This window comes from Primulina tabacum, chromosome 16 (assembly GCF_025594145.1).
Source record: "Primulina tabacum isolate GXHZ01 chromosome 16, ASM2559414v2, whole genome shotgun sequence".
Lineage (NCBI taxonomy): Eukaryota > Viridiplantae > Streptophyta > Magnoliopsida > Lamiales > Gesneriaceae > Primulina > Primulina tabacum.
In genome coordinates, this window is record NC_134565.1 from 31,227,889 (window position 1) to 31,288,836 (window position 60,948).

General features: G+C 35.7%; 3 protein-coding genes and 1 long non-coding RNA gene across 6 annotated transcripts; 1 reads left to right on the forward strand and 3 right to left on the reverse strand.

The window, feature by feature from the left end:
- Window positions 1-3,319: 3,319 nt before the first annotated feature.
- On the reverse strand, window positions 3,320-40,090 carry LOC142528977 (uncharacterized). Its single transcript, XM_075634304.1, has 22 exons — window positions 39,045-40,090; window positions 37,277-37,392; window positions 33,938-34,146; window positions 32,871-32,990; window positions 30,729-30,857; window positions 30,517-30,642; window positions 29,441-29,496; window positions 29,253-29,352; window positions 29,022-29,139; window positions 28,592-28,801; window positions 15,984-16,311; window positions 9,508-9,601; window positions 8,453-8,561; window positions 7,975-8,246; window positions 7,764-7,891; window positions 7,305-7,539; window positions 6,443-6,631; window positions 6,077-6,324; window positions 5,786-5,969; window positions 5,439-5,681; window positions 3,787-3,872; window positions 3,320-3,668 (listed from the first exon to the last, which is right to left on the reverse strand). The coding sequence occupies exons 1-22, from the start codon at window positions 39,875-39,877 to the stop codon at window positions 3,524-3,526; spliced, it is 4,278 nt and encodes a 1,425-aa protein (XP_075490419.1). The 5' UTR covers window positions 39,878-40,090; the 3' UTR covers window positions 3,320-3,523.
- Window positions 35,563-36,993, forward strand: LOC142529233 (uncharacterized). 3 transcript variants are annotated; one of them, XR_012815862.1, is made up of 4 exons: window positions 35,578-35,821; window positions 35,907-36,022; window positions 36,158-36,227; window positions 36,464-36,993. It is a non-coding gene; the product is annotated as an uncharacterized LOC142529233 (long non-coding RNA). The 3 variants fall into 3 exon arrangements; XR_012815861.1 differs by having other exon boundaries at window positions 35,577-35,821; window positions 35,907-36,227; XR_012815860.1 differs by lacking the exon at window positions 36,464-36,993 and having other exon boundaries at window positions 35,563-35,821; window positions 35,907-36,258.
- Window positions 40,091-41,470: 1,380 nt separating the features above from the next.
- LOC142530011 (putative ABC transporter B family member 8) lies at window positions 41,471-48,092 on the reverse strand. The gene is made up of 9 exons (XM_075635764.1): window positions 47,726-48,092; window positions 47,559-47,613; window positions 47,127-47,305; window positions 45,353-45,810; window positions 44,663-45,203; window positions 44,122-44,301; window positions 42,750-44,036; window positions 42,121-42,536; window positions 41,471-42,033 (listed from the first exon to the last, which is right to left on the reverse strand). Exons 1-9 carry the CDS (start codon window positions 47,951-47,953, stop codon window positions 41,664-41,666), a joined length of 3,714 nt encoding a protein of 1,237 aa, XP_075491879.1. The 5' UTR covers window positions 47,954-48,092; the 3' UTR covers window positions 41,471-41,663.
- Window positions 48,093-56,433: 8,341 nt separating this feature from the next.
- Window positions 56,434-60,561, reverse strand: LOC142529807 (chloroplast processing peptidase). The gene is given in 6 exon segments (XM_075635452.1): window positions 56,434-56,688; window positions 56,774-56,841; window positions 57,037-57,084; window positions 57,086-57,124; window positions 58,033-58,170; window positions 60,039-60,561. Coding segments are annotated over 6 exon segments (906 nt in total). The 5' UTR covers window positions 60,516-60,561; the 3' UTR covers window positions 56,434-56,552.
- Between the last annotated feature and the right edge of the window lie 387 nt (window positions 60,562-60,948).

The following is a 60,948-nucleotide window of genomic DNA, read 5'->3' on the forward strand; positions in this document are numbered from 1 at the left end:
CACATCGCAGATACTAGTCTCGAACTCTAACGGTCTATATCCTTCTTAGCGGCGGTTGAATCGACTAGGAACTGTTTAGAATATACAGTATTCCAAATATGAGTTTCATGATACTCATCATATGAGTATCTCATATTCTTTCTACTATATGTATATTCAAGGGCTTTATCTATGCAACTAGCATGAGTATACAGATAAAGATTTGCCAAAACAATAATTTCAAATATTATTAAAATAAAGATTGCTTATACATAGAGTTTCATTGTGAACACTCGGCCAACACTTGGCTCGACGGGCACCTACTCTAACAGACATAGCACCTGGACCAATCTTGGCACAATACTGCACTAATCAATCATCATTAACAACATGACGAAAAATTAAATCTTGTCATTGCGCTAAAAGCCCATTAATCAAAACACAGAAGCATGCATTTGAAAACGTTGATCTAAAATCAAGAAAGACAACAATGACGAGACCATCCATTTCTGGAAGAGTAATGTGTTTCTTGTTGATAGTAAATTGGTTGGTATTGAGATGAGAACAAACCTAACCTCTGAGCCAACGAAGGTTGTGGGGGGAACAGCAAGCTTCAATTGAAATTTTCAGTGGCATACTAGTAGCACTCATCCTCTTGTTTCCATTTTAGGGGGACGGTTATGAAAAAAACCGTCAAGAAATGGGCTAAAAATTTTAGTAAATTAAAAAGACAAGGCAATTTTTTTAAAAAAATAAAATTCAATCCATATTATTAATCCCAAAATTATAGCATGGGCTGGAGTCCACCCCAGCCTTTGGGGTGGCTCCGTCCCCGCGTTCTCTGTTCATCGTTCCTTGTATTATTTTTTAGGTGTTGAAGTTGATTCTTATGTAGGGGGACTTTGTCTCTATCAGAAAAAGTATCTCGTTGACATCCTTACGAAGACCAACATGGCTGACTCGAAGCCTTTTCAATCGCTTCTCGCCACATTTCCCGTGCTGCACATTGCAGATGGCTCACCTCGTGCAGATGCGACTTTGTATCGCCAAACGGTTGGTAGTCTGCAATATCTTTCATATACTCGTCTGGATATTGTCTTTGTTGTTAACAAACTATCTCAGTTTATTCATTCTCTTTCCTCTGAACAACTGGCCGATGCTTTGACAAAGCCTCTCACTAGCTCGCGTCTTTGTCTATTATGTTCCAAGATTGGTGTCTCTATGAGCTCATCATCTTGAGGGGGCAGCAATCCAGAGATTTTAAGGTATCTTACTTTAGGAAAATACATTTTCATCACGTCAAAGGTACTTCCAATGATCTAGTTTTCATGCTTATATTCATATTAACTTAGAATTTTACAAAATTCCATTCGATTCGATTATGATGATGTATTTTCGTCTGTCTGCAACAACACATTAAAAAGTTGTGCTAAAAAAGAAAAACATGACATAGTAAAATGTTGTGTATCAATGTAAGCGTCCTTTGAGTATTTCACTTAACTAAATCATTGATATATGTGTATATATATATTTATGCTCATATCTATTTATATAATTTTGATATGTGTCCATTAATCGTGTCCATCGTCGAGAAGACACTCATTTATATGACGTGACATGTATATATATATAGACATTAGTGTCTCGTGCACGTGTTGCATGCTTGTACAGTCTATTTTTGGTAACGAAAACAAAAACGATTTAAAAAATACATGGTTTAAAAAAATGATAAAATGAAAAAACAACACGAAAACAAAACAAAAGAAAGAAAAAGTTAAATGGAAAGAAAAAAGACAGAAATTTGGGGTTATAAAAATCGACGTACGTGTTGCGTGCTTGTACAATCCATTTTTTGTAATGAAAACAAAAACGATTTAAAAAATGCATGGTTAAAAAAATGATAAAATGAAAAAAAACATAAAAACAAAAAAAGAAAGGTTAAATGGAAAGAAAAAAAGGACAGAAATTCGGGGTTTTAAAAAATTAATGGTAAATAAAAGGACAAAAATAAAAAAGAACCATACCAACCGTACCAATTTGGTTGGTATAATGGGATCACATTTAATATATACTAGTGCATCGACGTATGCGTTGTGTGCTTGTATAATATTTTTATAATTCATAATTTTTTTATAATTCATTTGGTTATATTTAAATGATGATCAAAATATAATTATAAGAAATAGTGAGAGATTACGTTGTAATTTTGATATATAAATTTAAAATAAATAGAAAAATAAAAGAATAGAAAAATGACCTCAGTAAAAAATGAACATATGACTTAATTACAAAGAAACAATACTATATCCGCTGAACTACATATAACTTGTATTAAAGTTTTAACATTTACGAGCTTGTACCATCATTCTTTGTAACAAAAACAAAAAAAATTTAAAAAAAATAAATGGTTAAAAAATGATAAAATTTAAAATCAACACAAAAACAAAACAAAAAAGGAAAAAGTTAAATGGAAAGAAAAAAAGACAGAGATTTAGGGTTATAAAAATCGACGTACGTATACGTACTTGTAGAGTTATTTTTTGTAATGAAAACAAAAACGAATTTAAAAATTACATGGTTAAAAAAATGGTAAAATGAAAAAAAAAATGTTTATATGCAACAACACATTAAAAATTTATGCTAAAAAAGAAAAAAATAACAGAGTAAAAAGTCGTTTATCAACGTGAAAATCCTTCAATATTTTATTCAACTAAAAACCATCCATTGATATACGTATACCTATATGTACGTTCAAATATATTTATATAAGAATCTCTATGTCTGCACATACAATAATACTCATCCATTTTTTGTAATTTTAAAAAATACATAATTAAAAAAACAAACAAACAATAAAAGGAAAAAGCTCAAGGGAAATAAAAAAGACAGAAATATGATGTTATAAAAATCGGCGTTGCGTGTACAGCTCATTTTTTGTAACGAAAACAAAAACAATTTTTAAAAATTATATGGTAAAAAAATGATAAAATGAAAAAAACACAAAAAAATGTTAAATGAAAAGAAAAAAGACAAATTTGAGTTATAAATATTGAAAAATTACACATATCATCGATGAAAGTCATTTAATCGGTGTTCACATAAATATACATGATAGATATGTAACAAATCAAAATTTTATATATATATATATATATATATATATATATACACGCACACACAATTTTGACAATACCAGTAATACTTTACACGGTAATGCAAAGCTATATGATATGTATATTTTGTAAGAATGTGTATACATTACTTTAACAACGTAAACTTCCTCCCAAATTAAATTACATCTATCTCTAATAACAGATAATTTCGTTTCCTAAAAAAAAATCTTCTTACAATTGATCCACAGAGTACGGAAGGGAAAAAAACAGAAAGGAAAAAAAGCCAGAAAATTTAGAAAAACATCACTGTACAATTTGACAACAGAAAAAAAATTTTATTTACAGCAAATTAATAGAGACTCCTAGCCTTCTGTCCTAGTAGAATTTAAACGAGTGAAAAAAAATCGATAAACGAAGGAAAAGTAAATTATTCATTGCCAGAAAACATTGGGGTCATTGCTATACAATGTCTTATCTTGAATCTCAAGGTTAGCAACATGTAAGTCGATCAGTCGTGCCTGCATTACTTTACAGATGACGAGTCCACAAGGCAGTATCCACCAACCACTTTCATCCCTGCACCAATAATCACCGCCATATGTAAAAACGAATCAAACTTCGAACTCTATAAGAACTGGTTTGTTTTTGAAGAAGCATCCACCACTTAACAGTTAAATACACACGTAAATCTTACATGCTAATATTCCAGGACTGAAAATTAGGGTGCTTTTTACTGGATTGAGCTTTGAAATGAACTAGCCCACATATGAAGGCGACCACCTGCCCAATATTATTATGAAAATAAAGAACCGCCAAATATTTAAAGTGCTAGAGCATCATTGGATTTACTGTAAGCACATCAGGTAACATCATACAGTAAAAACAGAGGGAGATTGCACTTGAAAATGGTCCCATAAAACACAATGAATACACCCTTTCTAGCATTATGACAAAAAAACCCAAAAAAATCAAGTATATGAAAATTAAAGCAGATAATGAAGAATGGGATAGCTACATGTGACACACAAAACCCATAAAGAGGAGCTAAGATCAAGTTCTCCTATGCCAACTTTAACGCAGAAAATCTGTCATATGACAATACCACCACTGGAGCTGTTGTTACAGACATGCACAGCAAACAAAGAAGACAAAGGAAAAAAGAGCTAATATTGATCAGATACTCGATCCTACAGGCGAATTTATGACTGAAATTGGGAATTTGACGAGGTTTTCCAAGACTCCAATCAAGCTTAAGCATAGATTTGCTTGAAGCTCGAACAGTGGAATAAGTGTGCAGAAGTTGCATAGATTGTAAGGACGTATCCTCGGTACCAATTGCATATATATGTTCCTCAAGCTTCTGGTTACTTCTTCATTTATTTTCCCCCAGGAAAAAGATCGATCATCCAAAAGGCTAAGCAACCCTTCTCACTGCCGAGTCATGAAGATGAAGAAACTCTCCAACACAGCTCAATGTTCTATCCTGCTTGCCTAATTAGGGAATCACTCTTCTGATTTAAGGATTGGCATTTTATAGTGCTTATATTTAAGCCTATGGTAAAGCAGTGAAAAAAGGCAATGAAAAAACATGGGCTGATGAAAAAATGAAACGAAATAGATGCGGTGCAAATTGAGTCAATTGCTTTAAGCCACTTAAAAACTAAATTCTGTTCGTAAAAGAACAAATAATGGTTGAGAGTTTAATCCATGATGGCTATACTAGGCTGCGGGCTCGGCCACTTGCAGATCATAGCATTGCGATAGAGAGGGTTTGATATTAGTTATTTACTAATTCTCTCACAACCATCTAGGATTTGATACCTGCTATGAGAGAAAGAAATGATAGTTTTCTTATATCTTCGTGCAAATAAATAAGGGCATTTTATAGGTAATTTCCTATCAATAAAATAGGAAACATATATAGATTAAGGAGATACAATCATTTATGACATATTAAGGAGATACAATCAATCATGACAGGAAAAAGGAAAGAAAGGAATGATAATTAAATTCCGATTCCCACAAATTAGAGACTTTATTGACTAAAATTAGGAATTTCTTTTTGGTTTTCCAATGCCACTAAACTAAGAATAACTTTTAAATGGTTATATTTGTGCCAAACCAGCGAGTAGATAACAACTGTCAGAGACATCCGAACATCCATACAACTCAAAAGACAATAGGAAAATGAATTTCAGGCAAATTTTTTAATTTTTTCTGCGCCAATTGCACATAATCTCTCTTTCGTACTGTTTACAAAATTTAAGAACTTATAATACGTTTAATGAAAGCGGATAAAAAATTTCACAAGAGAAGGAAAATGAAATGTGTTCAGTTACTACTTACAACATTAATCACTGAAATTATGTTCCACAAAGCATACACACGAGCGAGTCCAGCTGATCGCCTAGGTCCATGACTAAATAAAGCATTGATACCAGCTGGAAATGGCAGAAATATGCCAAGGGGTAGAATAGACAACGCCAGAAAGACATCCAGCAGGGATATGGAGTAAAGCTGAAGCAGGAGAAGCGAGACTAAGCTAAAATCTCCTAGGAGTAGTACTGAGATGATCAAACCAATGAGATCCTGCAAGATTCCAAAAGGGGTGAGACAGAGAGATTTTTTTAGCCTTGATAAAGTTCAATTAGGAAAAAAACTACACTCAATTCAGTCAAACAATTTGAAGTTACCTGATGGCAAACAGGTCTCATGTTACGAACTACGTAGTAAAGAGGATAACCTAATGTTATTCCATCAGAAACATTTTGTAGGTTCTTCACTTGCAAAACTTCTCCAGGAAATCTTTTTTGCATCATTGCATGTTCACCGACTCTAACAAGATCAAATGCTTTTTTCCAGCGATTGGCAGGCAAACTGCATGTTACCAGAAATTGAAGTGAGAGAGAGAGTGAGAGGAGACCAGCATCAATCAAGCCATAGAACATATTTAAGATCTAAAGGAATGCATGAAAGTGAATTACCTAGATTGAACTGATGAATCATCCTCTATGGCAGACACGACAAGTCCAAATTGGCAATATCCATTAGCTGAAGGCTGAAAGCGAGCTAGATCAACATGAATACCATGGGCACACAAATTTCTGTTTGCATGAGTCTCAAGCCAGTGGATAACCGGACGAAAAGTTGTCCTAAGATGTCCACGACGGACTAAACGAAGCTGTGCATTTAGACCAGCAACTAACCTATACCAAATTGTGGGTGGCACAGACTGCAAAAGGAGACATTGGTTGGACTTAAAGAACCCCAAGAAGCACAAAAAATAGACAAATTACACAATTGAAAATTTCTTAACACAAATCTATCTTCATGGCCAGCAGACAGCACACCTGACTCATCAGGTTAGTAAGAATGTTATCACTGTGAAGAGAGAAAGGAGCCATGTAAGATCCATTTCCTCCAAACATTAATGACAATGGGAACTTTTGATGAAGGCCTGGAGGGAGGTCATTCCTCTTTTCATCCCCACCGAGGAAAAAATCAACATAAGCTAACGTAAAATCGGAAGTTGCAGCTACCTACAATAACAAAAAGAATTGTGATCAACACAATAAAAAAGTGAATCTTATTGGCAACAGAAGCTTCCGCGGAAGTTGTAGTAGATGCCCAGGGATGTTATCTTGTACTCTGTTACGGTTCCAGGGGTAAATTGCATATTCATACAAGTTTAAAACTCTCCTACCTAATAGATAAATGTTTTGGGTTCAGGCTCTCATATTACATGCACATTATAACATCGGTGCTCTTGTTAAGAATCAATACAAATGAGTGCTCACCTAGAAAAAGACCATCACCAGGTCATTATTGGGGTACCGTTGATAATAAGACCCTTGTTCAAATCATAGGCCACATGTAGATGCACAAACCAAGTAAGGATTGATGAGTAAAAGTTGTCTAGAATGTGCATTGTGGGGTTAATTTTTCAAGAGGTTGACAATGTTATGGTCCACAACAAAATCCATAAGCAATTGTGGAGCTGCTAGGAACTTGAAACATTCTTCCATCCAATATGCTAGTATTTTTTTATTTTTTATTTTGTTTTAACTCTATCGGTCGGTGGGCTTGTATCCTCTCACACCAAGGATAAATGGATCCTTGATTGCTAGCATTACATCAAATTATAATGCAGTCAATTTAATCGCACAAAATTGGGAATCACTTGTCATGAAAGAAACTTGCACTACAGCATACCTTTAGCCCCTCATAGAGAGCTCGTGATCGGCAAGAACGCAAGCAAGCATGATCATATTCAGACCGAACATATTCACGTAGGCGTTGTACTTTTTCCTTGCGACGCCATTGCAACCATGACCATGCAAGAGGATATGCAAAAACATAAAGAATACTATGAACTGATCCTTCCCACCACTGATATAATGATAATGCATTTATCTCGTCAACAAATCGGTTAAAAGCGTCCTCATATCTGTCAACAAAACAATGTTATAAAAGAGAATTAAGAGTATCTTCAACAAACAATATTGTTTCTACTTAGAATTTACTTCCAGGTAAGGATCAAGATAGAAAAATAAAATTACCAAGTATGAGCCATACTCCTCAACAAATTCTTTTAATAAGTACATTCAATGTGTAAATGATAAGTGTGCACATTGAATGAAAACAAAATATGAGGAGAAATAGAGATCATACACGATTTCTTTCACTTCTTTAGGAGGAGAATGGGGCAGATACCAAGGTTCACTGAAAGTGTTCTCCCCCAAAAAATGCATGCGATGGATGTGTGTGTGGGATTCCTCGGATCTACTTGTTTCCATGACCTGAGACAAAAAAGTGATGAAATAGATCTTAGTAAAAACTCTTCCTTGATTTATTGACAAGAAGTGAATAGTAATTGAATAACCTCGTTCAGCGACTCTAAGAAAGGGAATGATCGATCAATTGGAGAGCCACGATGGTTGGTCATCACACTTGGTAATTCATCTCCACTAGAAATTTTCATCCTAGCAACACTAAGAACAAGAGCCAGGATGACAAGGAGACTTAAGAGTACGAAACTAAAAAACCAAGGGCCTCCAAAAGTGTATACTAATTCTTCAAGGGCAGTATAACAATGAGGCATGTGATATCTCTCGGATATACATTTGTAGGGACATCGTCCATCTACAACCCCTCCTGCAAACAAAATAATAATTCAGAAGTTATCCCAATTCCAAAGAAAAAAAAGTAGAGTATATGATTAGATTTTAAAGAAGTTTGAAATGTTTTTATGTTATTTTTCTAGACTATAAGAAATTCAACTACAATTGGTTTGCTAAAATTCAATAAGAAACATTGTAAACAAATAAAAAGTAACTTAATTTCTACAAATTTGGAAGTACCTCTAACAGAGATAAATGTAGCTCGATTGGGAAGCTCATGAGATGGGCAATCACAACAGAGGTCTCGACTTGACCCTGTCAAATTTTTATATGTCCCAAGCGGGCACTCCTACATAGTTATATAAATATTAGCTGTTAACGACCTTTGGTTAAAAATGAGATACTCTCCAAAAAGAAGAGTAAAACAGATTTGAAAAAAAAATCATATATGTTCTACGATGACAGAAACCTATGGTACAACATAAGGGCATAAACCTTAATCCATTCATAAAACATTTATTTGTTGTTTTACATAATCTTGTTCTTACACATAAGCATAATTTACGTAGCTATTGGTCAGTGGAGTGTCGATCCACCTGTTAACTATTATCAGGCTGTCAAAACAACAATTCTCTAATCAGTACTATAAAGATCCGAAAACCCTGGTAAATTTAAAGAAAAAATGGGAAGAAACAAAAAATAAATGAAGATTTTCAACAAATGAAGTGTATCTCTTTCCTCGTATACATATAAATAAATTTATCACTGGCTACAGAACAAATGATTAGACAATATTAACGTTACTTCGTACAGTTGCATGTGGTTGTATTAACCTCATGCAAATACACACTTCATGCTTTCAAATCAAAGAGTGCTGCCTATAGGAGAAGATATGACACAGTAAATAAAAAGTACAACAATGTTTAGTGATATTAATGTCGTGGTGTATAGAAAAGTAAAAGCATTTTGATCAAATCTAAACAGAACTTTAAAAAGGTTTTTCAAACTGTAATATGTGAAATAAGGTGTGTGAAAGTTCTGTCATTCAACACGACCACATTTGACTTCCTACCAACATTTTTCTTTTAAGTCTGGGATATTTGAGACATAAAGGGTAAAAAAGAATCAAGAAACGCAGTGTACATGCTACCATGTTGATCTTGGAAAAGATAAAGGCTTTATCCAAACAATTTCTGAGCCACTGAACTCTCACTGGAAGGAGAACCCCATGCGACACTAAGATGCATCAAAATAGTCTAAGTTGAAGTGTGCTGATGAGTAAAGCAGACAATCACCTGGCAAAATATTCCATAAAGTCCTCTTGGACAAGCTTTCCCACTTAAAGTTCCGTTCTCACCATCTTGCCCCATATTTCTCCCAATCCCTCCTCTGTAGTGCCATCATGATCATGAAAACCAAAACATCAGGACCCAAAGATCATGAAAGCAACACCAATCATGAAAATTCAATCACAACAGCTTAATTAAGAAAGCAAATAAATGCGTTTTAAACTCAAAAGAGATGCTTATAAGTTGGTGCTAGTTCCCAAGGACTTTTAACCTTGCCCTACAAAGAACTGTCATTTCTAGAAAATATGAATGGCATCAAATAAAATTGGAACAATTAATTTGGACAATTGAGCGACATAAAACAAAGAGTGGGAAAATAATATAATTTCTTATATGAGAACTGATTACAATGTTACATATGAATAAGAGCCAAATCCTCTAACTCTAGTAATGAGATCCCTACAAATCTGGGATAAAATATTCAATATATGACTAACATAATCCACAGGATTTATATACCATAATACAAGATTAAATCAAATCACATATTATCTACACAATCTGACATTCCCCCTCAAGCCGATGAATGGATATCGCTCATTCCAAGCTTGCCAACAATATCTCTGAACAAATTACCGGATAGCGCCTTTGTGTATATATCTACCAACTGATCCTTGGAAGAAACAAAAGGACTGCATATTAATCACCTTTCCATTTTCTTTTTGCTGAAGTGTCTATCAACTTCAACGTGCTTCGTTCGGTCATGTTGCACTAGACTGTGAGCTATGCCAATGGCTGATTTATTGTAACAATAACTTCATGGGTGTCATCCACTTAATTCTCAAATCATCAAGAATCATTTTCAACCATAGCAGTTCACGTATTCCCACAGCATATCTTGAAATTCAACCAAATTTTGCTTTTCACTTCTCCACATCACTAGGTTTCCTCCAGATAATGTACAATAGCCAGAAGTGTACCTTCTATAATCCAAAGAGCCTGCATAGTCGGCGTCTGTATAGGTTTCACGAGTCATAGCATCCCTTTTTTGAACAATATGCCTTTTCCCAGAGTATGCTCGAGGTACTGTAAAATCCTATGAAATGAATTGAGGTGTATTTCTTTCGGATTTTGCATTTAACGGCTAACCACACATACAACATATGAAATATCTGGTCTAGAGTAAGTTAAATATATATTAACCTCCCAACCAGCCTATGATAAAAACCTCCATCTACCATTGGGTCATTCAGTGCATCAGATAGGAAATGATTTACTTCAATAAGGTGTCCACCGGCTTGCACACATATTTTCCCGGGCCTTCAGTAAATCTGGCATGCATTTCTGTTGGGAAATGAATATCCCATACCATGAGTGAGCCACTTCAATTCCTAGAAAGTATTTTAACTTCCCTAGTTCTTTGACATCAAACTCATTGAGTAGGCGCTGCCGAGGTTCTTGTATTCCTTCTATATCATTCCCGGATATTATAATGTCATCAACATACAACAGCATAATAGTCACCCCCCTGAAGCCGAGTGCTCTACAAACAAAGAATGATCTCCTTGGCTTTTTCTGCATCCCAAGATGGCCATTGCTTTAGTGAGTTTTCCAAACTAGACCCTTGGTGATTGTTTGAGGCCATAGAGTGCCTTTTCCATCCTACACACCATCCCTTATTTAGATTCAAAACCCGGTTGGATCACCATTAAACTTATTCTATGAGGTCACCATGAAGAAATGTATTCTTAACATCGAATTAGACAAATTCCATCCAAAATTTGCAACTAATGACAAGAGGATACACACTGTGTTCTTCTTTGCAACGGGTGCGAAGATTCCCAATAGTCGAGTCCATATGTTTGAGTGTATCCTTTTGCAACGAGCCTCGCCTTATATCGTTCAATTGTCCCGTCTGATTTATAATTGATAGTGAATACCCATTGAAAATCAATTGGTTTAACCAGTGTTTTCATAACTGGACCGGTTATCGAATCAGTCTATCTAAAAAAAAGGTCCAATTGGTCGGATCGGTTTAACCGGACGGAGACCGGAATGCTGTTTTATTATATAAATATCAATATAATATAATGAATAATATATTTTAATATTTAAAACATAAAAGATGTAAATAAAAAGACAATATATATTTACCAAAGTTTAAAAAACTAAATAACCATAAACATTTATTCAAAATACGAATTATAATTATACATATTTTTAAAACAAAAACAATATATTAAATAAAGTCTAATACAACTAAAATAATATTTAACGAAATCCAAATTCCAAATAATGGTATATATAATCAAATATTAAATATAAGATTTTAAAAATAAGAAAATTAATTTTTCGCAAAAAAAAAATGAAACCGGAATGGTTTCCCAGTCCAATACCAGTCCGACCGGTCAAATGGTTATTAGACGATATCTGGTCCGGTTTTGGAAATACTGGATTTAACATCCTTTGGAAATAACAAGTCCCCATGTTTTATTTTGTTCAAGAGCTTCCATTTCTATTTTCATGGCATCTTCCCACTTCATGCCTCTTAATGCCTCTGACAGATTTATCGGAATGGATATGTTGTGAAGATTGATTAATAAGACTATAGTTTTGGGATAGATTCTGGTAGGTCATAAAAAGGTGTAAGAGATGTTTAGTGCAGGTTCGGATTCTTTTTCTTAGAGTAATTGACAAGTTTGTGTTTGGTCGACATCATTGATAAGTGTGATTTTTGCACCAAGTTTATGATATGATTTGACTTGAATTATGTTAGTTTTGGAGTAGAGTTACGCGTTTTTGGGGTTGGTTTGGTTGTTTGCACGAATAAAGGTAATTATCAAGTGTCCAGGCATTGTTGGGGTGAAAAGAGATAGGTGACTAAGCGTCTGATGCTGGAAATAAGCGCCAAATATCAAGCGCCTCAGCGTCTGTGATGCAAGAGACTGGGCGCCTCAGCGCCGAGAACAAGCAAAAATAGGTCTGGAAAAGAATAAAGAGGCGCCTCAATGCCTGATGGTGGCGTCTCAGCGCCTGGAGTCATACAGAAACAGAACTGTTCGAGTTTTGGAAAGTAAAAACACCCACCTTGGGGTGTTTTAAGAGTTTGGGGCTGTTTTTCAAGGGATTTTAAAAAGGAGATACAGAGGATCAGAGGTAATACACGAGAAAAACACAGAAAACGTGGGAGAGACGACCGAAAGGAAGATCTGGGAAGCAAAAGAACTTGGGTATGAAGACGAAGAACATTGCATCTGGGAATGGATAAGAAAATTCGACATCGTTTCCTTTCTTCGATAATTCTTAGATTAATGTCTGGATTGAAAAACATGATTTGTTTTCGTTTATTTTGTTTATGAACTAATCTTCTATTCTAGTGAAACAACGTAGTTCGGTTGAAAACTATGTTTACGACTTTTTGATTTATACGATTGAATTCGTCGACATTTATTTGTGTTCTCTTATTTTTAATGCTTTCAGCTAAGAGGTCATAGATTGATTGATAACATAATTGTGATCTATCACTCGATAAAGATGATCTAGATTAAGATCATAGGAAACACATCGTGGAAATTCATATAATTAGGAAGGCGTATTAACCTAATCGAAGTCCAGGTAAGAACAATCGTTTACATGTATCGCATTGTGAAATGTTCAGAGGTGGTTGTGCTAATTTAGAAGCTGGAATTTCTTTCTGGAATAGGTTTTCAGTGGCTGAATTTGGGTTTCCTTTTCCCTATCCGCAATCATCACTTTGTTGGACTGAGTGCCTTTACACAATAAAGGGAGTGAGTGCCTTAACCATCATTGGGGCACTTCTATGGCTCAAATCTCTTTTTTATGCTCACATTCAGTGTAGAGATAAATCCAAAATAAAATGTGAAACACTAATAATTATTTTCTCCTATATACTAGTAACTTCTATTATTTTGTTGTCCAATAGTTCGTAAGGTATAATAAGTTATATATAATTATATTATTATGCTTACTGTTCCTTCTTGAGTTTCTGTAAGATTGAGGTGAAAGTATAGCACGATGATGTTTTGCTAGTTCACACACTTCACAATGCAAAGGAGGAAGATTTTTATTCATAAACTTCTTTGAAACTTCTACAAATAAGTAAAATTAGGATGGCCCATCTGACTATGACATAACGTGATCTCACCGACACTAGAGGTAGAAATAGAAATGAAGCAAGTCTTTTCATCGAATAGTCCAAGTAGAGATCGAGCATTGAAAAGATTAGAGTTCGCCATCCTGTCTAACATTGCCAATCATCTTCCCTAAGGCTAAATCTTGAAATTCACAGTGAGAAGACAAGAAAATGACACGAAAATTAAGATCAGTGGTTAATTTACTTGCAGACAGTAAATTATAACACGGGAAAAGAACATGCAACACATTTTTAAGTGCCAAAGAAGAAGACACTGGTAAAGGTTCATTTCCTCGCAACAGGAGAAAAAGAACCATCAGCAATTTTAACCTTTTGATTCCCGACGCAAGGAATATAGGACGAAAAAAATTTTTGACAACCCCTCCATATGATCCGCAACACCTGAATCCAGAATCCACGAGCTATTAGGAATCGAAGTTACAACGTTTTCCACAGAAGAGATACCTGTTTGGGCTAGTGAACAGGAAGGATTGAAGGGATTCGAGCGAGTTTGAAACAATTGGTAAAGGTGGTCCAGTTGATCCTTCGTGAAAGGAAGAGGTTTTGAGGAAGATGGCTGCTGTCCAGAGTCGATACTGCTTGTTTGAAAGGCACGACTATTGTTACCATCCATGTTGGTGTTGTTGTCTGAATTTTTTTTTAGATGGGCTGGTTTCCTATGTATTTGCCAACAAGTATTTATGGTATGACATGGTTTGTTGCACTTCTCGCAAAAGAGCTTTGATTTCCCACCCTTTTGGTCCTCACAGAGGTTATTGTTCTTGTTAACCTTGGCAGAGCGTTGTGTAACCAAAGGAAAATCGATAGACTTTGGTAGCATCACATGGCATTGAGCCTCTTCCCTATGCACTTCAGAGAAGACTTCGCGAGTGTTCGGAAGAGGGTTGAGGCCAAGTATGCGACAGCGAACTTCCTTCAGTTCTTTATCCAAACCAACAAGAAACACAAACATACGGATCCTTTCCTTCTTTTTTTCATATTGAGTGTTGTCCTTGCTACTTCCCCATTTCTCCACTTCAAAGAGATCCAACTCCTATAAAAAAACATCAACTCGTTGTAATATGTTGTAAAATCACGAGATCCTTTGTCATATCATCCACATACGAGTGTGAGTGTTAAGCTCGTATAGTTGAGAGTTATTTTCCAAATCATAGTACGTCGCTTGACTAGCCTCCCACATTTCTTGGGAAGTCGGAAAAAACATAAATGGTTTTTGATGGTGGGTTCTATTGAGTTGATCAACCATGTAACCTAATTTGCCTTTGCCATCGATTAAAAGACGGACAGATTGCGCCCATTCAAGATAATCCCTCCCATTCAAACTGTGAATCGTTATTTGAAGGGAGACTGTATCAGAAAAGGTGATGTTTGAAGGAGGTTGAGATCCGCCATCCGATGTATTACCATCGCCGCTTGTGGCAGAAGAAGCGGATCCAACGCCAACATGGTTGCTTTGAAGTTTACGACTGATCCTCGGTCATTGATGATACCATGTAGAAATAAATGCACGACAAGATAAATAAGAGAAAACTTTATTCATTTTAATTCTACATATACAATGTTAGAGTACTATAAAATCATAACAGAATAAGACCCCAATAAATCTGGAAGATCTTGCCTTACTAAACTTAATCAAATCAAATATTATCCTAATTGATTATATCAAATCAACCAATATTATCCTAATTGATTCCATCAAATCAGATACTATCATAGAAACCTAATCCAACTCATTGCGGTAATCTTCATCTAACTATACACATCATATCTTTCGTTTTATCAATTCACAAAATTTTTGTCCAACTCAGTTTCTCATAGCTCGACATATTTTAAGATAATATTTGTTAAAGTAAAAACGTAGTAGAAAAAGCACACAACAAAATAGATTATATATGTAAATCCACCAAAAACACTTGCGCCCATACCACATTAGCCTAAATGGCTAAAGCTCTACAAAAATACCAAAGGTACTTCACATGAAACAACTAAATGCCACACATCTTGTCTTACAATTAAGCTATCAAACGAATATGTACAAATTCTCCAGAAAAAACCTGAAAGTGTTCATTGGATTGTTTGTCTTCTATTTCTTACAATCCAAAAACAAGAGATGTCCATGATTGGAGTTTTCAAACTTGATCCCCACATTTGTACCAGTGTTATTCCTTAGACAATGATAACATAATATAAAAGCAACTCCAAATGAACCTATAGCTATTGAATAATCAAGCCATAAAATTATGAAATAAAACATACTTGTATAATTCGTTTCACTACCAATTATTAGATGATGCATAGACAAACGAACCTGACACTAATGGTTCCCTCAACAATGGCAATTGGCAAGTAATCTTCTCCGGTTAAGATGTCCGACCAATGGAAGTGAATCCTCCCACCACCTCCACCACCACCGTTTGTGCTTCCATGCCCTCCAGCGGTTGACATTCTTGAGGTATGACCAAGGACCAAATTATGAATAAACAAAAGAATGGTTCCTCCAGAACCACCTCCTGGACCTATATCTGAAACAAATCCACTTTCTTTCTTTCCAACATATTTTCCATAACTTTCTCCATCAGCTATAAGCTCACCATAGACTGTCAATTTCGACACTGGATGTTCGAGTGAACCCATAACTATAACATAAAATGTTAATGATACGTTAGTTAGTTAAGTGTAAGCTGCCATAATAATGATATGTATACACACACATATAATATGCATCTATTCGATATACTTTTCGTTCTCTTCTGATAATGTCATTATTATGAATTATAAAAGTTTTTATTGAAGTTATCGAGCATTGAATGTTAAATAACTTTTATTTTATTTAATTTTGATTCAAGCAGTTATAGAAAAACAAAACAAGGAAGATGGTTGATCATAATGAAATTCTGCAACCCAAGTAAATTCAAATCTCTTCAGTGAGTTATCACTGCTACAATAATTGTTATCAAGTAATTGACTCCAAGACAATGATTTTCAGATAAAATTATGATCAATGATATGATATTTTGATCTCAATATAATATGGAAGCTAGTCCATCTCCTTAACAGTTTTTTTTTTGATAGAAAACTAAATTTATTATGATAATAAAATGTTACACCATTTGCGCGGATAAGTTATCCACAACCACATTACAAGAAGTCTACTTTAACCCCAGACCATATGACCTCGTCACTATAACCTCATTAAGCCCAAACTCTATGACATCAAAGTGTAAATATCACAAGCAAACAAATTTCCAGTCCCTAATTATCTCCGAGATCCCTAAATGACTATAATCTTTCAAATTTGTTGTCCAAGCTGCAATTCGGAATTTCATTTTGTCCCATACTTGATCGACGGAGTCCGCAACATCCTCAAAAATTCTTTTGTTCCTTTCCAACCATAGGGACCAAAATATGTAATGAATTATAAAATACCAGAAGTTGCCGAGCTTTTTGTGTATGTGACACTCGAAATCCGAACATAATAGATCTCTTCCTTGTCTCGGAGCGACCCAATGAAAGCCCAGCTCATGTAAAGCTCTGGACCAAATACCCGTAGAAAATGAGGTGCAAAAACAAATGATCCTGATTCTCCTCATTATTTCGGCATAAGCAACACCACTGCGGGCTCAGAAGACAATTCTTCCACCTTTTTTGCACTGAATCGCACGTTGGAAGCTTCCCCAAGGCCACGATCCACGAGAAAATATTAATCTTTTGTGGGACTTGTATTTTCCAGATATTATTAAGACAACCGATTGATTGGAATTCGGAAATAGGGAAGAAAGAATTATAAAAGGAACTAACAGAAAACAACCGTGAAGGATCTCCCAACCAGACTTTATAATCCTCAATTCCCATTTGCAATCTGACACTCTGTAATACCCCCAACAAATTGGTGAAATCCCCTATCTCACCCTCATTAAGACCTCTTCTAAACCTCACATCCTAAATGATAGAAGAACTACCCCCACTATGGATAACTTCTACGAAATGACTGATAGGTTTATTGACAGAAACTGAAATACGAAACAATGAAGGAAATCTAATTCTAAACGAGATATCTCTCTCCCAAATATCCTCCCAAAAACGAACGAGATTACCCTGCTTAGACACTACCCTAATAAGTCGATGGAAAGCCTGGTAAGACCGAGAAATGAACTTCCAAGGACTTCTGAATGTCACTTTCTCCGCCAACCCCAAATCCCATCCATTTTCCTGTATCCATAGATGCTCTTGATAATTTTCTTCCACATCGACCCCCTTTTCCACCGACCCTCTCCACCACCATTTCCCAAGTAGAGCCTTATTTCTGAGACATATATCCCCCAATCCTAAACCGCCTTTATCCTTTGGTTTACACACTTGCTTCCATCCGACCACATGGCAATGTTTATCCCCGTCATCACCATCCCACAAGAAGTCCCTCATCATTTTCTCCATCATTGCAGCCACCTTAATCGGAACCTTGAAAAGTGACATGAAGTAAGATGACATTGCACAAAGCACGGCTTTAATCAGAATAAGGCGGCCGCCCCTCGATAAGAAAGATTTTTTCCAACTTGCTAATTTCTTTGACATTTTGGAGAGAACAGGTTCCCAGAATTCCATTTTTGTTGGATTACCTCCCAATGATCCCTGCTGGCCGTTTCGTTCACCATCTTCCGGCGACGGTCGCCGACCGTCGGCGACTCTCCCTCAACCTATCGCAACCTTTAAGAGCTCAGATCCGACCACCGTCCACCATCTTTGGCTTTCTTGACTTACGATTGCCTTCTACGACTAATTTCCGGCCACCAAATACTTCCATAAACCTAAATTTCCTTTCCTCTTATTGTTTCCTATCTCATTTTCGAACCTCTCACCGTTATCATTTCCGGTCATTTTATCATCTTTTCGAATTTCAATAGCCATTCTCCTCCCTTTTCTTTCTTAATCTATTCTGAGCAAGGTCATTAGAATAGAGTTAATAGAGATGAATCGAGCGTTGACCAGGGATCAACTCATAACAAGCTTTGAGATTAAAATCGAACAAAAGTTGTTCTTATTGAGTAAGGGTAGAATGGGAAATACAGTGCTCGTGATCGAAAGAACCAGAAATGCAAGCTATGTGCTGGAATTGGACTTCGATAGTTTACATTGGATTCTGGCAAGATTGTGGGAATACATCAACAAACCACATTCATGTTCGCAGTTTAATAGATTCAGAGGTAGAGAAGCAGTCATATCTGTGCAGAAAGTGGTGAATGGACGAGGAAGCTATCTAGAATTATCTAAGTTTGTTTGGAGGGGGAAGACGCAGCGTATCATCATTCCAAGCGGAAGATTTTATTCGGGCTGGAAATGGATGGCACATAATATGTCCAAGCTCATGTCAGTACGAAAGAATAATGTACCGCGCATTAGAGTCGGAAGAGAGCATATAGAACAAGTTCAAAAGCGTCACAAGGTTAGTTCGAATCACAATAACAAAGGGATTCCAGAGGTTGCCACTCTTGAACAATTACCGGCATGTTTGGCTAAGGATTGGAGTAAATCTCTCATCATTACAAGGGAATGTGTTAACATATCATGGGATTTGGTTCGTACTACCCTTGGGAGGGCCGTTCAGAGGAAGATCGAATTGTTTCCGTTCCAAGCTAACAAAGCAGTTTGGTGCCCACATAATGAGGAGGATGCAGCCTTCTATTTGAGATTGAAAAAATGTTTTCTGGAAAATAAATTTACCTTGTCATTTGAAAAATGGAATCAACATATCAATATCGAAGAAGAAACTTTCGAGTGCTGCAACAGCTGGGTGCGACTAATGGGCTTACCTTGGGATCTATGGTCCACACATCTTTTCAAGGAAATTGGTGATCAGTGTGGTGGTTTACTGAACATTAGTCAGGATACCATTCTACTCAAAGATTTATCAGCAGCAAAAATCAAAGTAGTGGGTATTGAAGGAGGTTCATCAACAGAAATTTAAGGATTCAAACTCAAAGAGGTTCTATGGTTATTCGAATTATAGTGGATTCGGTCGATTTAGCAGCGTATGATATTTTTGAAAAAAGATCTTATGCTCAAGTGGTGGAGCTAGAGTATTACCAGGATGGGGCAGCTTGACAGGATCCAAAGGAACAGAAGCGAGTGTTGTTCAAGATCAGAAGGTTGAAACTCCGAAGATGGACAGCAATCAAAATGCCAAAGAATTTCAATCTACGGGAATGTTACACAATTCTGAAGGTCGAAATTGTATCTCCGAACCATGGTATCGAGGGAAGCAAATCAAGATTCTGAAGAAGATCAAGCCAAAAGCTGTGAATGAATTTCAGACAGGGACGATTGAATCTCTAAAGATTACTCCCAAACAAAGAGAGTTTGAGCATGTCTAAAGTAGGAAAAAATTCAATGCACAAAAGGTAATTTCTTATGGGCCACTGGGTGAAGATTCAAAGATTCCATTCATCGAAGATGACATTGATATTACAGATGGGGATGAAGGTAACTGGGAGAAAAATTTAAATCCAACATTATCAGAGGTAGGTGGCGATTCCAGTGCAGAAGAAAGCCTTATTTCTGATCATTTGACATTGCAATCCACGGATTTTGATGATTTGGGGGTCTTTTTCGAAGAGTCTCCGAGTAAGGTTGGCAATCTACCCAATAATTCATATCCTAATCAATCCTCTATCCATTCTCATTCTTCTTCAGGTACGTTAGGGGGGCTGGTGGGAGGGGTCGAGAAATTAGGCGGGATGGGAAATACACCTTCTGTAGAAAAGTTGGGTATCTCTGGAATTTATTCCGTAGGGCAACAATATGACAAGGTTGAAGGATTGACAACAGCGGGATTTGAGACACAGAACTTAATGAGTGTAGCTGAAAATGATTGTTTGACAGCTATGGGTGTACAGAAGATAGAATATTCCTGAAAATCAGCGAAGGAAGGAAGGATGCTGGAGAGTGATTTTCCATGTCCAGAGTGAGTTCAAGGGCAAATGCAGTGAATTGATGAGAATTGTTTCATGGAATATTAGGGGGAGTTGTTCGGCCACACGTCGGGGATTGATACGTGCTGATCTTGTAAAAGAAAAACCAGATTTAATAGTATTACAGGAGTTAAAAAGACAGGTGGTGGATCGAAGATTTATTGCAAGTTTATGGAAATCGAGTTTTGTGGAGTGGCTCATTTTACCCGCTATTGGCCGGTCAGGGGGAATTCTGATTATGTGGGATCCAAGGATCATTTCGGTTAAGGACAATTTGATTGGGGAATTCTCAGTTTCAATTCATATTCAAAAGGATAATATCATCGACTGGTGGTTTACAGCGGTATACGGTCCATGTCAACCTAGATTAAGATCTTATTTCTGGGATGAGCTGGCTGGATTGCGGGTTTTATGTTGAGATAGATGGTGCTTGGGAGGAGATTTCAATGTGGTCAGATCAATTACAGAGAAAATTAATAGTCCATCACATACAACAAGCATGATCTGCTTTGATTCATTGATTCAAGAATTGGAGTTGCTCGATCCACCCTTACTCAATGGAAAGTTCACGTGGTCGAATTTTAGGGAATCGCCCATTTGCTGCAGATTGGACAGATTCTTGTTCACAGTGGGGTGGTCTGAAATTTATCCTTCTTATAGGCAATCACTCTTGCCACGTATTACATCGGATCATTATCCAGTGGTCTTTGATTTGGTTAAAACTAAGTGGGGTCCGACTCCATTCTGATTCGAGAATGTGTGGCCGAGGCATTCAAGTTTCAAAAATTTGACGCAAACGGCGTGGAACAATGTGGGTTTTCAAGGATGGGAGGGTTATAGATTTATGATGAAACTAAAAGCTTTTAAGGGTGAAATCAAAAGATGGAATGAGGATGTGTTCGGGAAGGTCGAAATGAAAATAGCGGAATTAATTAATAAAATCAGCAGATTGGATAAGTTAGAGAGTGATGGTCGGGGATCGCAAGAGGTTTTGAATGAAAGGAAAAGAAACAAAATTGCTGCTGGAAAGTTTGGTATGTCGAAAGAATCAGATTAATAATCAGAAAAGCAAAATCAAATGGATTACAGAAGGGGATCAAAACACAAAATTTTTTCATTCAATTTTAACTCAACGTAACAACAAAGCTATCATCGACAGATTGGAAAGAATTGATGGATCAATTACGAGGGATGAGAATGAAATCGTTTCTATTATTCTACAGTATTATAGGGATTTGTACAGCTTGTCAAATGCGAGGAGCTGGGGTATTGAAGGGGTGGAATGGTGTCCAATCGATGATGAGTTGAGCAGAGAATTAGAAAAACCATTTACTGAAGATGAGATTAAGCACGCTGTTTTCCAGTGCGATGGATGTAAAAGCCCGGGGGCCGACGGCTTTACGTTGGCTTTTTTCCAAGAATGCTGGTATATAGTCAAACAAGATTTGATGAAGGTTTTTGAGGAATTCTTTCAACGAGGAATAATAAATGCAGCGACTAATGAGACATATATTTGCTTGATTCGAAAGAAAGTGGAATCGAATAATGTGAAGGATTTCAGACCAATAAGCCTGACAACGAGTGTGTATAAGATTATAGCAAAGGTATTAACGGCGAGGCTTAAGATTGTGATAGCAGACACCATATCTGAATCTCAAAATGCTTTCATTGAAGGGAGACAAATTGTAGACTGCGGACTTATTGCGAATGAATTAGTGGAAGAGGGGAGAATAAAGAAAAAAAGGGGATGGGTCTTGAGGGTGGATTTCGAAAAAGCATATTATAATGTGGATTGGGATTTCATGGATTTTGTTCTGATGAAAAAGGGGTTTAGTAGAAGATGGAGGTCTTGGATGAAAGGTTGTGTGTCAAATGTCTCATTCTCTATCTTGATCAATGGGAGACCGAGAGGTAAGTTCAGAGCTTTCAAAGGACTAAGACAAGGTGATCCATTATCACCGTTTTTGTTCAATTTGATGGTGGATGTGTTGGGAAGATTAATTGATAAGGCGAAGGAAACAAATCTTATTAGGGGGATTGAAGTTGGAAGAGACAGGATAGAGATATCACACATTCAGTTTGCCGATGATACGCTCTTCTTTGTGAAAACTGAAGATCATATTAGATTCCTGGTCAAAGTGGTGCGAACGTTCTGTGACATGTCAGGCTTAAAAATCAATTGGGAAAAAAGTGCTCTGTTGGGTATACACCGTGATCAGGAAGAGGTTGAATTATTGGCACAACAAGTGGGATGTTGTAGGGAGAATTGGCCCATCAAGTATTTGGGAATGCCTCTGGGTGGTAATCGGTTGCAAACTTCGTTTTGGGCTCCCGTTGTGGCTAAGGTATCGAAAAAGTTAGCAAATTGGAAGAAATCATTTTTGTCTAGAGGCAGTAGGCTAACATTGATTTTATCGGTTTTGCATTCTATTCCGATATATTATATGTCTTTATTTTAGGTACCGAGAGGTATAGCGGAGTCAATGGAGAAGATCTCTAGAAACTTTCTGTGGGACGGAGTGGATGGTGACGCTCATTGCCACTTGGTTGCGTGGGATAAGGTGTGTACACCGAAATATAAAGGAGGGATGGGTGTTCCGAATATAATGTTGAGAAACAAGGCATTGCTGGGAAAGTGGTGGTGGAGATTTTTTGTGGAAGATGGGACACTGTGGAAGAAAATAATAGTGAGCAAATATGGGTTACAAGAAAATAGGTGGGATGCAGGTTTGGCATTAAATGTCACGTTCAGATGCCCTTGGAAGTTCATTTCCAGAGTTTACCCGAATTTTAAACAGAGGGTTGTAATTAAGGTGAGAGGAGGTAATAATGTTAGGTTTTGGGAGGATAGATGGTGGGGGGATTCCTCTTTTAAAGACTTATTTCCAGCGTTGTTTCAGCTTTTATCACTTCATAATCTACCTATTTCGTATTTTGCTCGCTTTGATAGTGTCATGCTTAATCTTTCGTGGGATTTTCATTTTAGAAGGGATGTCAGGGACGAGGAGATTGCTCAGCTGTCTGAGTTATTAGGGGTTCTAGATTCAGTGAGATTGGTAGAAGGGGTAGATGATTTTATTCAGTGGCAAGGGGACCCTTCGGGTATTTTCTCAGTTAGATCCTTCTACGAGTCTTTCTTTCCACTTAATCGCTTTCCAGTTTCTACTGTCTGCAGTGTTATTTGGAAAATTCCAGTCCCAAAAAAGATACAAATATTTTCTTGGATAGCGTCATTGGGTAAGCTACCTACCTCGGAGATGATTCAAAAAAGATGGCCAACAATTGCATTGTGCCCAAATTGGTGTGTCCTTTGTAGAAATGATACAGAGACTCAGGATCATATGCTCATTCACTGTCCATTCACATTCTCACTGTGGTCTAGAGCTTTGCAAGAACTTCGATTGGTGTGGGTGATGCCGAAGTCAACAAATGATTTATTATGTACGGATTTGGGACAGCAAACTGGATCAAGGGGCAGAATTTTTTGGCACGTGGTTGTTCATTGCATATGTTGGACAACATGGCTTGAAAGAAACAGAAGAATTTTTGAAGACATCGAAGAAACTGCGGATAGCTGCTGGAACAAAATAAAGATCAATATTGCGTTGTGGATTGGCAAGCATCATGATTTTAAGAACGTCTCAGTCTTAGATTTACTGAGAAATTGGGATTATGTGTATCATTGAGAAAATTGATGTTGTGTTTTTCGTGATGCGAGTGGACCACTAGTCCACTTCGTAATCTTCATTATTATATTATTAATAAAATATGTTTCTTATAAAAAAAAAAATCCCAACACCACTTTTTCCCAAATTAACTTTCAACCCAGAAATTCTGCCAAACAGATTGAATATGTCCAGTAATGCTAACACATCTTTTCTTGATTTTGCGAAGAACAAAATATCATCAGCAAATTGTAAATGCGAAATTTCGAGTTTATCTTTCCCTACTTCAAGCCCCCTTAATTCATTATCTGCTCTTGACTTGTCAACCATCCTCCCCAACCCATCGACAACTAGATTGAATAGAAACGGTGATAACGGATCCCCTTGTCTTAAGCCTCTCTCCCATTTGATTTTCCCACGCGGTCTTCCATTAATAAAGATTGAAAACGATACATTAGAAACACAACCCCTTATCCACCTTCTCCATCTGTCCCCAAAGTCTTTCATTCGAAAAACGTAGTCTAGAAATCGCAAATCAACATTATCATAAGCCTTTTCCAAATCTATTTTGAACACCCAACCCTTCTTTTTCTTGCGACGATATTCTTCCACAATTTCATTCGCTATGAGACAACAATCCAATATCTATCTTCCTTTAATAAAAGCGCATTGATTCTCCGCAACGGTGTAACCCAAGAATTTTTTCAACCTATTTGTCAACACACCTTAGCCAATATCTTATACAAACTCGTAGTTAAACTGATTGGTCTAAAGTCGCTGATTTTTCTCGCATCGATATTCTTTGGGATAAGACAGATGTAAGTCTCATTAGTAATTTCATTTACAATCCCATCTTCGTAAAATTCAGCAAACACTTTCAACAAATCCACTTTCACCGTATCCCAATTACTTTGAAAGAAAGCCATTGTGAACCCATCCGGCCCTAGAGCTTTTGAACCATCACTGTCATAAACCGCATGTTAAATCTCCTCTTCGTCAAATGGTTTTTCCATCTCCTTAACAGTTGATTAAAAATTGTTATCTGAACACTACAAAGGTTTCTAATTCTTCTTCCATCTTGACATGCACATTGTCTCACCATGCATTCTAGCGTTGGTTGATGCTAGAAGGCTGATAGAAGAGCCAAAGGTTGATGCCGACACTAAGGAAGGTCAGTAGTCAAAGGAATATCATATCATCTTTTATGTTTGCTGATGTCAAAGACAAAGGTTGATGCCGGCTCTCGAGGAGGATACTAGCTGAGGGAATAATATCTGATTTCAGCATTGGTTGATCCCACAACCAAAGTTTGATTCCAACCCTGAGGGAGGTCAGTAGTCAAGGACTCAAGGGTTATTGCATTGTTTCCTCCACTTGTTGATCCTGTGGCCAAAGATCAATACTGGCTCTAAGGGGTGTCAATGGCCGAGCCCGTTCATATATTACACCGGCTAAACTGGATGTCATTGGCCGAGTTCATTCATACATAACTGAACTAGTGAACTGTAATATTCATTGATGGGAGTGGCACTTTTTCGCAAGTGATATATTGTTGTACTATCAAGGGATGTCTTTGATATATCATACACCGGCTCTAAGGGACGTCTTTGTTGATGTAATGATATTATGGTATTCTATTAATAGACAGAGGCTTTAGGACATGTCTTTACTGTTTATATGTATCGTAATTTTCTTTCAATATTGTTTGTAGAAGACAACTAGCAATGACAAATTCCGCAGAGATGAGTGATCAATTCTGTTTTCTGCTTTCTGTTGTTCAGTTGCTCTATCTTAGTGTAGGAATTTGTTAGGAGAAATTATAGAGTTGTAAATATTCTCTACTTATTTTTATATTAGCTGGTTCTTTAATTCAATGAGTTGGTTTCTGGTGTACCAAAGATAGTGGGATTGATTAACCTATATAGTCCAAATGCACTCATATTAAGAGTTCCTTCTATGCAACATTTTTTTTAAAACTTGGCCATTCTTATAAATGTGATTCAGACTACTGTATATCATACCGTTTATACCAAGTGGAAATGGTCCCCCATTTGCCAACCATTTGCCAAGTGATTGCTGTTCAAAACACAAGAAAATTTCACTCGTTATTGAATCAGCGGAGGAGTAGGTCCATGATAAATAAGTTGGAATTGGAGGATGAGTTAGTGGTCTCAGATGACGTGCTAATCGAAGATGCAATAATAAAGTTTTTCACTACTTTATATAGTAAACAAGAGGGTGGGGTGGGGGGGGGAGGGAGAGCATTGAAGGAGTGGAGTCCGATTGATGACGAGGCTGGAACCGAGTTGGAGAAACCATTTTCAGAGGATGAGATTAAAAAAGCCGTGTTTAAGAGTGATGGATCAAAGGCTCCACGCCCAGATGGTTTTACAATGGCATTTTTTCAAGAATGCTAGGATACAGTCAAAGGTGATTTGGTGAAGTTGTTCAACAAATTTTTTTTAAGTGTCGTAAATGGTATCATCAATGAAACGTATTTATGCTTAATACCAAAGAAACAAGATTCGAGCAAGGTTAGGGATTTTAGGCCAATCAGGTATAAGATTATCGAAAAAGTCTTATTGAAAAGATTGAAGGAAGTTCTTAGTACAACTATAGCAGAGAATCAATGCCTGTTCATAGAAGGGAGACAAATTCTTGATTGTTGTCTTATAGCCAAAGAAGTGGTTGAGGATACGAGATAGAAAAAGAAGAAAGTATCGGTCTTTAAGGTTAGCTTTGAGAAAGAGTGTGATCTTGTGGATTGGAGCTTTTTGGAGTTTGTTTTACAAAAGAAAGGGTTTGGAGTGAGGCCTAACACAAGGGGATCCACTTTCTTCCTTTCTGTTTAATCTTGTGGTAGATGGATTGGATAGATTGGTAGATAAGGCGAAGGCGATGAACGATATCCGGGGTATGGAAGTTGGTAGAGAGAAAGTTGAGAGATCACATATTCAATTTGCTAACGACGCTATTTTTTTATTGTGCCAAATGTCGGGATTAAATATCAATTTGGAAAAAAGTGCATCGTTGGGAATAAACTGTACAGAAGTAGAGATGGAGGGGCTGGCTACAAAGCTTGGATGTAGGAGAGAAGAGTGACCTATTAAATATCTAGGGGTTCAATTAGGGGGCAATCCAATGAAAACTGAATTTTGGGAACCCCCGTAGTGTCTAACATATCGATGAAGTTGGCGAGTTGGAAGAAAGGATTTTTATCAAGGGGGGACGATTAACTATGATTTCGGCGGTGTCGAATGGTCTTCCTATGTATTCATGCCTCTCTTTAGGGTACCAAAAGGTGTAGCAAAAGGTATGGAGAAGATTATGAGGGATTTTTTATGGGATGGAGTTGATGGAGATTCGCATTGTCATTTGGTCACGTGGGAGCAAATATGTAAACCGAAAGATAGAGGGGACTGGGCATCGGGAACATCTTTTTGAGAAATAAGGCTCTTATGGGGAAATGGTGATGGAGAGGATATGTCAAGGAGACGCCGTTATGGAAGAAGGTTATTAGAAGCAAATATGGGTGGCAGGATAATGGATGGGATGTGGGTTTAGCAAGGAACATTACATTTTGAAGTCCCTGGAAATTTATTTCTCGTACTTACCCGGTTTTTCATCAAATGGTGAGGGCAGTGGCTAAGGGGGGAAATCATTAGATTTTGGGAGAATAAATGATGAGGAGAGTCATCTTTTAAAGAATGATACCCAGCTTTATTCCAGATCTCTTTGCTTCATAACAAGCCTATTACCCATTTCTTTCAAGAAGAAGAAGATCAGCTAACTTCGTTGTTATCATGGAATTTGCACTTTCGAAGGGATTTGAGTGATGGAGAAATGAGTGATTTGAGTTCTTTGTCAGGGGTTTTAGAAAATGTTAGGTTGGATGTGGAAGGTGAGGATTTCAGGGTTTGGGAAGAGGATTCCTCAAGATCTTTCATAGTAAAATCTTTCTATGAATCATTCTTTTCAATAACTGTCTTTCCTTCTTTTCCGCCTTTCAATTTATTTGGAGGGTTTAGAGTTGCCATTTGGACAATGAAGGAGTCGGATTTTATGCATTTCTTGATTTCAGATTTAGCTAGGGATTGGAGTTTGATTTGCTATCGAAGTAACGAAGCTGTCTTTTATCTTTTAAGTAGTTGCGGATAACTTATCATCCTTTTGTAACATCTTACGTTAATTTTCCTAATATAATAAAATATCGTTTTTTTTAAAATAAAAAAAAAAGTTACAGCCAATAGATGCAGCAAGCTAAAAGTCTCAAATCAGTATCTTACTAATAATGCCACCACCAGCAGTTGCAGAAGGTAGACTTTCATTTCCACTTCCACTACCAAGTGAACAAGGAAACTCATCATTCCCATATGAATTACCACCGCTGATGTAACTTCCTTCGTAATATGCATCCCCTCCTTTACCACCATGTCCAGCCCCACTGCCAAGACCATTAGGCAGAAGTTTTCCATGACCCAACCCAATAGTGCAGCCTGTAAACTTCCGGGTTAATATTTCAGATGCGAGACTTGATTATTATGACTTCAAAAAACAAGTTTTGACGTAAGAGAAGGGGTGAATATATCTAACAAAATGAGTGATCAAAGAGATTTTGACAAATAAGTTTGGAAAGACTAAATTTTTCGGTCATGATAAAGTACCACAGCAACTGCCCAATACAAGAATCAACTTATACTAGGGGAAAGAATATACCCAGTCCAGAAGACCTAATTGCTCCAGAAGATTTTACAATCACATTTCTGACCCAGTGAAAATGAACAACAGATCCCTCTATGAAACCTTTAACAATGACATCCTCAACTCGACATATCTGCACGAAGAAAGACATGTACTCCTTCAACAGGCAGAGCAAATATAGCTTACAGTGCACTTCACACATTACGTTAAAATTTCTCCTAGTATTAAATCTGAATAATGGAGCACCTGGAGAGTAAAGAATAATGAAGCATTCACATTGCAATCTTCAGGTGGATGAACCAGCTCAATGGGGCAATCTTCGTGTTCGCAGTAAAGCCTCGGTGCCCTACCATTGCCCAGCAGTTAAAATCAAATCTAGTGCAGCGGAAAGACAAGTAGATCGAACATTCAAGGGACTGTATTATATTACTTACATGTGGCTGTCACTAGCATTTTCCAAGGGACCTTGCACAATGGATCCAGGCCCAACCTTTTCAGGAAAGCAGGCCAGTGTAAGCAAACATGGTTATTACTTGATGTTATAGAAAATTTAGAAGCACAATAAGTTATTAAAAACACATTTTAAGTTTAATTCATATCTTCTTTTAAAATGAGATATTAAATTAATTTATTTTCAAGGAACTTAATAGATAATGCAGGGTAGTCCGCATAAGATCTTTAAAATAGCTGATGAGAAATAAACTAGGTCTCTGTTTCAGACCAGAACCAATTTCTCCAACCAGTGTTGAGGATGTCATAAAAAATGCTCATAACTAGGCTTTTATGCATCCAAATCATTGAGGATGCGTCCTATTAGAGCTCATACAGTTCATAACTAGGAAAGAAACGGCTCAGTAAGTTGCTTTCATCTAACACCTAGAACTAACGTGCACAAGTTTAAACAGATTTGTGCAAAAGAATGGCTTTTCTCTTCATGCCATATAATTACAGAATTATGTGTACCGAGTAATAGGACCAAAAATTGTATGAGATAGAAAAATTCAACACCCAAAACATGCTATGTTAGTTAAACTAGCAACAATTGAAGCAATACGGGAAAACCAAGTGATTTTGAGAACTCCTCCACAGTTAGGCATATCGCTAGCATTAGTCCTGTCTCAAGCAGCTGACATCTTAGTGAGAAGGCAAGTGACATGTTGGGTTAAAACTGGAATAACATGGAGTAGTATGTGAGTGCGTTTGGAAATTCCTCTGCATATTGAAATAAATGATAAAAATAATCCTGATTAAACTTTAAAGTGATATCTTATTGAAGAAACACGAGAATTCTCCACCCATCATCATATATGCAACACGAAGGAGGGTTAGCGCCGCAAGGCAGTCAAGTCAAGTTAACGTGCATACAATACTGACCAGATTAACATTTCTGTTTGCTTCTAGTGAAATTTTTCAAAAGGTAATTTCAAACATTCCTGTTAATAAACACAGGTGGACCCCAAACAATTGTCTTTAAGGAGAAATTGTCAATTAAATTCTAAAGGAGACCTACATTTATAGCATAAAACAGGGACAAAACCAAACGCTGAGCTTCAATAACATCGCCTGGGCCTGTCAAGTTCAATGACCCTTGTCCGTGAAGCCCTAAATTTGCAGTTGAATGTATGATAGATGATCCCTGGAATGTAAGTAGTTATCTAATTTTTATTTTTTAAAAAAATAATAATAAGTTGCGGCTAAATATATTAAAGAGAAATAAATTACCTTCAGAACTACTAAATTGCTGATTTCAAGCAAAGATGTTGCAACAATAGGATCACTGTCACCATCAATTAGCATTCTCGAATTCAACATCAAGTGAATTTTTACGGACATTCGCAACGCCCCATAGATCTAAATTAATTTCATGAGATGCGTCAAGCCACTAAACTAAAAGTAGAATAACAGAAAATCATGCCCACTGAATCAGCAATTCACCATAAAACTTCACGAGCAAAGATGATAATCTTATTGTCCATAGAATACATCGGTGAATTTCTAAAAAACAATAAGCGAAGAGTTTCCTTCAAGGGCATCAGTGATTTAATGAGAAACTGCCAAGAGGAGATCAATGAGACCTAAAACAACCTTGACCAGACCAGGTGCTAATATCTTACGAAAATTTACAAGGCAGAAATATGACATCAATAATTAATCACATAAAATGTGACGTATTTAACATGCACCCATGTTCTTGTGTACTGTAGGAGCACAAATATAATAAGGAGATACACAAGAATATACACTACTTCTTTTGCAATTTCCCACATCTGTGAAGTGATTACACAAATAACAGCAGGATCAGAACCAGAGGTTAGATAATTTGTGTACATGAAGCAAACCGAATGGGCTTGCACCATCCTATAGCAATAACTATGTTGGTCGAAAATCAAATTCTGTGAAGAATCCAATAGCAACGCAACCCTGGGTAGCATATTGCATCATGAGTTGACGTAGATAAACCACCACTTAAGGTCTAAAATCGGATTTACCACTTAGAATCACCATGGAATTGTCACGTGACTGTTCTCTAGTTAAAGTCCATCTCACTTTATGTAAATGCTGAAATGGCCAACATATGTTCCTTCGAGAACGGTGGTAAACCTGGAGATCTCAGGAAAGGAAACTGCACCTTTAACTAGAGCAGCCAACTACTACACTTAGATCTACTATTATTTCATGCCCATTTCTTTCAGAGTTTAGGATCCATTTTTCTTATTTTCCTCATCTGAATTGGGACATCAAGGAGAATGAACAGATACCAATCATATGGATAAATTTCTGGAACAATTTTTCTTGTATCCAAAACTTTGTAGCTCAGATTTGATAAAACATAAGATTCATTTGTCATAGGATTACAGCTTCCAAGTGACTTGATGATGGAGATAAGAAGAAAACACAAAGAACAAAGATCGAAGATGATATAATATGAAATATGATATCAACAAATGAGTTTTCCTCTCATGATCGTGGCGAGGGGTTTGGCCGATCCCTGCTATTTCATATAACGAAAACAAAAAAAGGGAGACTAAGCCCAAACCTCCTCAGCTATGCAACTGCCCAAATCCATAATGAGCTCAGTGCGTCTCGTGCTAGTCTATATGCGATTTGATTTAGTTCTCGATAAATGTGTGATAAAACAAGGACAAGAATTAAGAAACGAGTTGACCGAAATAACGATTATATCCAACTTGAATCAAGAGTAGGAAGATATCAAAATCTTGATAAAATCACATTCACCAAACCCCAAAAAAATTGCGATTGCTGACATAAAATCACCAAACCCTAAAAAATCTGTGGAGTAACAAGCATATGTGTTTCTTCAACACTGAATATCCATGTCTTCTGCTCTTAGTTCCTACGTTTTTTAGTCGAGTCATACAAGTAATTAGCAAAAATATTAAATATTTAGTATAATTGTAGCTTAATGTTAGGTAAAATAGGTCAAGAAATCCTGCTCATTGCCAAATTATCAAAGGCTGCATAGCTTAACATTATGAAAACAAGGACACCCAGTTAAAATCCAAGTTTAAGCAACATAATTGTAGAAGGCAACCGATAATGCATGATAATAAATTGTTAAAGAAACATGCCAGGACAGTATAACATTCAAATCCAGCATCCATCTACTTCCTAGACCAAAAACAAAAAGAAAGAAAGAAAACGAGAAATAAAGGGAAAAGGAAGTGAAAAATAATGAAAAAAATTATGAAAAATAAGTAAGTGGTTCATAAAGCGGAAAAGCAAGATTAAAGTAGGCCAACATGAGAGTGATATGCAGTCTGTGTTGCAGGCAAAAATGTAAAATGTCAGCAAAAAATGTCATGATAATTTGAATGAGAATATATATTGATTCGAATTACTTGCCTTTACTACAGAGTCACTCATTAGAAGTTCTTCGGCCATCAGTTCAAACTCTGACAAAGCATAATGCACAAGCCCAAAGCTCAGAACCGCTCCACATGATAAACTAAGTTGTCCTCGAACCTATTCGATTACTCACATAGAACAGTAACATTACAATATTAGTGGAAGATTAAACATGCAACAGCTCTTACTGAAGCACTTCTCTAAGTAATGCAAGCTAAAAAAAATCAAATATGCTATCGTTATTGTCTAGATGAAGCTTAAAGTTCTATAACTAGAGCTCCATAGATACTAGCAGGGTCACAGCAATATGAAAGTTTCAGACTCTGACCAATGATAACATCATAACGTTGAAAGTGAATTATAATAAGTTCAAAATTGATGTTCAAAATGAAGACTGAGGAGAAAGCCACGGTCCACTAACCCAGTGTGGGACCCTATGCTTAGGGGGGGACATAAAGGCACTATGCCATTGCGTAAATGCAAAATCAACTTAATGTAGAGTGTCTCAACGGCTGGGATGATGCTCCCAAGCAGGAAACTGTGTGCAAGGTAAATTACTCTCACAAATGGCTTTCTGACAATTTTTTCTTCATGTAAAAGTTTGTAGCAAAGGATTTGCAAAGAGAAATGAGAGCTCTGCCAGGAAACTGCATGCAAGGTAAATTACTCTCACAAATGGCTTTCTGACACATTTTTTCAAGATGTAAAGTTTGAAGCGACGGATTTACAAAGAGAAAGGAGAGCTCTATCAGCTAAAGTAATATAATATATCTAATTCATGCAGTTTGCATATCATTTAGTAACTTCGGTTTATTACTTCATGTTTTCCACTGTTTAGGCATGTTTCACTGTTTTTGAAGAAAGAATTTTCTTTCATTTTCAATAGACGACCTAAATATTAAATGCACCGAGATAACACGAGTTCCTACCCATCATCCAATAGCTTTTCCAGTTGGAACAAGAGAGTACAATAATCATCATGAAGAAAATAAAGGAAGGTAAAATCCACAAGATTTTAGACAAAAATTTCTACGAGAAACCTATCAAACTCTAAGATTGTTTACCTGAACACGACTCCACAACAAAGGAACAGAAGCCCGAGCACGATTTTGAATATAAACATTTGTCCAAAGTGGCTGGTTAGGAAATTGCAAAAGAAGAGTATCAGTGTCTGTAGACATGTTGTTATTGTTGATGATAAGTTTTCGAGGAACTGCATCAAAGAACGTTCCTGCAGCACCTGCATTTTCTGGACAGCCCAAGCTTCTTCCCCCTGTCAAAAAGCAACAAATAAGTAGTCATAAGAATGCCAATCTAAGAATGGCACAGTATTGGCATGCCAAAAGTGGAAAGAACAAGTAGAGTAATAAACCACATATTTCCAGGGTCTTACCCGTTCAGAAAAGCAGCTACAGTTCACCATGATACAAAATTAGTGCATTAGTATCTTTATTATATACAACACCACAAGTATTTATCCTATTAAGTGGGGGGCTACGTGAATCCTCCTACGCCATTGTGTTTTGTCTCCTATTTTATCTTTGTCTATATTTAGATCATGCATATCAAGCTCAATCGTTATTATCCCTCTTTAACTATCGATATGGATACTATTCATGATCTCGCATCTCCTAACTGGAGGCTCTATTATTCGTCTTTGTACGTATCTATATCATCTTAGGCGTGTCTCTCTCAATTTTTCTTCTATAGGCGCAACCCCGACATTTTCTCTAATATGTTCGTTTCATAGCCTGTCCATTCTTACATGTACGCACATGCACCTTAACATCCTCATCTTTGTGGCTCTGATCTTTTGTTCATATGTCCACTTTACCACCCAACATTCGGATCCATTATCAATATACCTAACCGCAGTTCTATAAAGCTTCCCTTTGAATTTTATGGGTACCTTACGATCACAAAAATATCATATGCATTTCTTCACTTCGACCATCCTACTTGTACGCTATGTGATAAATCTATATTAATCCCCCTATCTTTTTGTAAAAATGATCTTAGATACTTAAAGGTTTCATTGCCGGTAATTAGAAACCTCTTATTTTAAATATTGCCTTGTTGATCCAAGTATTGCTAAATTTAAATTCTGTGTATTCTGTCTTTGCTCTATTGAGTCTAAAAACCTTTCTTTTCCAATGTTTCTCTCCAAGTTCAAAGCTTGCCATTTACTACTTCAAGAGTCTCATCCACCAAGACAATGTCATTTGCAAAAAACATGAACCAAGGCATCATATCCTGATTATGTCCGGTGAGTTCATCTATGACAAGTGTAAAAAGATAAGAGTTTAACGTAGATCATTTAATGTAACCCTATCTTTGTAGGAAAGTCTTGAGTTAATCCTTCAGATGTCCTGACTCTTGTCACTACGTCCTTGTACATGTACTTGATGACTTCAATATATTATATATCTTACTCTTGTGTCTTTTTTTCCAAAACCGTCCATATAATTTCTCGCAGCGCTCTGCCATATCCTCCATCGTCGACCTTCAAGGCACCGCATAAATCCAAATTGATTCTCAGTCACCTTATTTTCTTTTCTTATCTTCTTTCCCAAAGCTTCATCGTATGACTTATTAGCTTAATGCCCCTATATTACATTTGATGCAAAAATCGCCACTTTTGTCATCAATAACTGTGAGAACCCAATACCCAAGTTGGGCCTAGCCCATTTCCGATTAAATTTAATAAACCCATTTCCCCTAAATCCATCCCGTAACCATCTCCATGTTATTCCCCTGAAACCCATCGGCTCCTTCAAGCACCGAGCTAACCATCTCGCCGTCCCGCCAGCTGCCAGAGAAGTAGCACGGTAGTCCAGCAGTTGGTTTTCCCAAGCTACGTGTTCCGTCTCCGAGCTGAATCGGCAGAAATCAGAGCTCCATCCTTCACGTTCGAGCCAACAGCTGCGTTTCATTCTTTGTCCGATTTGGTGAGCTTCTAGCTTCAATTTTTCTTGTTGATGTGGGGTTTATTGAGCAAGGAATCGAAGCCATTTATATTCCCCCTGTTTTCAGCTGATTTCCAGCTATTTTCAGCTCGGTTTCTGGCGTGGGAATAATGTTTCCGGTGACTTTTCCGGTGATCCACCTCCACGAGATCACCGTTGTGCATTTTAGCCTCGATTCTTGGAGTATTAAGCTTGAAATTCCAGATTTTGAATGGGTTTATAGGCTGCCGAAAACTCGATTTTTAACCGCTCCGATTTAAATTATTTTAGTTAGTTGGAATGCAGTATATTGAAGTATATAGCGAATTTATATTATAGGTTATATCGTTGGACGAGTTCATCAGAAAGTCCTTAAGAAATTACTGTGGTATTGTAAGTTATAATTGAGGTACGCTCAAACCTATATTATTTTGACGCTTATATAGGCGTGTAAGAATATTCAGTGGATGTTGTTTGCTATTATGTGCCTTGAATGTTTATTCTGATGCATTCATGCATAAATTGTATTGGCATAACATATTGAGCCTTGACTCCTTTGACGGTGATTTATGTTGATTCTGTTGGGATATATTGAGTCATCAGAGGGACGAGTGAGTTAGGATTAGCCATATTCCCAAATGACAGCTAGGGACGAGCGACTTAGCTACTCGCATTCCCGATGCTACGTGCATGGACGAGTGGCGATTTGATGTTGCATTCCTAGCACAGTTGGCTACTGTTATTGTTGATGATGCTATTCGTTTGGACTCTGTTTGGTATCCGTTATTCCATTATTATCATTCATGCATCGCATATTATTTCATTTACTTGGTATTATTACATGTCTTTTATATACGTCATAATTTTACTGGTTTGTCGTATTGGGGTCCGACCCCTGTTTTTTTTTTATGTTGTGGTTGTTTTTGATGTCATAGCAGGTCATTCCAGGGGATTTGACGCGTCTGGTGGAGCGTAAGCGAGTGGTACCCAGTAGTGGAGTTGGTTTGTGTCAGAGTTTCCAGATATCTATATATTATATTGGTTTGATACATTTGTCAGGGAGATACCCTGTGTAGCTGTATGGTGATATTTTTATGTTGTTTTGGATTTTATTTGTGGTATGTCGTGTCTAGTCCTGGCCAGTGCGGCTATAGGATATTTGTTTGGTTGATTGTGAAGTTATTTTCAAGCATATATTGATGTTGTTATGTTTTGAAATTTTTGGGATGTCTTACTTACGGAGAGGTCATGCCGAAATTTCTGTAGGCCCTAATGAACATTTTAAACTCGTTTTCGCTGTTTACACCAATTAATCCTTGTTGTTTGTTAATTAAATAATAATTAAGAGCACGGGCCCTCACAATAACAAATAACATATAATTATTCTCGAACTCAATTTAAAATTGCAGATGGCACCAAGTATGAACTTGTTCGATTTTTGTGTTATAAATATCTTACCATGGACCAAGAATATGGGGTCATCATGCCTGCTAAAAACATTGACAGAAACCCTTCCTCCACCTCCTCCGGCAAATCCATCACCTCCAGAAGCACATATCATGCCACTTCCTATCCTGTGCCCCAAAAAAAATTACATTACTTTCAGAAATAGAAAAAATATTTAAGTGTCTCACATCACATGTCTACAAGCTTAAAATTTCAAACAAGGTGGTCTAAGCCATAAAGCTTATGAGTTCGAAATAAAGAGTTTAGCATTTAACGCTAGGAAGAGGGAATACAACAAGCATGTTGAAGGATGACTTGAGGATATCATTTATCAAACATCTGCTTGCTTAGGCTTTTAGATGAGCAGGTCATTTAACAAAAACTTCTATCATGACCATCAAAGACCATAAAAAGAGATGGAGAAAATCCCAACCTCGGAAACCGATGCTAGTTTAAGAAGAGAAACAAATGCTGTTTATCTAGCTAAAAGATCCAGAAATTGGCCAAGTTATGAACACATCCAAGCTGAATGACAAGCAAAACACTTTTATTCTATAATGTTTCACAACAATAAACAAGAAACCAAATGAAACTATTAAATTACATATTTCAGTCCCATAATCTGCTAAATATTTCTTAAGAAGTCTTAAAACTAATTTGTTTTTTCAAAGTAAACATGGTGTCGATAAAAATTTCGGTGCAAACCTGGTTGAAGTCTTTAGTTAAACCTTTCTCCCTATCTCCACCTCTTAGAGTAAGACGTATGCAATGATAATGTCGAAGGTACGATTACATGTCAAGGATACAAATAAATTGGCCTGACCTCAGAGTATAGGATTAAAATTGATTGGGAGAGGCTTCTTTGTGTTTCTACAACTCGAGATTTTCTCACTAAAAAGTCTTTTTGACAATTCCCCTTCAACAAAAGTAGCAAGAGCAAGATCATGGTATGCGTGGATAGTTATTCCAAGCATTAGCACTATATGGATAATTCCACGAACTAAACACTCAATACTCGAAAAGTAATCTTGGTGCTCTACACTTCTAGCTCTTCACAACCGTTTTAGTATTGACTATAAGAAATTAGTTCAATTCCATTAAATTTTATCATTGGTATGAATTGATGAATTGGCTGGATGAATTTCATACATCTCAAGGGTGTCTAAACAATGTATAAACAACCTATTCCAGGAAGATCCACAATGTAACCAATTAGACAACTAATATCCTATGTATAATACAGCAAATCCTACATTTATAACAAAGATTATTATGCACGTGCTAACTATCCCCCTCGAGCTGGTACATAGATATCACACGTGTCCAACTTGGATAATGAGAATAGACCATTAAGAACTAGATATGCCTTAAATTAGCTATTTGATCTACACTCTTAAGAACCTTTATCCTGACAAAATCTCAGCTATCTTTGATCGGTTCCAGTCAAGCTCAAAATGCTTGGTTTGATCATATTGCAATGGATTATTTGTGATCGTACTAGCATAAACAACCATTTTCTATCATGGTGTACACACGACATGCAAAATAAATATGAATCACATAAATAATACTATCAAATGTACTTCTCCAAGTTCACATGGATAAAGGGGTGAGCAATCTTTTTTGTTTGTATTCGAATGTAAGAGTAATCGGGGAGAAAATAACTATTGAACTATTCCATGTAAGGCAAGCTGATACAAGCATATGGAATTGACATGCAAATAATGCAAAAATCCAGATTGATTAGCAAAAAGTTAGGTTGAGTTTGTAGCGGGATTACATTTTCTGTGCCTTGAGATAAATGCTACCACCCGACCCTCCTCCTCCTTTAATGCCGCCATCCCCTCCTTCAGCCAAAAGCTGACCACGCACTTCAACACATTCCTTTACCTCCATCCTAATCCTCCCACCCCCAATCCCTCCAAAATCCTCCTCCCTTTTCGTGGTCCCGCCCTTACTTCCGTAACTCCATGGCTCATCCAATGACTCCCATGAATAGGCATCCCCACCCCACACATCCTCCGGCAGTTTCTTATTATCCATCACGCAGCTCGCACCCCTTCCTCCATGCCCTCCACCGCCCCCTACTGATTCATCAGGTGTACCGGTAGATGGATCTGGTGGCTCACCCGCCCGTGCCGTAACATTAATCACGGAGCCCCCTAATAAACTCGCATTGCCGGAAACAATGAACACGGAGCCAGCAACAATTTCGGCAAAAGGGTTCAATCTAAATTCACCAGTTATATTAATCACAATAGAACAGCCAAACTCGGGGCACGCTAAACTCACCCCATGGAGAATAAACAAATTACCGCTACCTTCTACGTAAATATCATTCTCAAAATTCAAGGAGTAGCCGAGCTCACATGTTGTATTAAGCGAGCCCACACCCCTCAAATATTCACAGGAGAGGGACGGCGGATGGGGAGGAGGAGACGGCGGAGGAGGAGACGGCGGCGAATAATCTCCCCGGAAGAGTTTGGAGGACGCAGACGCAGAGTCATATTCTATGATTGAAAAATCATCCGGGATCGAAAAAACGAATGAATTGAAGGGAATTAGTGAAATGAAAAAGCAAGAATACACGAAAAGCGAAGATTTGGAGCCCATTGATGATGGGATTCAAAGTTTTTCGAGAAAAAATGCGATTCGTACAGATACCCGTATGCGTATTTGTTTTGTTCTTGGTCAATGAAGAAGATGCATGTACGTAGATGTGGAAGAAGAAGAGCGTTGGGAAGAGTACAGGTGGAGAGAAGGCGAGGAGTTCGGAGAATACCTCTGCTTTTCATTTTGTATTACCAGTGTGGTGTGTATATTCTCAGGTTAACGTTATGTTACATTGAACTTCCTCGCATACATCATACAATGACGTAAGAATGTCACGAAAACTAATTCATACTCTATCACAAGTTAATTTTTTTTATATTTTTAATCTAATTCAGTTTATATTAAAATTATTAATTTTTACTTTAATTATAGCTCGAATTAACTTACCGTCTCACGATAATCTACTCTAATAATATGTATATATTTTTTAAGACAAACATTTTAATAATAAACTCATATTTTTGTCATATATTTTGTTTAAATGTATCGAAGTTAATTATTCTAAAGCACATTTAAATGTGAAAAAATAACAAATTATTTTATCTAAGGGCTATAATGGAATCATGTGCATTTTTTCACATAGACAAACACTAACTATGATTATTTTATGAGTATATCTCTTGTGAGACGGTCTCACGAATTTTTATCTGTGAGACAGGTAAACCCTACGATATTCACAATAAAAAGTAATACTCTTAACATAAAAATTAATATTTTTTCATGGATGACCCAAATAAGAGATACGTCTCACAAAATACGACTCGTGAGACCGTCTCACACAAGTTTTTGTCTTATTTTATTAAATGAAAAAGGGATATTTTGTTTATCAACTAAAATAATCAAAATAATTATTGTAAAGGGTTGATGTATTGTTAGTATAATACGAATATATTTGGCGACTCTCAATTTTTTTATGAAATTATGCACATATAGTTGCTTGTGAAACTAGTTAGTTAAAAATATAGCTACTTACATATTCTTTGCACAATATATATATATATAAAGTATTGTAGATTTTTCATTAACTTAGCGAAAAAAAATTCATAATCATTTATTTTTATAAGGTGCAAACATTATCTTAAAGTAGTCATTTATAAATTTAGTGGGATATTTCTTTTTATCTAGATAATCTTTTTAATTATATCATAATATTGGTTGGTACAAGCAGCTTTATCGAAATACCAACAATCCAATAGCCTGCTTTTATGATCCACCAAACCCTGAATTAAATATGTTAGCAATACCGTTTGATGAGCATTTGATTTATTTTTTTTATCGAGCTGAAAACATAAATTATATTTTTTTTTAAAAATTCTTCAGTCAGAAAAATATATATACATATGTGTGTATATGTTAGCAATACAAGTATTATTTTATTGTTATCATGACAAATAATAGGTCTCTTGTAAGACGGTCATATAGATCGTGATTCGGGTCAATCACTTTAATATTTAGGATAATAAAAAATACTTTTGGCATGAAAATTAATATTTTTTCATATGTGACCCAAATAGATGACATGTTGTACAAAATTGATTCGTAAGACTATTTCACGTATGTTTTTGTGGAAAATAAATATGTCATTAGTCATGGTAATCTTCCTAGCAAAGAAAAAATTATTCTCGTTATCTTCCATAATATGAGCATTCAAAAAGCATTTATGCAATGAAAAAGATCTCAGGGGATTCAAAAACAAGTTTATTACAAAGAAAACTACTTATCATGTTACTGGGAATCATACAAAACTCTTAAAAAGGATGACATATCTTGGTCCTTAACACAAGTTTTACTCAGGACGTGGTGCTTCACTTTGAATGCTGGCGAGATTGAAAAAGGCACCCTTCTTGTTCTTGAGTTGCTTATAGGTTCCTTTCTCTATTATCTTCCCATCCATGACGAACGCAATCGAATCCAAATTCTTGATCGTGTTAAGCCTGTGCGCGACCACAACCGTTGTCCTTCCAACCATGATACGGTCCAATGCTTCTTGCACAACTTGTTCCGATTGAACATCGAGTGCACTAGTTGCTTCATCTAGTAGTAATATAGTTGGATTTCTAACTATGGCTCTCGCAATTGCGATTCGTTGTTTTTGGCCTCCTGATAACTGCAGTCCCCTTTCACCGCAATCGGTTCCATATCCGTTCTTCAATGATCTGCACAGAAACAATCCAGACAAGCAAATATTTTTTTCACAATCTCTAATTTGTTGAAATAAAGTTTTGCAGGAGTTAAATGCTTACGAGATGAACTCGTGGGCATTGGCTGCTCTTGCAGCATCCAGAACCTCATTTTCCGAAGCATCAGGCTTTCCAAATACTATGTTATCACGGATGCTGCCTGAATATATGACAGGTTCTTGGCTGACAAGTGCCATGTGCTTTCTGTATGACTCAATGTCCAGAAGCCTTATGTCTGTTCCATCAACTTTCACCGAACCATGATCCACGTCGTAAAATCTCTGTATCAAGGCTATTACTGTCGATTTTCCACAGCCACTCTTCCCCACGAGTCCAATGCTTGATCCCGGTTTCATTTCTAAGCAAAAATCACGGAGTATAGGTGTTTCAGGTCGCCCTGGATATGCAAAATCCACCCTTTTCATCTCTATACCACCAGTCATTTTTTCCAACTTCATTCCTCCACTGCCATCCTCAGCCTAACAAAATGCAACTGTAAAAATTAATTCAAGAATTCAAGTTAAATGGCGCTTGAACAATGAAAATTTTACCCCTCTCCCATCTTGCTTTTTTAGTCTTACTTGCATTATTACAATTGACACATGTAGTTCTTTGTCTAATGCTCCATGGCATCTTAAATCAAAACATTTGATATGTATCATATAAAACTTTTAGAGTTGAAGATGTCTTACAGAAAAAGAACCAGGAATCAAAGATTTTCGGTCCAAGATTTCGAATATAGATGCTACAGCAGCAGAGCCCTTGGCTAGATCAGAAGTCATGCTTCCAGCTTCAGCAATAACTTTCCCAGTGCTCACCAATATAAAGAATGTTCTGAATACATCCCCAGCTGATATTTCTCCACTGTTGATCAATTTCCCCCCATACCAAAAATCTAGAGCCCAACTCATAAAAGTTAGACACTGAGCCGACCCTATACCAATTCCTGCTAGCCAAGATTTCTTTTTTGCCTCCTTCCTTGGCTCATCTTGAGCTTCATCGAAAATCTGAAGTACTTTCTCCATACTCCCAAATGAAGTCACAATTCGGTGGTTATATACGGCCTCTGCAGCGATTTGTGTGCTTTGACTCTGTGCCTTGACAAATTTACTTGTCATGGCTGACAGTAAAACTTTTCGAGTGTAAAAGCAGAAGATTGTTAACGGTTGAACTGCAATCATTACAAGTGCAAGCTTCCAAGCAATGATTAGCCCGAATATCATTGCAGTTATTACAGCTGTTGTTGTCTGAATCAAGAGTGAAAGTCTATCCGCAACAAGGGATTTCACCATGGATGCTTCATTGCTCAGTCTCGAACATAATGCTGCACTCGAGTTTTGTTCATCATCGAACCATGCTGTTTCAAACGTCAGCATTTTCTCGAGCATTTTGAGCCTTACCCTCTGAGTCAGGCACTCGCCCATTCGAGCAAAATGGTAATGCTGGCAGAGATTTACCGTGATGGACACGATGCAAAGGGAGCAGAAAATCAGAGCATATCTCTCGATAGAAGCTTGCATTACAGCATGACTGGTGGCGAAAAAGGCGGAAATCATGCCACCTATGGTTAATGCATAAACAGGTTGTACTGTACCGAAAATGATGGCACAAAGGCTACCCATAAATCCTTGTTTCCATTCAGGCGAGTTTAAGGAAAGAAGCCTTAAAAAGGATGGTGCGGGGTAAGATGGCGGTGGAGTGGTATTGTCGTCGACTGGAAATGGCGAAGCAAAAAGAGCAGGGCTTGATCTTGATGCGCTTCTCTTACCTGCACTGCTTCTTGATAGCGAAGAAATATTTCTTTCGAGGCTTTGTTCTGAATCCATAGCACTAAATTGCCTTTGAAGTTTCGCCAGTTGTGCATAGTGACCGTTCTTGTTAATGAGATCAGTGTGATTGCCCATCTCTACTATGCATCCATTACTTAAAACTGCAATCAGGTCTGCGTTCCTTATCGTTGTGAGCTTATGGGCAACAACCTGATGACATTTAATAAAAGAGGTCAATTGACTAATCCTTACATCCTTGATTTTGTAGGGGGAAAGAAAAGAAAAAAGACATTACCAGTGTTGTTCTTCCCATAGAGGCTTCATCTAAGGCATTTTGAACCAGTGTTTCCGATTCGGAGTCAAGTGCACTTGTTGCTTCATCAAGGAGTAGAATTGCAGGATTTCTAATGATGGCTCTAGCAATAGCAATGCGTTGCTTTTGTCCACCCGACAAAAATGCTCCTCTTTCTCCAACCTATACATATATGGTAACCACCGATTATGAGTTTCGCTTGTGATGAAATTAAATCAGCAAATCAACTTGCTAAATCATGTATAAAAAATTAATGAGCTAAAACCTCTTACGTGTTACACATGGTTGTTATCCATCTATAATGAAACTACTCAAATTAGAATCTGTCAAAAGTCCAAAACCAAATCAAATGTCAAGTTTTCTTTGTTTTTTCACATTAGTCAGTCTATGTTCATGCCAAGTTTTTTTCTGTTAACATAAGAACTACAATATGAAGAGATGTAATATGAAGGTTAGTAACAAAATGATGAAGTGGGGAAGGCTAAAATCACATTTATACCCGAAAATTTCTAAAAACTCTCACCTTAGTTTCATACCCATTTGGAAGCTGCCTAATGAAGTTATGGGCATTAGCTGTCGTTGCTGCTGCCACCACTTCATCCATGGTCGCGTCAAGTTTCCCAAACAAGATATTTTCTTTAACAGATGTCCCAAACAATGCATGTTCTTGGCTTACCAATCCCATTTGTTCTCTTAACCACTTCAACCGAAACGTTCTTATATCCACACCATCAACACGCACAGCACCACCATTAGCATCGTAAAACCTTTGAACCAATGTGATGGCAGTTGATTTTCCACTCCCACTTCCACCAACAAGAGCTACAGTTTTCCCCGCTTCGATTTTAAGGTCAAAGTCCTTAAGTACTATAGTGTCTGGGCGTGAAGGATATGTGAACATGACATGTTCGAATTCGAGTTCACCTCGTATCTTGTCTAGGACAAGCCCTCTTGTTTCTTCACCGTCGATCTCAGGTATACGGTCGATTCTGTCAAATATTCTAGATGCTGCGACATATGCTTCTGTAAAATACTTCACTTCTGGTATTGCCACCCCCAAGGCTCTGCCGAGCATCATGAATTTCACATTTTAATTTATTGTTCACACAATAATATTGCAAGATATTATGAATGACTGCAGTGTAGGTAACACTAAAAATATTTGAATAGCTACAATAACATATGGTAACGTGAAAAATAAAGGGATACGTACAATCCACCCAAGACAAATGAAACGCCTGCTGCATAAATTCTTCCTCCACTCTCGCCTTTGTGCATGACCAAACGACTACCATACCAAGCAAGTAAAGCCCATATGGCAAAAGAAAGCCCCGTGCTTCCGATGGCGAGGCCTTTCGCGATTCCTTGCTTGAGTCCGAGCTTTTTCGTGCGATCCAATGTGGATGAATATTTCTGAATAATACTTCTCTCGGCTGTGAATGAATACACAGTCTTGATGGAGCTCAAAGCCTGCCCTACAATGCCATTTGCTTTACTGTATTCCTGGAAGCTCTTATTGGATAAGTGGAGAAGGAATTTGCCGTATAGTATCCCAGGAATTATTAGGAGAAATATTGTGGGAAATGCTACCAAAAACAGTCTCCAAGAGAAATAGGCTGAGAATACAAGTCCTGAGATGAACACTGACATGTTCATCAGAAATATAGGCACCTGCATGTAAGGAAATTAATTCGCTGTCGTTTATGTTTTTCATTCAAGCAAACAAGTCTGAATCCGAAAACACAGAGTCTCCATCAACTTGAATTCTTTTTGCGAAAAATTGGATAATTATGTATAGAAAATTCATATTTTAAAAGTTTATATGATTTAAACATATTGTTTATTCTTGGAAATATGAAGAGACAAAAATCATTCGAGGAACTTTGGCGGTCACACACAAAAAGAGAGAAAAATAAATAAATAACCCCTATTGCTACACCTTGCTATATATATAGCCTATTTGTCACGTATAAGTAGAGATTCCTACAGGAGTGTGAACGGATCGAGACGACTAACAGCTTGTAGAGCCTTTTCAAAAATTATTTAATTCGTATTTGAAATTATCGAGTTCAGCACGCCTCAAATATGTTAATTATATTGTTTGATGTTCGCGAGCCACTCGTGATATATAATATTGCTTATTTTGCAATATTCACTTTTGCGTGTCTAATATGATGCAAATAAATCATATGTTACACACATTAAAATAAACCTACTTACACATGATCAAAATCTTAACTTTCCCGATAAAGAGGCTACATAAACAAACTTAAATACAAGAGTGATTTTAGAATTTTCCCTTCTAATTGCTTATTTTGTTGGTTGCTATATGTAATTAAGTTGCACATGAAATGATTTGCAGATGCAGCTAGAGAAATTACACTTTCATTTTGCTTTCTTCCAACTATATAATTTTGGCACATACATCTCAAAATTAACTTGGTGTATATATTATATCATTCTATGTAATATAATCGGTTGATCAGATATTAAAATCTGTTTCTTTAAAAGCCGAAGAATTCCGTTTCGGTGTACAGTTAAACTTCAGGAAATTCATGGCATAGCATTACCAAAACTTAAAAAAAATACTAAAGTTTTAACAAAATAAAAACAATGGATCCCAGACTCAAAAAATATGGCTAAAGCAAGAAATTTATCTCTTTGATTCTTTTTGCGTGTCATTAAACATTCAAAAGCAACATGCAGTTATTTGGTCTTATATATCAAGATCAAGATTATAGTAGATATATATATATATATATACACAAAATATCTATTAGCTCGAGTGGTTAAATTAAAACTAGATTCTCTCCTTAAGAACGAATTTTAGCCGGACCGATAGGCGTAAGGAGAGTAGTACTGTTCCCATAATGGCTAGGATCTATCTCGATTTTGGATTAATCTAAGCTCGACGTGGTTTCGAAAAATGTTGGAGGTGTAGACCTAATTAAATAGAAAAAAAAGTAACGCACGCATACTGTACGTACCTTTTCACTGAGAACTTCTTGAATAAGAGAAGTATCTTTAGAAATGCTATTGACAATTTCTGAAGTAGTAGCTTCTTGTGAATCGAAAAACCCCACTTCTTGCCTAAGAACAGCTTTCAGATACATGTAACGAATTTTTAAGACCTGCCTTTCACTGGTTTTGCTCCAACAATAGCCTTCTGCAGCAATCATTACAAAATAAACAAACTTCAAGATTTTTATATACTGATAAACATTGCTTATATATATATATATATATATATATATATATATTTAATCACTCTTTTTCTATTCAATATTATGTGAAACAATAATAATAGTAATAAAGCAAACTTATTAAACAAATGGATACATACGCGCGATCGCAAACAATCGAAGGTTCTATTTGTATATTAAACTTATATATCTCATATTAGTTAATGAGAAAATTACCCATGAATGCTACTGCCATCACAACTATCCCCAAGTATACGAAGTATAAACTGCACTGTTAAGAAAAATAAGCAACAAACAAATTAAACCGAAGTTGTGAGTTATATATACATACATGTGTGTGTGTGTGTGTTTAATGAAATGAATATATATGAAATCTAGCTAACCTGATCAATCTCCTTCATGAACTGATTCCCATTATTATTCTGATCATCTTTTGATCTACCATAACCCATGCTGTTAAATAGGCGGCTAACGAAAACCAGCAAGCAATTTGTGGACATGCCATCTCCAATGGCTCCGAACGTGCCCAACAACATCAGCAAAACATCTACCCGGTCGGAGAATCTGAAGATCATAGTCAAGAAACTCCTTCTCTTCTCGTCCTTGGCCATCGCATCCCCTTTCTATTTCGATATTTCCTTCTGTAGAGAACACAATGTATCAGTTTCCCTGTTAACAAAAATTAACAAGAATTGATGAGATTTAGTGTTTATTGGAATAATATAAACCTTTTCTTTTCACCTATGCACTGGAAATAGTCCGATTGTATATATATGTGTATATATATATATATATATTATAAACTGTAAACATGATATTTAACATAAAGGTGGCCCCAGAAATGGAAACAACGTACGTAGTTTAATTCAACTTTACTAAAAATACAACTTTTGCACTCCTTTTTTAGTGGTTCAACTTTAGTATAATACCTACTATTCATTGCAACGTTTCTCACATCATAAAATCAAATCACTTATCTTTCCTTTGTTAGTTATAGCCCTACCAAACTTTAAGTGGGGTTATATATATATATATATATATATATATATATATATATACACTATATGGCAAAAATAATTTTTTCGGTCCACTAATATGTCACATTTTGGATTTTGGTTCTCTAACTATAATTGATGCAGTAAATTTGAATTTGTTTTTTATCTCATAGTCATATTTTGTCAGAATGTTAATGTGACATCGAAAAATGTTGATATGACGTCGGGAATCGTTGATATAGTACAAGAAATTGCTGCATTTATCAGTACCACGTCAACAATTGAACCAAAATAGCCAGAATCTAAAAGTTAGAGCACCAAAACAGAATTTTGAATATTTAGCGGATCAACACTCAAAATATGACAAGTTAATTAGTAGATGAAAAATGGAGATAATTTTGGGTAACATAATGGTTAATATAGGTACAATCAAAGTAGATGCATATAGTGCTTAGCACGATATCAATCGTCTTGCATATGAACTAATTGTGTTGTTTTCTATTTTATCATCTGACTTGTCAAATTTGGATCTCAGTCTTGTTGTTGGTTTGTGGTCCTATTTTGCTGTTGCATTAGCATGACGCCAGAAAATTTTGGGGTGATACCGAAAATTAAATTGTTGACGTGTTCGATGTCACGTCAGCACTCTGTCGAAATATGACTAAAAACCAACAAAATGCAAAATAGAACTAAGACCCGACTTTGACAAGTGAAAATAATAATACAGAAAACAAGACAATAAAGACGACTAAACTGACCATTCACACTTTTTTCAGCCCGTAAGTTCATAGTCATACCCTAACCTTTAAAGGTATAAACAACGGGACGGTAGCCTCCAATACCTTCACGGCCAAATCCATTATTGGACGTTTCTCTAGGGTTGGGTTGGGGGGGGTTGGGTGGGGCGGGGGGGCGGCGGCGATGGAACTCTTTCAATGCATGATATTTCTTTTGTAATTAAGTAGGGTTTCAACAAAGATGAATATGACCCCTCCACTTTTAGGCGTTTTCTTGCTCTATTCTTTTGCTTTTAATTAGTTGGTTATGGCCATTTCAAGCTTGCTTTGGTCACTGTCTTTATCAAGATTTTGCGTGCAATCGTATAATATTCTTTCAAGTTAGTAAAGATATGGCATGCACTTGCAATTAAGATAGTTTAATTGGCTTTCCATCAATATATCTTTATATATAATATCACTTTGTCCACTTATCTATTTTTTTATATATAAAAAATTACAATTCCGAGGTGTATTAGTGTGTAAACAATTCATGATATATATAGTTTTTGATATATTGGTCACCAACCGTGCTTATCTCTGTGTTCATTAATGAGGTGACGGTCACCTATTAGATGTGATGAAGCATATCAAAATTGTATATCTAATAGGTGAATGTCGCTTCATTGGTTGGAACAAAGGTAGGCACGGTTAGTAACAACATAGCAAAATTGTGTGTATGTATGTATGTATGTATGTATTTATATATATATATACATATATATAAATATATTTGATATGTTGCTCACATACCGTATCCACTAATGAAATGACACTCATATATTGAAAGATATATGAGTGTCACCTCATTGGTTGATATGGTGGTTGGACAATATATCAAAACTAAATGTGTGTGTCTAATGTTGTTTAATTTTTTTAATAAAGATTCCATCATCATGATCAAAATGAATTTGTCGACGTTAATTAATATTTCAGTTAATTATTATCAAACAATATTGGATAGAAAAGTATATATTGTTTATTTTTGAGATAGTTAAGTATATATTAAAGATGAATCAATTCGCATCACGTAGCAGGCGGGCTAGCAGCAATCAAACTGAAGGTGTGACCTAATTACCTCCACATCGTTTAATTCGGACAGGAATTTGAAAAGTAGATGCGGTGGTTTATTTTCATGATCGTATCTTAAAAATTGCGTTGAATATAATAAATTATCACCGACCCCTTCTCAAATCATGGGTTTATAACATTAATTTCTACGTAAAAACTCATGTAGATGGTCTTGCAAGTCAATATTGTGAGCCAGATATTTATTTAGGTCACATATAAAAAAATATTATTTTTTATGTCAAAAGTATTACTTTAACTGTAAATATGAGGATAGTTGACAAGTCTCATAAATAAATATCAGAGAGACTGTTTAATAAGATACATGCCTATACAACTCAAATATATATAAATATGACAAAATCAAAACACATTTAGTTAATATTAATTATCATAATCTATTTTAATTTTTGCTTTAATGGGTCAGTAGCAGATCCCATTATTGATTTGCTTTAAACAGGAGATCTGAAGATTTCGAAGCGTTGGGTCGATCGAGATTTCAATCAACACCACCTTTTGGTGAATTATTGTTCAAATACAGTGACTTAACAAAAAAGACGAATTCAATAAAGAACCCGATAAGGATAAAATCACATTCATTAATTTTTCCCCCTTTTTTTGGCTGTTAACTCAGCAGAGAACGATATTTTCTATTAAAGTGAAAACATGCATGAATGGCCATTTCTAAATTCCTCACTAGCTAACTCTATATACTAGTTATTTTGCACACGCGATACGTGTATGTACGGTCTATTTTATCATTATTGATGAACTAAAATAAAATTTGACAAATTATAGAGGGACTAAATTGATATTTGAATTGTTGAAATAAAATAAAAGTGTACGTTGAAATTCAAAAACAAAAGTTTAATATTAGTATCATATAAAGGTAAAGTTGAAAGAAAAAGTCGGTGTCCTTTTTAAGTGGTTACTATCATATCCTCAACTTTAATAAAATAGAATAGAAGAATAGATATATATAACGGCAAATGAAAGTTTTGTTAAAATATTTATATATTTAAATACATGTTTCATATTATTTTCTACTTAAATTAAGATGATAGAATATTGTTTTTTATTTGGTTTGTGAGTTTGGAAAGTAAACTCTTATTTGATTTCTTCTGATTTTAGTTGTGATTGAGATTATTTTTTAAAGTTTATATTTGATGTTTAAAATTCATCTTTCTTAAAGCATTTCTCTTAATAAATAGAAGAAAGACCATCCATACCCATTTTTAAAGTTGGAGATTAGGTTAGTTTTAGCAATATATACATTATTTAGAGTAAAGATTAAAATTACTATTAAAAAAATTACAATTTTAGTATGATAAATTGAGCTATATTCGGTAGATTTAGTTATTTCAGATGAAAAAAAAAAACCAAAATATATGTATAAGTTACTATATGAAAATCAAACTTTGACAAATTACATAACTAACTAAAACACAAGACATGCTAACTTGCATGACTAAAATCACAATTTTATCTTATTATAACCGTATGGTCAATCAAGATTTAACAATAAACTATAGTCGAGAATACATTTGTCTAAAATTCACAAGTCAATAGATATTTTTAACATGAATGTTGAACCAAAACGGTTTCGAACCCAAATTATAAAAACAAAAAAATCAATTAAACAACAATATAGAACATTGAATATTCAACTTGAAGACACACATAGAAAACAACATATGTAGTTGAATGTAATAATTACTCACTGATTTTATTCACTCGGATCGACGTCGCTACTAAGTAATTCCAGCAATCATTCAACTCCTTCTCGCATGATCAAAATTTAAATAACCTTGGAGAGCAAGATATGACATATATATATATATATATATATATATGTGTGTGTGTTTGTGTGTGTGTATATATATATATATAAAAGTGTTTTGGCACCAAAATAAACAAGCACGTTTGAAAGACGAATATTAAAATAAAACTTTGCATGAGTTCTCTGAGGTGTGCGGTATTATTTATTCTAAAAGAATTTCATCGACTTTAAAAAATTTTAGTATAGGATACTACGTGCTAAACATTATTTAAACCCTTTTTTGTTATTGTACACGTGCATAAAACTATACTTGCTGCGTAAATACCATGCACCGACCATAAATTATTTTAAAAAATAATTTCTAAAAAATTGAGCTAGTGAATATTATTCCACGATAATAAATATAATTTATATTAGTTGATAAAAAACTTGTGTGAGACGGTCTCACGAGTCATATTTTGTGATATGGATCTCTTATTTGGGTCATTCATGAAAAAATATTACTTTTTATGTTAAGAGTATTACTTTTTATTGTGAATATCGGTAGGGTTAACCCGTCTCACAGACACAGATTCGTGAGACCGCCTCACAAGAGACCTACTCATATTAGTTTATAGGAAACGTAGTTTTTTTTTCTATTAACTTGTTTAATTTTGGGTTTTGGTTCATTAACTATTGAAAAATTGGTTTTGATACGCAAACTTTTAATTTTGGCTATTCTGGTCTAATTAATTGATATAGCACTGAAAAATGCTGACATTACATTAAAGATTTCTGACTTGTCGGATGTCATGTCAGCAATTTGATCGATATAAACGAAAATTTAAAGTTTGTGTATCACAACCAAACTGTGACAACTTAATAGGACTAAAACTCAAAACTGAACAAGTTAGTGGCCGGACAAAAAAACCTTTCTCATGTATTATATTATATTGTGTGTGCGCGCTTTAAAAATGAGGAAACATTAGGCTACAAGAACCTGCGATTTCAACTTATAAATGGAATGAATATACAGGGATTTGAATATTTGATCTAGGAAGGGGTCTAAAAAGTAGGTGTAAATTAGGGTGGGGCGGATTGAATTATGGGTAATAAAAAAATTTTCTCAACTCGAACTCGCATCAACCCGAGAGGTGAGAACTATGAACACAAACCTACACCAACCCGGTTAACCCGACCCACCCGAAAAGTTCTTTTAAAAAATATGATTTTTTTAATAACGCAAAATTATGCAAACATTTTTACTTTATTATTTAACAAAATAATTAAATAAAAATTCGAAACACATTATTAATACTTTAATCTAAATACATAATAACAAAATATTGCATAAATATATGATAATAATGTTTTGTGGATTTAAATATTTAACTTTAAGAGTAGAAGTTGTGTAAAATATTAATTACTCCATAAAAGAAGCACACAAAATAAATATTACATGATTAAAATTAATGAGATCAATAACAATTAAAAAAAAAATTTCCAAGCATGTCAAAATAAATTTCAATTTTTTTTTTCAAAAATAAATATTTTACAAAATAAATATTTGATCAAATATCCTCATTTATGAATAAATTCATAAATTTAAAAGTAACTTGTAGAAAATTTAAAGTATTTTTTAATACAAAAAATAAACAATTGTTAAAAAAATCAATATTTTACAAAATAAATATTATAAGATAAAAATTTATGATATGGGTATATAATTAAAAAAATTCAAACATAAAATATAAAAAAATATAGCCAATATTTTTTAATTCTATTTAAAAAACTAATTTTTTAAAAAAAATCAAGGCAACCTGGGTTGACCCGAACCCGGCCCAACCCAACTAATTTTTCTGGTTTTGATTTTAGGTCCAACCCGATTTGACCTGAACTCGAAAACATCCAACCATAACTTAAATTTTTTATATCGGATTCGTTTTTGACACTCTACTAAAAAACGCATGATCTCTTAGTTATGATATCATATTAAAATAATATTTTTCCCAAAAGTGAGAATTTTTAAAGATGCATGGCTCGAATGAGATTAATTTTATAATATGACAAATATTAGTGGGAAGAAACAAAACATAATAAATGGATGAGATTTTGATTACTTTATTCTAGCCTCATCCTGGCTAAAGATTATTAACTAGGATTAATTATATATATTGATAAATTAGGCTTTATTTGGTCATTAATCATTATAACTATCGTTAGTGGAAATATTTGTTATTGTTGAAATATCAATGGTGGAGCTGTTGAACTTACATCACAATATATATATATATTCCTAAAAGTAGTCAAAAGTTTCGAACATAAAAGCTTAGGAATAAAGACAAGATACTAAGAACTAAACTCTCTTTAAAATGCATGCAATAAAGTTTAAATAATAATTTAAAAAAAATCTAATATTTGAGTTGTGTTACACAACTTAGGGAAGAGAGTATTTGAAAAAAAATATGTTTTCATATTAAATTTATAGATTATGAAGAATTAAGGAAAATCAGAAATAGATGAGGTTTAAAAATGCAAATGAAAAACAAAAAATCAGAATGGGTGGTGTTTGATAAATAAGTTATTTTAATACTATCTTTTTGCCAAAATCAAATTTGTAAAAGCAGAATCAACATCCCACCAGATTTTGTATTTCGATTATATTAAACTGTAAGAAACACATAAAAATGATTTTTTAAACCAAAAATCATTTTTTTAGTGATTGGAAACATTGTCTTATAATCTCATGATAAAAAAAAAGCATGAGAATCGACAATCAAATGGTTTCAAAGATAAAATTATTCGTACTCGACTTAAATTTTTAAGAATATCCAATCAATTTTTATTTCACATTTTTAAAAACTGTTCAAAATATATGGAAAACAGGACAGATAGCTATGTGTAAAACCAGCAAATCAGTATAGTGAATCAAAACAGTAGTATAATGCTTAATTAAATCAAACCGAGGCCTGTAACTTGTACAGTTTCCTTAAAACAGATTCGCCCCCTTCGGTATGTGTTCCGAGGATTCAGCGGACGTCTGTTTCCCAGGATACAACGGGCAAACCAGCAAAGTTGCAGCACAAAACACTATGCTAGCGAACAAAAGCAGTACCTGAACTTTATCAGTGAACGGAGCAGAAGCAGTACTGCAGCAGCAGAAGCAGAAGCAGTACTGCAGCAGAACAAGCAGAAGTACTGTAGCAGAACAGAAGTACTGTAGCAGAAGAGCAGCAGTACGGTAGCAGAACAGAAGTACTGTAGCAGAAGAAGAAGAAGAACTGTAGTAGTAGGAGAAAGTGGATTTTTCGGTCTCTCTTTCTGGCCTTGGCACATCTCCTATTTATACATACCTATACAAGCCATACGAGATGCCAAATGTTGTCATAAAGATGCCCTTAAGATGGTAGATGAAGCACCAACAGTTGGGGAGATGAAGCACCAACAGTCATGCCATGTGAAAGGTCTCAAGGGCATGTGAAAGGTTTCAACTGAAAAAAAAATTAACAAAAGATAGCATAAACTGCTAGGCGATTTTTTGCCTTGATCGGCGGTCCGACATTCGATGCACCCAGGTCACGCTCGTACGCTTGCACACAAGTCAAGCCTTTTTTCAAGGCAAAATCGGGCCCATGATTTGCACCCCTCCTGCGCCTGTGTGCGCGAGAGAGAGTCTCTTGACCAATCATTGTTACACTTTCATAAAGTGTAACACAATATAAACTTATCTATACCACTTCAATTTTTCAATGTGAGACAAACCCACCTTTCCAAATTTCCATTCACTCACATGAAAAGCCCATAAGCCTAAAAACCCACCTTTAATCCAACAAAAACAATAATCAAAATTAGATGAAGATATGAATATATAGTCAGGTGATAAATTCTTTTGTGATTTGTTTGGATATATGGAATAAAATGTGTGCGATGACATAGCAAAATAGACTATAGCTTGCCTCATCTCGACAGTTTCAATGAAGCAAGCCTTTATCTCAGGAGGTAATATATTGAACAAAATGAAATTTGTATTAATTCATTACAAGATTAAGGGATCTAGAGGATTTTTGGGTTTTTACGTGTTCGAACTCATATATCTTTCAAAGAAAATAAGTTTACGTCACTTCACTAAAACGATAATGGCAAACGAAATTAATTCTAAGTATAAGAAATAGTCGCGATTGAAATAAACATGATGATAAGAGAAACCGTATGGCTTTGGTTCTTTACACAGCACTTTTGTTTCTTTATATATGTGTTATTACATTTTAGTTGTAGATTTTTTTTTTTTTCCTAAAATTCCAAGAGTTAAAATATTAAATATAATTAATCTTGATAAAATCTTTTTAAAAATCAAGGGTCGACCCTTAACCTTAGCCGAGACCCACTATTGACTGGAATCGGAATTGAAACCAGAACTATCAGTTCAATGAATCGAATCCCAACCGATCCCCGGGAACCCACGGCATCAACCGTGGTCGGGTTTACGCATATGATAAGAGCATATAATAAGCCTTCAAATTAATGATGAAAATCTAAGGTCTCCACATGATACAAAATTCCAACGAATTAGAGAAGGCATAAATGAACAGGCGCGCGAGTGGTCATCTCTTGATCATTGAGCAGCTACGCTCCTACTTTCCAGCTTGTCAACGGCGCAGCCTTCGGCGAGAACAGTGGCACCAAGTCTCGTAGGAGGCCAATATCGAAACACTGATCTCCCGATTATATTCTTTGAAGGAAGCGGTCCCCTACCACACAAATTCTAAACATAACTAACTAGTAACCATATATGCAACTAACTGCTATCCAAAATTCACTGAAATCAACTATTACCAGACATGCGAGTCGTAGCTATTATTTCGATTATCCCCCATCACAAATACCGAGTTTTCCGGTACAAGCTGCACCAAAAAGGCCATTAGAAAACTGATTGAACATTCACTGATGCTTCGATATTTAAAAAAAAATTATGCCCTTGTGCTTTTTCGATCATTGTCGCTTGTCCATTATTATCATTCATTAAAACAAAAGAAGGGAGCCGCAGAATTTCATAAACTGCCTGATCTGCACGCCAAAATCGAGAAAACTGAACTCACTATCTTTGTCATTTCATATTTAGGCACTTCAAGAATGTAGTCTTCATTTCTGTACTACGCCATTAACGATCAACTTCCCATCATGAACCTGCATAATCAGGAAGTAAAAAACACTGCACACATTCACATTCTTAAAACATTTAGAAGGCAAACAAACTTTATACCTCTTGAAAGTAACAAAAACTTGAGAAAGAGGAGAAGAAAATATTGGATTGAGAATTTGTTGAAAATTAAATATCTGAAACCAAAGGGCTTTGAAATAAACTGATATGGCTGCCAGGAAAAGAGACCTTGACGCTCAAGATGATGTTGTATGCAAAAAGCGATGAACTCCCTCAAGATTTGAACAAAAGGGTATGGGATTGACAATTAGAAAAGCCAAAATAAGATGAACAAATATGCAGTCTGGAGAAATAAAATAAGAAATGAATGAATCACTAGGTAAATTTGTTTAGAAGTACTGATTAGCTGCTGTAAATAAGACACATGGTAGGATACTTTTCAAAAGAAGAACAAGATTAAGAATCAAATTTCAAAAGCTGAGAGTAGTCAAAGATTTTGAGGCATTATCCTGCATACCTTCTAACTTTGCTTCTATTACAATGACAATGACAATGACAATGACAATGACATTGGCTTATCTTACAAGATGTGAATCTTGTGGAGATCTAATAAACTTCCACAAGATATCTGGGACATTTTACTACAACAATGATAGTGCATTTTCATAAAATCTCCAAAAAAATCAACTAGATTAACCATGTAGTCACGATTTGACTAATTCATTCTCCATTCTCATCTCAAAACGATAAAAATACCAAAAGTAGCATGCTGATTAACTCTCATTGATCCTGAATGGTAGGAAAACAACTGAATGATTTCTTTCCCGTAATATTTTAGATGCGCAGGAGATCATGTCAAACAACAGTTCCAAGGTGTTTAAGTGAAAGGATATAAGTCAGGGTAAATGATGCGAGCAAAGTTTTTAAATAGCACCTCCACAATATCACCCTCTTTTGCAACAATCCTCTTAATAAAGACATCTTCATCTGTGTAGCCAACCTCTTGAAGCACCGGAGGGCTCTTGAAAATTACAATATCATTGGTACAAGGCTTCCGAAAATAATATGTGACCTGTAAGTTGAGAAAATGTAAGTATAAAATGGCAGTTTGGTCTGAAGAGATTGTCTTAGGGATAAAACATCGAGACTGGTACAACATAGTAACTCCATCGCCAATGCAAAACTAGCGATAAAAACCAGGCAATGCTGGATCAAAAATTGTAACCTATTAAAGGCACATGAATTGTGGATAAAAGGTTTTCTTCGATACTCATCCCAAAACCGTTTCATCAAAACAAACATGAGATAACTGTATTCTAAATTAAGAAATACTGAAAACGGTTTTAGCCTTCTTGCCGATGTATACCTTCGTGAACGAACCATGTAAAAGTATTTTTTTCTCTCTTCGATATATATCATCACATGAACCCACCATAAAAAAGCCGAAAAAGACCAAATAATGATCTCCTTAAAAAAAGACCAAATAATGGTACCGAGACAAAAAAAATTTAAGAAAAAGCTTCAACCTACTTGATTATCCAGCATGAACTTAAAACCACATATCGAAAAAGAAGCTTCAGTTACAAGTTATGTTTCGAACATCACAAGGGATACGAGTTGATAAGTTTGAAGTTCAAAGAAAATGAGTGATATTTCTCTGAAGTTGGAGAAAATTTGGTCAATGTCTGTCTCCATTTTTAAAATTCATATCCCTATGAAAAAAAACATATATCAATCACATTATCCTATACCTCAAAACTAAAAAAATAAAAAAATATTTTCATCTCATTTTCATAAATGGCCATATTGTCAAGTTAGATATTTATATTTTTTGGAGTACAACCAACGAAGCGATTTAGTTATCCAGCATGAACTTAAAACCACACATCGAAAAAGAACCTTCAATTACAAGTTAGGTTACGAACACCACAAGGGATACGAGTTGATAAGTTTGAAGTTCAAAGAAAATGAGTGATATTTCTCTGAAGTTGGAGAAAATTTGGTCAATGTCTGTCACCATTTTTTAAATTCATATTCCTATGAACACAAACATATATCAATCACATTATCCTATACCTCAAAATGAAAAAATTTAAAAATATTTCCATCTCATTTTCATAAATGGCCATATTGTCAAGTTAGATATTTATATTTTCTGGAGTACAACCAACGAAGCGATTTAGTTATCAGAGAATCCTAGAACATTTACAACAAAAGCCTGCAGTTCCCACAGTAATACCGTGATAACATTTCCCCTACTGGCTACTGCTACCAAGAAAATCCAGCCTCTGGTGCACCAATGAAATTTAAAGAACCTTGTGTCAATTTACCGGGAAACTGGTAGATTATGGAGAAATTCATTTGATATTTGTTAATACCAAAGGTTAAATAGAAGAACCACTAAATAAACTAATTTCCGTGGAAAATTCGGATATTACATTAGTACAATTCATTTTAAAAATTAAGGAGGGATGTCAGAAGTATAATTGTAATGGATTAATAGCGAAGTGGAGTCGTGCTGAGTAGTATGAGTGGTAGTTGTAGAAGCCTCGAATATAAATCCATCATGAAGTTAAGCCACCACTAGTCCATATTGTCTAGCAGCTCATCATGGACTATGGTTATTTCTTGTCTATGTTCTCCTGGATTACTAAGGATGAACAATAGGCAGGGAAATCTAAGTTGAAAGCTCTGTAGCTTTCATTCACTCTATACAAAAGGATAAAATCGTGTGCCAAATGGGAAGCACCTCAGACACTAGTTGATAGAAATCAAGTCTTCGTTACTGTTATCACTATACTCGAGTCTTCATGCTTTCAACTGTTTTTCCAACTTGTTTGATTCCCGTATGGTCTAAATTCAGGCCAACATATATATATAAACAAAGACATAAAACACTAGCAAGAAACAAATGCCAACGAATAAGACTAAAGAAATAACCTTCTCAGCAACAATCCTATCGCCAACATCAAATGTGGGATACATGGACAAAGATGGGATGTATCTAGGCTCAGCCACAAACGACCTGAAGGCCAACGAAATGGCGAGAGCCGCTAAAACAGTTTTGGCATCGTCAAAGTTGAAATTCAGCCAATCTGGAAGAATCCCACTATCATTCCCCGCTTGCTCGTCATCTCCGCCGCCGCCCCCGTCGCCTCCGCCTCCATTACCGTCGTTTTGAGTGTCAAAGGCCGCGGTCTCCTTGGTGTCCTGTTTGGACCCGTTACAATGAAGGGTCTGAATCCGGGCTCTTCTATTATGGTTCAAAGACACGAACTTGGCGGGTTTTGAGAGAGAACGTGGATGGGTAAGGTTCGATTTACAAAAATTGGTGGCCGCGAGGGTGGAGAAACGTACTGACGTGAAGATTGGGTTATCAAGAGAAGCGAAGCCAGGGAGGAGCTGTAGACTTACCATTTCAATAATAAATTGCCTCTCTGCTTGCAGACCCACGCTAACGCTTACTTAAATTAGCCACTTTCATTCTAAACTTTGCATTAGTTTTATGCAAATATGTAATAATTTTTGTAAATAATTCTAATTTTAATTCATTTAATAAGAATATTGTTCGTAATTTATATGACAGGGCACCTGTGCGCACACATCAGTGTTCTAAACAAATCGACTTGGTTCGCGAATTTTTCGAATCGATTTAATAAATATTTAATTTATACTCAAATTTACGGATTTGAACCGAACTCGAGAATATTCAAACATCTTTTCGAACCGAACTCGAATCAAGACTATTTTTATTAGATAATTCGTGAGCTTTAATATTTTATTAATATGATATATTTATATATATATTAATATATTTCAAGCCTTGGGAATGTTTCGAGCTTTCGAAACC

Bases quoted from the DNA above. Each gene is read 5' to 3' on its own strand.
- LOC142528977 (XM_075634304.1), bottom strand. From the start codon at position 39,877: ATGGGCTCCAAATCTTCGCTTTTCGTGTATTCTTGCTTTTTCATTTCA. The intron at 30,858-32,870 runs GCAAGTAATTCG...AAATTAATTTAG, and splicing joins TGAGTGACTCTGTAGTAAAG to ATCTATGGGGCGTTGCGAAT. The intron at 28,802-29,021 runs GTATATTCTTTC...GGAAGTTTACAG, and splicing joins AATTAGGTCTTCTGGACTGG to GCTGCACTATTGGGTTGGGT.
- LOC142530011 (XM_075635764.1), bottom strand. From the start codon at position 47,953: ATGGCCAAGGACGAGAAGAGAAGGAGTTTCTTGACTATGATCTTCAGA. The intron at 47,306-47,558 runs GTAATTTTCTCA...TGATTGCTGCAG, and splicing joins GATGGCAGTAGCATTCATGG to AAGGCTATTGTTGGAGCAAA. The intron at 44,037-44,121 runs GTAATGTCTTTT...AAATGTCATCAG, and splicing joins CTATGGGAAGAACAACACTG to GTTGTTGCCCATAAGCTCAC.